General features: G+C 37.6%; 1 protein-coding gene across 1 annotated transcript; it reads right to left on the reverse strand.

The window, feature by feature from the left end:
* Nucleotides 1-12,640: 12,640 nt before the first annotated feature.
* Nucleotides 12,641-46,354, reverse strand: LOC306852932 (gamma-aminobutyric acid receptor subunit alpha-4-like; the record flags this gene model as incomplete). Its single annotated transcript, XM_079390046.1, has 9 exons — nucleotides 12,641-13,171; nucleotides 18,976-19,235; nucleotides 29,624-29,776; nucleotides 34,480-34,623; nucleotides 40,066-40,148; nucleotides 40,484-40,704; nucleotides 42,154-42,221; nucleotides 45,976-46,094; nucleotides 46,269-46,354. The coding sequence occupies 9 exons, from the start codon at nucleotides 46,352-46,354 to the stop codon at nucleotides 12,641-12,643; spliced, it is 1,665 nt and encodes a 554-aa protein (XP_079246172.1).
* Nucleotides 46,355-72,089: the final 25,735 nt, after the last annotated feature.

Genomic DNA, 72,089 nt, shown 5'->3' on the forward strand with positions numbered 1-72,089 from the left:
CCTCTCAACAATCGAACAACCATTCAAAATACCCTAACAACCCCCTAGCAACTGGCAAGTACACCCTAGCAACCACCCTGAACACATAACAACATTTTAACAACCACCCAAAACACCCTAACCCTAGTAACCAGCCAGAATACCGTAGCAACCACCATGAACACCTTAGCAACAATCTAAGAACCCCAAACACCTATAGCAACCAATCAGAACAGCCTAACAATCACCAGGAACACCCTAGCAACCAGCTAAATCACCCAAGCAATCCCCCACAGTGACACTGTGGTGATCTTTGCATGAACAGTACTCATATTTCTTCAGCCAGTTGCTTTGTTTTCAGTGATGTTCTGACAGGCTTCCACATATATATTCATGGAGAGCCACTCTACACTGCATTCATTTGATTCCCCAGAGACTGATGGACTACAGAATGGACTTCAGCTGCTTCAATATATTAAACACAAGAACAAACTCACATGTAATACAGACAGAATGCTTTGCATTACAAAAGAATCACACCATCATACACCCTTCAGAGCATTAGGACAAATGTGAATGACACAGTGTCTTTGTCTCTCATCACATGCTCATGTGAACAGCATGGCAATCAGCTGATCTCTGCAACTGATGCTGCTGTTTCCAGCTCTGTTGCCTGGGTAACAGCAACACTACGAGACTGAAGGAGGAGGGGAGAGAAAGAAAGAATCACTCATGCATAATCTCCCATTAAACTAGCGTTAGATAAACTATACCATAATCAAATAACCATAACGGCCCTTCTGCTCATACCAAGTACTTAACAAAAGCTATAAATCATCATTAGAAATAATGGTCTGTGTTCATTCAAGATACATGTGTACTTTGTCATTTTAATGCATTACATAAAGGAGGAATAAAAGGTAGTGTTAAAATGGAGCAGGGAATCTTGGTTAGTCACTGGAGAGAAAACGGAAGAGCAGGGGACTGGGGATAGTTGTCACACGGACTGCATCTCAGTAACTAAGTTTTTGAATCAAAATTACAATAACAAATGCTTTCTAGCAGTCATTTTGTATGTTGGTTTCTAGTTCAAGATGATTTAGCTGACCTTTTAGTTCAAAATGACATAGCTGACCTTTTGCGACATATGCCCTTTTTTTTGTTATTTTATTTTAATGTATTTTATTTTATTGTTTTGTTTGATTTTATTATTATTATTATTTTATTTATTTTATTTTTTATTTAATTTTTTCATGATGCATTGCTTTACTAATAATCATTCTCCACACCGAATAACACTTAACACTCTCCTGTGCTGAAGGACACTTTTTAAACAAGTGATAATTCAGCACAGAGTTCAAACTGTTCTTAAGAGGAACAAATAAAAATTATGCTGCAGTAAATAAAACTAAAATTACTTTCCTTACTTACTACAACAAGTGTCTTAAAAATCAGTGCTCGGATAGGCTTCAGAGATCACTTCCATAATATTTCCATTTATGAAGTTTAATTATAACTCATAAAATCAGTTTATTTGTATAGCGCTTTTTACGATACAAATCGTTGCAAAGCAGCTCTACAGGAATTTAAGTTTCCACAATATATTTAAATATAAGTTGTAAATGAGATTATTGAAGTAAATAAATTAGATTTTTCTGCACTACAAATTTGGTGTATAATGTTTACTCAGAAATTGGTAGTAAATTTGATAAACAAATACAAAGAAACAGTGATTTTGATAAACAGAAATTATGAAAAAAAAATGAAATAGTATTTGTTTTTTGTAAAACATACTCCCATAATCTTTATTTACAATAAAAAATAATAATAATTGCTTTTAGTTCGAATTTAACTAACTAGCTAGCAAACTAACTAAATAAAAAATAGAAGTTATAATTATTGAATTACATGTACATTTACATTTACTGAAGTACATTTTACAAGAAAAATACACTTTTGTTTTTTCTACACTGAAATTTGTGTGTATATTTTTCACTCAGAAATAAAAAAAAATTACAAAGAAACAACAATTTTAAGAAATAGAAATTGTGAAGTAAAAAGAAAATCTGTAATTTTCTTGTAAAACATATTTCTGTAATCTTTCCATTTTTTGGTTTTTAAAAGTCAAACTTTCACTTTTAGTTCAATATGATAATTGATTCTTCTTTGTAATAAATTATGAAGTATTTCAGAATTAAAACTTAGATCCTTACAAAAAAGTAGATCCATACACCAATTTTTTTTTTTTTTTTTTTTTTTTCATATAGAAGATTTTGACACGTAATAATCATATGACATACAGAACAACCTGGCAAAGCAGAGAAAAGCACAGAAAACATCAAATCATTCCTGCATCTACAACAATGGTGGTTCATTGGTCAGAATCACAGAACAATTCCTCATTGTTTGCTAATAAAAGTCAAGTCCATCCACACACACAATATGCAGGTCCTATTCACCAACGGGGGTTTCTCAGCACTTTTAATTGCTAATTCACTTCAGAGTGGTTTCCAGGGAAACTATAGTTACTATGGACTCACTGCGACTGTCAGAGTTTATCGAGCTTTGCTACACGTTGCATCACATGATAGCAACAGACCTTAACAAACAAACATGCTCACATACTGAAAACCATTAGAAAATCATGATTTCTGACACATCTTCTACTGCATGGATCTTATTGAAATATGCATTATATTATTATACATTAATGTGGTTTTATGCATATGCACAAGTGTTGCCATGGAGATGCAATGAAATGAGTAGAAAGGAGATACATGAGCTGTCTTCTGTGTGTGGATAGTTGACTGTGTGTGTGAGTGGGGTTATCCTAAAATCCACAAGAATATGTGTGTATGAGGGGGCAGAATATGAGAACGTGCTTGAAAGTGTGTGTGTGTGTGTTATTCATGCACTTGTGCAAGAAGCCACGGCAAACATTTCCCGCATAGAGCATAATTACCGTAAGTGAGTTGAGATTCAGACACAATCTGAAGTGCAGCCAACCTGCGCCTACTCTTGACAGCTCAGCATATGATCTAACAGAGGCAAACGCCCACCACTCTCCTCTCCCTCAGATGCCTGAACCAAGAGCATTTATAGCACAAAAATAACTTTCACAGCTGTATCCCAAGAGCCCTTTAAACATCTTAATGTACAGCCGGATTGCTGTCATGGACAGTGTGAGAAAACGTGCTTTCAGGTGTACCTGTAGGATGAACTGGGAAGCTTTAACCTATACTGTCATGCTTGCCTATGAATTTAGTGTTTTATGTTCTTAATACATTTACAGAGCTCAATGTATATTCTAGAGGTCAACTGTTCGCAGGTCAGGCATGATATCTTTTAGAGGAAATTACACTTTACTTAATTATTTACTTGATAAAATCATAAGGAAAAAGTTTAAATTTGTTAAGCATTGTATATATATATATATATAGATATATTTACTAGGATCTTCTCTTTAATTTTAAGGGGAAATGCCCACTTTTCTAAGAATTTTGTCACTAGGAGCAACTATTTGCATTAACAATTTTCATGAATATGGGCCCTGATCGGTCAGGTTGAACATCAAACTCATATTCTCCAAGACAATAAACTCATTAAACAGAAGAAATTATGGTGATTGTTCAGTATAGTCACAAGTACTCATTTAACCGCACTGAGGTGTATCTCACTCACTAGCACTGATGCTGAGATGCTGTCACATTTAATTCATTATTAAAGAAATTACACTGAGCCACAGAAAGAAAGAAAGAGAGGGAGAGAGAGAGAGACGACAATAAACACAAGAAAGCGCCTGCAGTGCATATGTATGTGGCCAGTCCTCCGCTAGCCAAATATGAGGCCAAATCTTATAATCAGAGTATAATTGCTTGGCTTAAAATTGCCTCCCGCAAACTGCCCATTCAAAACAGTCACAATAAAAGCTATTTACTGTTATTACTTTGAAGCAGCTGTTGCCATGGCAGCAGCGGTTATTTTTGGATGGAGGCTGACTGTAATAAAGAGGCCAGATTTGCCTGAGAATATTTTTAATGTGATAATTCTTCTTCAGGAATTATGATAGATGCTGATTGTTTGATTAATGTCTCTTTACGGAGGTGAAGCGCGCTTCTGTCGAAAGCTTGATGCCGTGAACGTGTGCGTCAGTCTGGATTTATCAGATAAAATGGTTCGCCTCTCAATATGAACTCTAATTTGTCAAATCCTTGTCTTCTTTTCTTGTCGTAACTCCCCAGAGGCACATTTTGTTGCTCAGAGGTTGTTCTATCATATCTCAGGAGGCTTAATGGTGTTCTCAATTAAGTTTCTGTGAAGTTACAAGATGTTTCTTCTAAAATTTCTTTGGAGGTATAAAAATAGACTCAAATGAGGCAATTGTTGACGTACATTAAGAGTAGGCTACGTGTGGATACCAGCTCAGATAATTTGGTCTCAGATGAATTTGATGACAGATGCTTGAGATCAAATCTCTGAATTATGAACGTTTGAGATGTTGTTGAGATATCTTTTGAAACTTTAGAGGAGGCGCATGAGATACTGGGGTCTCTGTTGGGTAAAATAACTATACAGAAAACTTTTTTTATGCGCATTGCCCGTTGATTTACATGACAACGGTGTTTTGAGGACCTAAAAATGCTAACTTTTGAAAACAGGACTCAAAGTATACCATTATCGTCTCCATGTTAGCTACAAAAATGTGAAATTGTGAAAACAGTGATGTTTTGCACATCCATACGTGTTTAGTCAAAAAGAGATATAACTTGTGATTTTGCAAACCTTAAAAAAAAAAAAAAGATTTTTCAAAGGTAAATAAACAAAGATTAATTGAAAAAAAAAAGAAAAAGTTATTCAAGTGTCTTCTTACTAAAGTTCATGTTTAATTTAATGTGTTACTTGCTGTTTCTTTGTAATTACAGTGTTTCTCAGTTGCTTTGGCCCATTTTTCAAAGCCTTAACATTCTCTAAACTGTAATTGAAAATGTCTCAACTGTTCGCTGAATACAATAGATACAATTTTTAACAGTAAATGTGCTGAGAAAAGTCAATGCTGTAGTACACAAAAAGAAAATGAACATTTTATTCATACAGTACATTTATTTTGTAGAAATGTGTTACGTCAACTAAAAACTCACCATTGCTTGTTCATTTTTAAGAACTCTATTATCTTCCCCTTATACCGCCACCATACATTCTTATCTTCTAATGCTCTTCCACAATAAGATCAGGATTTTTAGTTTACATGTACCACATTTCTACAGATAAATGTAATGTATAAATCTAAATGTATTTATACAGCATTGCTGTAGCTGCTGCTGTTTCGGGTTGTGACGTTTCTCCTTGTTCAAATATAGCAGTGATTGTATTTGGCAAACTCTATTCTTCTAAACTCGGTTAATTCGCAAGAGTCTGACTCCACAAAAACCTTCCCAAAATTTCTCGAAAGTTGAAAAAATGTCATAGTGTGCAACCGCCCTTTTGCAACCCCATTGGCAAGCCATCTGCCAATTTAGCAGGCATTACATCCCTTCCATGTCAGATATTTATGGAACACAGACACATATCTGACAGATTTTGATAACTGAATTGGATCATTTTGCATGTGATAGCTCAAACAATAAAAGAATGTTTAAAAGTTGTGAAGAGTTTGAGTTGATTCTCAGTTTTGACCAACAAGCCTTGCACATTTAGTTATTGTGCGAATTGCAAACAATTGTACTTAATTATTTGCACACTTGAAAAAACACATGCAATTTGCCTAAATCAATAAGAAATTCCAATATGAGCCAAAATCAATAAGGAATTAAATTCTGAGCCTAAATCAATAAGGAATTAAATTCTGAGCCTAAATCAATTAGGAATTAAATTCTGAGCCAAAATCAATAAGGAATTAAATTCTGAGCCTAAATCAATAAGGAATTCAAATCTGATGTAAACAAGAAACTGATGTAAACAAGAACTGTTTAGACATCTGTTTAGACATCTGAACTTATTGTTTTGAGGGAATTGAGCCAAAGCTATTGAGAAAAACAGTCAGTGAAATTTAATAGAAATTTTTGAGTGAAAATTTCTAAACCAATACATTCTTTAGAGAATAAATCTCAGCACACAAGCTCACATGTTGAAATGAAAAATATAGAAATAAGGATCATCTAAAGACACAAGGACGTATTGTTTATACATGACAGATGTATGTTTATTTTTTTTTCTCTTTCCTCATTGGACCGTGAGCGATGACCTCATCATTGCGAGATCACAGGCACCTGTTCATCAGTTCTGAAGTAGTTTTCTTGCATAGGGCAGTAAGTAAAGAATATTCATAATAATAATATATACACTACAAAACACTGATTGTATATTTTCTTCATTTTTATAAACAGACATTCAGTTACTTAATGAGTTATATACAGAGGAAGCAGTGTGATTTTTTTTCCTCCAGGTCGGAGCTCGACAAATGAATCCAAACAAAATCCATTTCCCACTCAATAGCTGTTAGTCCATGTTTTCTTCCCCCTCTTTGTGTTACATCTCTCTTCTTTTTGGGCTCCATCCAGAGGAAGATTATGGATATTTGTTCTTATCACCGCCAACATGATAAACTCTGTAGGGCATGATAAACACAATCTCTCTGTCTTTCTGTCTCCAGCAATACATGATGTACTCTAGTTTATCGGTTTAGACAGCTACTGGCCCCGAGACACTCTCATTCACTCCGTGGAGTCTTTTGAGTGGCAATACAAATGACTTCTTCACTTTCTGTGTTCAAAAAGGCTTATAAAAACAATTTTTTATTGTGATAAGCAATAATTAGAAAATGACTGATCACAATGGTTTTGCAGATTAAAGAAAGACAAAGAAATTGAATTTAAAAAGTGAGCCTGCTGAAGTTTCCTTTCTAGATGCATGTGGCGCACGCAGATCTGTGTTCACTGGATTCACTCCTAAAATAAAGCATCCACTTAGAACCAATAAGGGTGCAGTCTGTTGCCATAGAAGAACGTTCTAAGAAGAACCTTCTAAGTTCCTCAAAAAACTTTTCACTGTCTGGATGAATCTCACAAAGCCCATAAAGAACGTGTCTGTGTCATATTTCATAAAAGAAAAAAGAAAAAAAGAAAAGAAATGAAGTCATCATGATTTTTGTGTGATTTAAAAAAAAAATTAAAATTGTATTAAACAAGAATAATAATAATAACAATAATACATTTAATATTTAACTATTCATACATCATATTTATTTGTACTGTCTTTGCTGACTTAAAAAGAATAATATTAAAACAAAATAATAATATAATAAGAATCACCATATTAGGAATTACCAAACAATAAAAAACAAAAAACAAAAACAAATGAATGAATGAGCAGTTTGTCACAATTACAGCAGTGAGAATAATGTCTAACATAATGTCTTAAAAATAGGCTTTATTTTTTTGATGCAAAATTTAATTTCTTTTTTCCTCTGTGATATTGAGGTGAATGTGACCTGAAAGTTTTTCCTGGCTTGTTTCAATCTCCAAAAGACTACGTAGCAAGTCATAAACCATCTACAGTGAAAATGGCTTTTTTTTTTTTTTTAGACAAATGTTCTTTGTTGTACCTCAGATGAACTTTATTTTTGAAACTCTTAGGTTTTTCTTAAGGGTGTTAGTGTGCTCAGTACGGGCCAGGACATTTCTGGTCTCTGGGCGTCTCACGTAACATGTCTAATAAAGCAATGTCTCACTGGAGCAAAAGAGTCTTCTGTGTTTGAATGATAAGCTGTGGTGTGCCGGAGGAGATGTGTTCAGGCAAATGGCCCGTGGGGACACAAAGTGGGAAGTTAACAGTCATGCGCTTCTCCCACTTTTACACATACTCAACCCTTACAGCACCAACCTAAATACAGGCCCACACTCACAAATATTTTAAGCCTAATTTCGATATTTTATGTATTTGATTTGCATATACAATTTCTACTCATTAGGATCACACCGTTTTAGCATAAACAAACAAATAAGCATAATGTGACATATTTGTTAGTCAAACATAAATGAAACGGATAAGAAACAGGCAAGATTTCTGAACTCAGGACATTTCAGGACATTATTTGCATCTATTTGATTTTAAATATCATATTTTAAAAATGCATTTATTCAAATCATTTAGAATCAGCATAAATCTCTTCATTGTGAAAACAATCATGTATTTGGTTAAAAAGAATGAATATCGTTAAAATATCTAACTGTGGAACAAGTGATATCCAATTAGTAAAAATGTATGTGATTTAAACAAATTGGATTCACTGTTGATAAATATGTAAACCTGGTTATTAAAACACATTCAGTGTATTAGTACTATTAAAGAAATCATTTATGGTATGACTGACAAATATGCATCACTCTAAGTTTATTAGTTTATGTTAAAACCGCATAATCCAAATGGATGAAAATTTTACATGTAATTCAAATACACCTTAAATTAAAGCCTAAATATGTTTTAAATGCAAAACTGTAGCTCAAGTTTGCTCTTATTTCAACTACAGCTGGTAATTGGACTGAGATACACATGCATGGACTCATGTTTGTGAGTTTAAATGTACATAAACACATATTCGTCATTCTGAATTGATAATATTGTCAGAGAGAGAACAATATACAGGACCATTAAAGTGGCAGGTTAACAAGCTGTGTGTGTGTGTGTGTGTGTGTGTGTGATGGAGGATAAAGGTACAAAGTCAATTTCACACTAGGCTGAGTTCACGGGGAAGCCAGACATTTTGATCATTCCATCACGCTGCTGATAGCCTGTCCCCCCCCCCTCTCTCCCTCTCTCTCTCTCTCACACACACACACACACACACACAGAGAGCGTCACATTAACACAGAGGCCAAAAGCAGAATGCAGTATACTGTGCACAGTATGCAAATTTTCAACACCGACCCTTTGTAAAGACCCCCCCCCCCCTTTGTTACGGTCGCTATGTCCGACAAGCCATGGCACTCTCAACCTACACATCATGTTCTCACTCAGTGAAAAGTACATCACAGAGCAAAGAGAAAACTGACAATACGCAGACAGACAGGACAGAGCAGGTTTCTTTTGGTATGAAACAAAGTCTCAGCTTTCAAATTTTGTCATTTTGTAAGAAATTCAAGCAATACTGTTTGGTGTCTCTTTAATGTGTCGTGACAGATCACTATAGCGCCTCTGTAATTCAAGCAGCAAGTGAACCAATCATCTCTTCATCTTTACTAGTTATCACATGAAATAAACATGAATGAACATCAGAAGGTATCTTGCTTCAACTGTGGAAAGACGTCAATTCACACCATTTTTCAAGTTCAAGTCCATCAACGTTAATTTACTCTCCTGTGGTTTGTTTGTCAGACATAATGGCAGATTCACCATTATGATTGGTCAGATCACCTGTCAATCAAACTCCTGGGGAAAGTCCATTGGCCTACTATATTTAAAAATGTGCAGTATCCATCTGGATACAGTATCCCACAATGAAACACACTATGAAACTATGTGTGCCGAAAGAACAAAGTCAGCCACAAATACAACCAGCCTGATGCAGCCACACTGGTTCACCCAATGTTGTGACTTTTGGGTGTTATGGAAATTAGTTTGAAGACAATAATTATTTTTGCAATTCCACTTGGTGACAATATTGGCACAAAAATGGACTGAAAAAGCAAAAAACATATTTAGGCCAAATTCTGAGATGATAACTAAATGGCTCTTACTTAGATAACCATGCAAAATATTGAGAACATGCATTATTTATTTTCTGTCTTGCTTTTTTGAGATCTACTCACTATTTTTTTAAGCACACAGACATTCCCAGTCCCTCATGTTGTACGACAATGAAATTGAGCTGTTTGAAACGAAACGAAACGAAACGAAACCAAACAAAACAAAACAAAACAAAACAAAACAAAACAAAACAAAACAAAACAAAACAAAACAAAACAAAACAAAACAAAACAAAACAAAACAAAACAAAACAAATACACTACCAGCCAAAAATGTTAATTCATTACTCCATTCTTCAGTATCACATCCTTTAAAAATCATTCTAATATGCTGATTTGCTGCTCAAGAAACATTTTCTTTTTTTATTATTAATGCTAAATACCGTGTGTGCTTTTTAATATTCTTGTGTAAAATTCTTTCAAAAATATAAAACGTAATTATTCATAACTTTTCTCTAGTAGCGTATTTATACTGCATATTGCACTTAGAAATCCAAGAGAAAACAAGCTGTACTATTTTAAATAAAATCTAGGCAATATACAGTATATAATGAGCAATAAGTAGTAAATATTATGCTTATTAAAATGAGTTTTTTATTTCTCTCTCTCTTCAACCAGTAAATTTAAAAGCCTTCTTATACATTTATGTTGGAGACAACACGATAGAAGGAGATTAAAGTTAGTGATTCATTAGATGAACTCTGATGCTTTGTTAACATGTGGAGTGATCGTTAAGATTCAAGTCTAATCGGTGAGACTGTCTGTATCTCCATATTAACTCGCACACAGAAATACCAGCGCATCCACAGTCAAGCACAGGTCTAATAATACACATGCACATTTGTTCTAAGTAATCAAATAATTGTTTAATTAATTGTATAGATTCAATTATATCAAACAAATTTTTTGCCATATATGCTATGACTTATATCGTATTTCAACAGAATGGTGGAATGGATCCATTGAAAAGCTGTCTGCTAAGATCACCCCAAACATCACAGAATCATTTCAGCAGTTTCCTCCACACCACTACTAAGCAGCAAAACATCATGAGTCAAACAAATCAAATTTAAAGGGACAGTTCACCCAAAAATGAACTCGCCTACATGCTGTTCTAAACCCGTATGACTTACTGTCTTCTGTGGAACACCACAGGAGATTTTTTTTCTTTTCAGTTCTTTTTTGTCATCTTCTCAGTAAAAAAAGTGACCATCCTAAATATAAAAGGTTCTTTTTTGGGATCTATGAAGAACATTTAACATCCACGGAACCGTTCCAACCTTCCACCAAAGGGTCTTTATAGTGCAAAAATTTAGACTATTAAAAGCTTTGTCACACTAAGAAAATGTTGTAATAAACTTTCACTGGTTCTTTGGGTAAGCAAATATGGTTCTTCTGTGGCATCGCTGCCTTTTTGACACTTTTAGTTTTAAGGGCTGTCAAGCTCAAAAAACTCCATAAAAATTGTCCATATGACTATTTTCATACAGTATGCTCTATATCCAGTCTCCTAAAAGCATGCAATAGCTTTGCTGTGATAAATAAGCCAACATTTAAATTATTTGTTGATGAATATATATACGTATTCACATCTTTTAAAAAATAGAAATGCAAAAAATTACAACAGCTCACACAAAGCTATCATATGACTTTATTAAGTCATTTGGACTATACTTTTATGGTGCTTTTTTGTCATTTTTGGACTTTACTAAAAATTGTATTTTCTTGTTCCATGGAAACATTTTTGAGTGATCTATACCTTTAACACTGATTTGTGTGTGTGGGGGAACTAACGACTGGTGGATAATGAAGACCTGAACCAATCACTGTTTATATCCAATTTACACGTACAAAAACAGCCCTATGTTGATCGGTGGAGGTTTTCATCGTCCTCTGGCTCTTGTATAACAACATCAGTCTGTTTAACCCTCTTACTGTTCTAAATGACTCCAGAGCCATCTGGCCCCTGTGCGGTTGCCACAGCACCGGGCTCCAGGGGGCTCGTCGGCACATGCTGTGTGCTTGGTATGGTAAAATGCCTTCCCTATGTCACACTTCCTTCTTTATAGCAGAGAACATATCAGCTATAAGACAAAAAAATACTGCAATAATGAGAACGAAACCCAAATCGAACTGAACTAAAAACAAGCCATTCAAATTCAAAAACAAAGAGAGAAAATCATCATTTGTGCTTTAACGACTTAATTTCTAATGACAAAAATTCTTATAGTCTCTTTAAAAAATAAAAGACATGCATATGTGTTTATCACCGATCAGGACGCGCTCCGTTCCAACATTTTCTCTCGGCGAGAGAACACATGATAGATACCATTTATGCCTGATAGTTTACATACACCATAATGTGGTTCAAAATAGATTTAATCACAACTGAAAGAAATAAGTCAGAAATACGTCTTCTTGGCAGACATCCGCAAGGTCAGTTAAGATCTGTCAGGTTTCTGAAAATTCCGTTTCTCTGAATGAAGGATATTTTCCTGAAGTGTCTCTATATAAAAATAGACTAAACGACCCTGGTATTGGTTTTTCTATTCAGTGGCATTGTTCCTTCTTCAGTGTGTCCGGTGATAAATAGGACAGACTGGAAATATGGCTATTCAAACAGACAACAGATACATTTATGATTCATTCCTGTGAGATTGCTTGGATTGTTTTTTAATTGAATTATTTTGACTTATTATAATATATCCACATGCTTAATCTTGTGTACGGCCCTTCTGATTACCAACAAAAAAGTTTTAATATTATTTCACCCAGATAATCTCTTCTGTGCATTTGTGCAGTTTTGTCTGCTGTAATATAATTTTGTTTCTTGGAATTGCTTGTTGACGTAATCCTTAAGAGGGCTCTTTATTTCATTTGAGTTGTAGAAAAAAGGGTACAAACAACCAATCCTGTTCTTGTTAGCCTCCCTTTGCCTCCATGGTTTCTTTGGATAAGTACACCACCCAGTACACCATGTTGAACGCCCCAAAGGACACTGGGAATAAAATACGTGCATATTCGTCGATCTTGCTGGCTCCTCCGGTTGGAGGAGCGGCAGGTTGAGGTGCAGCCTTGACTTCCTTCTTTTTAATATTCTCTAATTTAGGCCCAAGGAGATGGTGAAGAGGGGCGGAGCCTGTGGGCGCGCTGGGCGACGGTTTCTCGGGAACTGTCGGTGTAGAGGGCGGGGCCGGCGGTGTTGTCTTTGAGGCAGAGGATGAAGTGACTGCATTTGATTGGCTGGCGGAACTGGGGCTGAGACGTAATTGGCTGGAGAAACTGTTGGTACCCTCTGAGGTGGAAGATGATTGGCTGGTCAAGGTCGGTTTGGATGTAGCTCCCCCGCTCTTGCTAGATGTTTCGGTTCTTTGGGTTTTCTTGGAGTCTGGTTGAGACTGGATGTTGGAGTTGACGCGTTTTCGTAAGTTTCCATTGGTATCCGAGTTTTGCTGTTGGGTAAAAGGGAGACAAATATAAGTATAATGCACAACAAATGTTCTCAGCTAATGCTGTTTAAGTAGCAATTTAAAAACAAAAAATATTGAAGAATCATGGTTTTTATCATTTACAGTATATACTAAAAGGAATAGTTCACCCAAAAATGAAAATTTGCTGAAAATATACTCAATATACAATCTCAGTCCATCCAATTTGTACATGAGTTTGTTTCTTCATTGAACAGATTTTGATAAATGTAGCATTACATCACTTGGAGTCACCAAATGGAGCATTGCAGTGAATGGGTGCCGTCAGAATGACAGTCCAAACTGCTGATAAAAACATCACAATAAACCACAAGTAATCCACACCACTCCAGTCCATCAATTATTGCCTTGTGATGTGAAGAGCTGCATGTTTGTTATAAACAATTATTAATCATTAAAGAGTTTTAACTTTAAACTGACGCTTCTGTCCATAATCCATAATGCTTCCGCCAGTAATTAAGTCCACCCCCTGTTGTCCTCGCACATCAAAATCCACCAACATATGTGTTTAGAACTGTTTTTGCTTGTAAATGGTGCGTGATCTGTGCATATTTCTCTCCTGATTCAGACACAATGACTTTTTCACTGGAGAAAGCAATATAATGGATAGTTTGAAGTTAAAATATCTTAATGATGGATTTGTTTCTTTTCATTTCACAAGATGTTAGTAGGCACCGGAGTTGTGTGGATAACTGGGATGTTTTTATCAGCTGTTTAGACTCTCATTCAGACGGCACCCATTCACTGCAAAGGATCCATTCATGAGCAATTGATGTAATGCTAAATTTCTTCAAATCTGTTCTGATGAAGAAACAAACTCATATACATATTGGATGGCCTGAGGGTGAGTACATTTTTAGAAAAAAAGTTCATTTAGTTATTAACTAACTATTCTAACTATTCCTTTAAAATTAGCACTGACAGTAGTTTTAAGTTTTAAAACATTAAAGGAAGCAGTGCTACAAAAAACTTTGTCTTCTGTAATATGAAGCCATATAAATCCCAGTTTTGGTTTAATAATCTTTTCTAAATGTGTTGATGACACTATTGCATTGCCACATCTGAGCTGCCAAACTTGCGTTTTTAATGAGAAGACACTCATAAGAGTCTCGCAACAGCTTCTGAATCAAACCGGTCAAAGCTAATCCATAACCCGTTTAAAGAAGCAATTTTATTGCAGCCAAAATAACAACACTTTATTTATTTACATAAATAATATTTCTATACACAATATGCATGATTGTAACCATTTTAAATAAGATATTAGGAACTGAATGAATGAAGTGCACCATGCAGCGAGCATGTGTCTGTAATGTGCAACTGAACAGGCGTCACGCTTGCGGTAATGTTCAGGGCTGTAAGGAGCTTTTATGATCAGATGGTTTGCTGTTTGTGGGTGTATGGAGGAGGTGGAGGGTGGAGCTATTCTATAAACAGCTTTTTTCATATAAACAAGGACAAGAGAGATGAGTCCACTCAGTGTGTGTGTGTGTGTGTGTGTGTTTGTGTGTGCACAAGTGTAAGCGATCCCAATGATATCAAGGGAGGAGATTTTACAGCAGGGGCTGATGGGAAGTCATGGTTGAAAGTGCATTTTTATGAGTTTTTCATAAGCATTAATAGTTAATAAGCATTAAGCATTGACAGTTCAAACACGTTAGTGACCTTCTGTCTGTCTTCTGTGATACTTTTGAGTTTATTGTCTATATTGTACAAAACTCAGAGAGAGATTTGTACAATATAGACAAACTCAATCACATAAATCATAATTAAATCACATAACATGCAAATTATTTATTTTTATTTATTATTTGTATTTATTTATTTAATTCAGTCCTAAATTAAAAATGGTATATTCCACAGAATTCTACAGATTCTCACCCAAAGCCAGCATATAAAATGTGAATAGAAAATGCAGAGGTGAATGTGTGTTTTTATATACTGAGTGCTGTTCTGTACACGAGATAAACACGTATACTGGGATTATAGTGAAGAGAGATTCTTTTTCTTTTTCTCACTGGACCTGATAGCCCAGTTTCACCCTGATATTTTTCACCATTTCCTCTGAGAAATGAACAGTTGGCAAAGTGTAATTGGTGTCTTATTGTGTGTGGAAAATATGTTAGCGCAAGCTGTGAGGAGAGACAGAAAGAGACTTAATACACAACTCTGAGAGACGTAAACTACGTCCAAATTCCTGTACCTACATTCTATATACTACATTTGATGAGGACCTTCTTGTTAGTTGATATACATTCTGTAGGTATGAATGAATGCAAATTAAATATATTTCAGACCCACGAGAAACAATGACACTTTTTTCAGAGCAAAATCTGTGGTGTTAAACAATAACTTATTTTTTAACTTCCTTTAACTACCTTTTTAACTGCACAGCTTCCCTGGTATCTACAGCCACTTACACAAGAACTTCCTGGTTCACAATACTCTATATTTTACAACTAGATCCTCAGCTCTGATGGCCGCATGGGATAACAAAGTGTTGCAAAGTTCAAATCTCAGCAGATGTTGTACTCGGACACAGGGATTGAAAAGGATTGCTGAGATCAACCCATAATGCTGAGTTCACGTCATTTCTCTGATAATTTGTTTACTATACTTGTTTTTTCCCTCTCAAGTCTGTCAAGGAAAAGAACATTTTCTCTTCCGTTCTTTATTCTGGAACAGAAAAACCTATTAAAGGCGGCTCATTAATCCGTGGCCGTGCTGTGGTCAGCGTGAACGTACACAGACTTAAATTGCTCCATATTGGGATTTTCTCTTAATGTTCCTTAATGGGTTCAAATCAAGCATATAAAAACCCAAGAGGGAATTTGATTAGAATGGATTGCGCTCGCTGATAGTGCCGTTTATTTGCAAGCACCGTTTAAAAAAAACAAAAAAAACCCACATATAAATACTTAAAAAAACATCCATTAAAACACAACAGTTAAAAGTTTGGACAATATTAAATTCCATATATATATAATTTAATTATTTATATAAATTTTTTAAAGGAGGCTCTTATTCTCACCAAAGCTGTATTTCTTGGATCAAAAATAAAGTGAAAACAGTAATATTGTAAAACATTAGTATAATTTAAAATAGCAGTTTTCTATTTGAATATATTTTAAAATCTAATTTATTTCTCTGATGGCAAAGCTGAATTTTCAGCATCATTACTCCAGTCTTCAGTGTCACATGATCCTTCAGAAATCATTCCAATATGGTAATTTGGAATTCAATTGATATTAATTATCATTGGTGCTCAATTACTAATAATGGCTCTTATTATCAATCTAAATGATCAAAACAGTTCTGCTCCATATGTTTATGAAAACTGTAATTTCTTATGCTCACCAAGGCTGCATTTATTTAATCCAAAATACAATAAAATGAGTAATATTGTGAAATATAATTACACTTTAAGTTAAATGTTTTCTATTTGAATATATTTTAAAATGTAATTGATTCTTGTGATGGAAGCAGAATTTTTTGTATAATTTATCCTGTCTTCAGTGTCACATAATCCTTCAGAAATCATTCATGCTGGTTTGCTGCTCATAAGACATTTTTTTATCACTATTATCAATATTAAAAAAGTTGTGCTGCTTAATTATTTATTTATTTTATTTTTGGGAATCATGATATACTCCCATCCAAAGGTCTGGGGTAAGTAAGATTACAAATTAATTAAGATTTTAATTTAGCAAGTATGTATTAAATTGCTCAAACGTGACAGGAAACACATTTTAAAATATGAAAAATATTTCTATTTCAAATAAATTCTGTTCTTTTGAACTTGCTATTCATGAAAGAATCCTGACAAGAAGGACCTATCAGACACATTTCACACTTTTAACTGTTAGTGTAGTTAATGAAACTCTAGCAGCACTGAACATTTGGGATGTGAGCACTGAAAAATGTTGTGAATTCCCAGGCTGGATTATTTGTAACGTGTATGAAGTCGAACGTACAGTAGTTCCTGCTACGCTGTGTTCACTGACTGAGTCATACGAGCTCCATTAACCTGCATCTGCTGAGACTTTCACCGTAAAGATCCCCATCCTTCTACTCAGCAAATAAAAATGTGTGTTATGATGAGCAGAAGACAGAGAGGGAGAAAAGGGGGAAGAGAAATATTGGTGATTTGTAAGACTTACAGAGAGCCACCATTAGATAAGGGACATTAACATCTTTAACAGCCTGTAGAAATAAACGACATAAAAAAAAAGGCCCGCAATACATCACATCAGCAGTCTGACAGACAGACTCGCTCTAAGTCTCACAGCTGTCAGCATGTGCCACTTTTAATCCGCCATCTCAGTTTACGCACGATGTCCCAGCAAAAGACCAAATCCACAGCTCACATGCACACTCTCAATGCGCTGTCCCATCAGCTGTAATTAAACTAACATACCATTTGTGACGTTTCTGCTGCAAAACTCCCACGATGAAACTCTAGCTATGAACCGTAATCTTACTCAAATGACTTAACTTGGTGTAATTCCTTCTTTTTTGTATATTGCGTTTACATATCGTACTTTGTTTAATCTATACAAATAAAGCTAAATGAATAAAAAAGTTAATTGCAATTATAAGATAAAACCAAGGACATTTTTTTGGCTGAATCTCATGAAAACCTTTCATGAACAGGTCCAGTTCAAAATTCATCCTCAAATCAGAAGAAAATATAAATATGTAATCACATTTTACATTAAGCAAATCAAGCCTATTTAAAGACTATTGACACTGTTTGAGCTGTGACAATATTTTTATGACATTTTTCCACAAATTATCATAAACGTAATGTGGAAACAAATAATGATGCATTATTTAAAGTTTGAAGTATTTATACATCATGTTATGTTTGATATATTGCCTTTAATTAATGGGGATTTAAAAACAAAATACATTTAAATAACAAATTACTGTTGTGCATCACTGTAACTACTGTAAAAAAGTTATGTAATAATAAAAACATATAGTTGAAATTACCACCGAGAATAATATATAAAAAAAAACAAAAAAAAGTTGCATTACGTTATGCATTACATTAATGATAATTTGGATAGAAAATTGTGCTTAATTGTCATGTAAGGCAAACAAAAATATTAATGGCTTATGAAATAGATTTAATTTTCTTTATGCAAAATTAAAAATATAGATTTTTATTTTATTTATACTTATTTTAACAAATACAATTAATTTTGTGTGCTGCTGATAAAAATAGCAATTAATCTTGCCATAAAATACTAAACATGTAGACTGTATGTATACACTGACAGACTTGGGTGAGCAAACAACACTTCCATCAGTCTTATTTGGCAGAATAATAAAGCATCAATTACACATCTAATGCACATTTTGTTGCACCAAACCTGAAAAACTATTCCTGCTTTTGTTGGTAAGGGAAAAGATGTATTTATTTATTTTTAAAGAAATTTGCCGAAACATCCGCTTTTTCTACTGAAGTACCAGTAAGTAGGAATGTCTCCAAAGCACTTGAAGGCTTGGTAAGTGAAAAAAACAAAACAAAAAAAAATTAAATTAACCAATGCGTCCACTTTTTCCACTGAAAATGACTTTGGAGCTTGTAAGTAAGGAACCTCTCAAGAGGACTTGAAGGCAGCATGAGAACTGTGCAATGTGGTGCATTAATAATTGAATTGCTGTACAATGTAACAGCTCATCGCATCAAATTTTAAAGCCAGAGCTGTGTGTTTTATAATGTATATGTAGTCTCTGTAAGGTGTGTAACATCATCTCACCTGTAGAACCTCCTCTGTGTCTTTAGCTTTGCCTGACTTGGTACTGGCTGTGGAGGCAGCGGCTTTGGCCTGTTTTCTCTTGGCTCTCTCTGCCTGAACGTTGGTGATGTAGTTCACAGCCGCAAACTCGATGAGAGCAGAGAAGACGAAAGCGAAACACACGGCGATAAACCAATCCATGGCAGTGGCGTACGAGACCTTGGGCAGAGAGTGACGAGCACTGATGCTGAGGGTCGTCATCGTGAGAACAGTGGTGATTCCTGTGAGAAATGCACATTAAAAATATGAAAGACTGATAAGTAACAACAAAGTTACTAGTGTGTGTTTACGGTTGTGTATTATAAAAAAGTGTATGAATGTATGTATTCACATGACCTGTGAACCACTTTATTTGATGTGCTTTTGATGATTAAGGTGGTTTGTGATGAGCATACTGCTTTTTAATGGTAATTTCTACTAAATGATAGTACATCATGTGTGTTTCAAAATCTTTATTGCTTATAACCAGATAAAAATGCTTCACCTCTGACTGAAAATCATGAATGTAAACAAACTCTTTGAGTATCACTCCAATCGTCCATAAGTGTCCATTAGTGATTATGCTCTTATTCTCTATATTCCCTCGGGAGTGCTTTAAACTGACCACCGAACAAGAGTGTAATTTACTGAGAATTAAACATAAAGGAAATTTGATGAGCAAAACTATTAGCGCCCCATCAGTTTACCACAAAAGTCCATAACATTAGGCTAACAGAAGCAATCGGTTATTAATACACAGTAAGGCACAATGAAACAATAATTCAAAGAAAGCCACTCTATAGAAGTGATCTTCCACTTAAAGGTAAACAGTATATTAGAACAAGGTTCTTTAGATTGTTCAAATGTTCTTCACATCAGTGGCGTAGCAAGTCAGCCCAGAGCCCATGTGCAAAAAAACTTGTATGGGCCCCCCCAAACGTTATAGTTAAATTGAGCTCCAACTCGGTTAACTTAACTTATTGTTGATTTTTCTGAGGTAAATAACGTTACATGTTTATTCTCAAGCTGTTTTATTTACAGTATAAATGCTTGGAAAAAACATTGAGCGTTTTTTAAAGCCCATTCATTATTTGTAGCAGGCCAGCCACTCAATAACTGCAATAAGCTTTGTTCTTTGCTACTTTTATTATAACACAAAATCAATTTTATGATAAAATACAAACAATAAATGTGCTTTTACACTCTTTAATTTGTTGTGAGATAACTGCATTTGCCTCAGTTCAAGCGGCATGAGACTCAATCATTTTAATTAACCATATAACATGATTTATTATCATAATTTTCACTTTATTCTAAAGCTATCATGACGTTAATCTTATTAATGTATTTATTTTTCAACGTGGCACTAAAACATGGCAGTATTTTTACTGCATGCAAACACAATCTTGGCACAGCGGCCCAAAACTAAACAAATGAACAAAACTACTCACTCATTTTATGCATTCACAATGTCCTTGGTGTATAAATTTAGGCTTTGCGTATTCTCAATGGGAAAAAAAATGGCTATAGTTTTGATAGTCTGTTCTGAGCAATGGTGGTCCGCACATACTTTTTTATTAGCTTAAGTTTTGAAAATGAGCGCTCCGCTGAAGCCACAGTAACAACAGAGAATTAAAATGATGCAAATGTCACTGAAGCTGGATGTGATACTGATGTGACAGTCTTTTCAGCTAGCTACCAACCTCAAACAGTTTTTATTAATTATCATTATTTAATTGTTTTATTCGACAATGCAGTGCTATCTACACCCCCCACACCCACACACACACACAAAAAAAAAACGACGCAGTTCTACGTCAGCAATATAATGAATGCACACAAGATTTACGGAGCCCTGCACATGACATGCAGATATTTATCGTAGCCACGAATTAAGAATTTGTTCCCTTCTCTTAATTAAAAGCTCCGCTTCGGCAAGCCCCCAATCTGCCTGGGCCCATATGCACTTGCATACCCTGCATACCCAACTGCTATGCCCCTGCTTCACATACACCGCACAAATTTCAGCTTTAAGAACTTCTCCAAGCATTAATTTTTTGGTCCGTTTTCTAGGTTTATTTGATTTATTTAGTCATCCTGTGGGCCTGCTATAAAGGCAAAACAAGGTAGATTTCTCCAGCAGTAACACTTTGAACCACCAGGGGGAGTCAGGAATTCATTCTTAACCTGAATGTCTTGAGTTGGAAGCCTTTCTCTCTCGATGAAACTAAACCCTGCCACAGAGCAGTGAGCATGCCAGACGTGAGTCACACATATAAACCAACACACAAATACACACAATCACGGAGGCAGCCAGTATCCCTTCTCCTCCCACACACACACAGAATCTCTCTCGACTCACACATACACCCACATGCACACGCTAATAAAACATAAGAAAACACACACAAACCTCTCACACATCAAGCCAACCCCGCACACAAGACAAACACGCTCTCCTACATATTCTCTCTGTATTCTTGAGTTTGCAAGATGTTAGAAATAAACATGGACATAAAAAGGCGCTTTCACACTATTCATTTGTTGGTTGTTGGTTGGCGTGACAGCTGTTTTGTGTCCGCTTGAAATGAAACCTGTCAAGAATGTGTATGGGCCAGATTTAAACTCAAAATCAAAATAATAAAAAAGATATATTTACTTAAAATAAAACCTATTTTTATGACCATTTATATTGTTTGCATTAGCATTATTTTCATGACAATTAAGCACATTTGCCCTCAATTCTCATTATCATAATGCAAACAAAATCTCATTCTCATTACTGTAATGCGTAAATAAATTATACATGATGGTAATATTTGTTCTACTGCTTTTATGCTGATTTTCATGAAAACACTGCTTTACAGTACTTTTTATATTCTAAAACAGTAAAAATACAACACTACTATAACAGTAGCAATGAAAATCACCTAAGGGAAAAATATTCATTAGCCTACAATAATGAGAATTTGTGGGGAGCGAGTTTAGTTGTCATAAAAATACTGAAAAATAAAAACAACCTAATGGTCCAAAAACAGGCTTTATGTATTAAATAATTTAATATAGTATTTCATGTATCATTTAAATTAAATATATGTAAAATAAGATACATTATAATAAATAAATAAACATTAAATTTAGTATAAATATGTGGGAAAGTGTTTAATTCTCTTTTTAAAAAAATTCTTAGTATTTCAAATTGTATTTAAGTAATCTACATAGGCTATATTTAAATTAAAAAGTGAAAAAAGTTTATCTTATTAGTATAAATTTGTGGGGAATATGTTTCATTTTCATAAATATTGAGAAATAATAACAACCTAAAATAGGTTTAATTTTCCTAAAATTTCTAATTTTAAATGATTTTTTATTTTTTTTATTTTATTAAAATAAATATTAAATAATTTAACAACATTTAATTTATTATTCCATTTATTTTATTTTAATTATTTTATTAATCATTTATTTTATTTTATTTATTTCGTTTAAAAAAAAAAAAAAAAAAAAAAAAAAAAACACAGACAGACAGACAGACAGACAGACAGTAAAATAAAATAAAATAAAATAAAATAAATCTTCTTGAATTTGGGGTGAAACATGACCTGGCCATGATCTGTCTATATATGCATCCTATTATATTATAAAATACATGTCTCTAAGCTGCTCGTCTCTGCAGAAGATGCCTCTGGTAAGCAGTATTATTCGCATCTCTTTCCTCACACCTGCGGTAGACAACCACAAGTGTTGTTCCATGTATGTTAATTTATGTTAGTAACAGCAAAAGGATAAAACCATGAATAAAACAGTGAAGTTAACATCTCCACCTGAGTTACCTAGCTACAGCGGTAAACAGGTGCTGCTAGTGCTCACGGTGGCTCTCAGACCTGCGGGGGCAGGCCGAGGGATTTGCATCCAACTCGGGTTAAAACCAAATCAAACCCATGGTAAAACTGCCTATAAGATGAGCTCACAGCTCTGGAGAATAATCCACACTCTCTGGAAAACTTCACATGATCACAGCGCACTCACAAACGCCCACGTGCAGACCAATCTGGAACGATCAATAGGTACATCACAGGCTACATTTAGCCAGGGGTGCTGGATGTGTTTTGCACTGCTGAATCCACAGTACTGTGAGAGCTTTGCTTTAGTGCTCTTGTGTGACTGGCCGAGAAGAATGAGAGAGCTCTGTCACCGAAATGAGCAAAGACGGATAATGGAACAAACAGAATGGGTCACAAAGCACGACACAACCTTCAATCAGCGGCTAACTAATAGAGAGATGAATTTAAAGTAAAAGTTTACCCTAAAAGTCAATTCTGTCAATATTTACTAACCCTTATACCAACCTGTTATTTTTTTCTTTTTTTTTTCTATGGTATTCTGTGAACTTGGCATGCACCATGACAGGTTTGATGTTCATGAAACCAAACGACATTGGTTCTTGGGTGTAGAAACTGATCGCCATGTATAAATATACAAAAGGACAAATGAAATTTGAGAGCTACTGCAGATGGCAAGATTTTTAGCCCATTATCATTTAAAATTGTATCTGTTCCACACAAAAAGCTCCCTTAATGACTACTTTTATAGTGTTTTTGTCATTTTATGAGACTGACAGCACCTTTTCACCATACAATATATGGTTTCATAATATTATTAAATTTAATTTGTTTTCCACAGAAGAATGAAAGTCAAATGAGTTTGGAACAACTTGATGGTAGTAAATTATGTGTAAATAATGAAAGCATTTACATTTATAGGTGACCTCTGCCATATTATATAATAAGAAAAAAGTTTTTTCATTGTTTGAAAAAACTGCATTTACATCACCCTTTTTCTTCAAATTAAACGTACCACTATTGCTTTAAGACTAAATGTACTTGCCCTCTATATCAATTATGTACATTAGGTACTGTATACACTGCAAAAAAAAAAAAATGCAAAACAATTCTTCAGTCTTTTTGTCTTCTTTTTTCTAGTACAAATATCTAAACACTCTTAAAGCAAGATATTTTCTTGAGGTGCGTAAAAGACATTAAAGGGATAGTTCACCCAAAAATCAAAATTACCCCATTATTTACTCACCCTCAAGCCATAGTTGTATACGACTTTCTTCTTTCAGAGGAATTCAATCGGAATAATATAAAAAAAAAGCTCTTCCAAGCTTTATAATTGTGGTGAACGGGTGTTAAGATTTTGAAGTCCAAAAAAAAAGTATATCCATCCATCATAAAAAATGCTCCACATGGCTCCTGGGGGTTAACAAAGACCTTCTGAAGCGAGCTGATGCATTTGTGTAGGAACAATATCCATATTTAAAACTTTATAAACCGTAATCTCTAACTTCCGCTAACTGTTGTACACACGTTGACGAGAGAGTGCTGATCCAGTGGATGAAGTAGGTGTAGCATAAGCTCCAGTGAGAATATCTCACGAGAACCAAGTTTTGTTTCAAGCAAAGGAAAACCGAGACTGGTTTATACTAAAATCTGCGTATAACAGTTTGCAGAAGCTAGAGATTACGGTTCATAAAGTTTTAAATATGGACATTTTTCACACACAAATGCATCGATTCACTTCAGAAGGCCTTTATTAACCCCCGTAGCCGCGTGGAGTACTTTTTATGATGGATGGATGGATGCACTTTTTTGGGCTTCAAAATCACTGCCATTAGAAAGCTTGGAAGAGCCAGGACATTTTTTAATATAACTTCAATTGTATTTGTCTTAAAGAAGAAAGTCATATACACCTATGTCTTGAGGGTGAGTATATCATGAGGTAATATTTTGGGTGAGCTGTCCCTTTAAGTCTTGTTTTCTTTGTTAAGCTTAAAACAAGAAAAATGGGGTAAGAAAAAAAAACATAATACAAAGGGAATACAAGATGAATTGTCATACCCCACTAAGATATTTGGTGTCGTTTTAAGCATAAATACTTAATATTTATGTTTTTTTTTTTGCTTTTGTTTTTCAGAAAGCATAATGTCTCAGGCAATTTACCTTTTCAAGTAAACACATCTTGATTATATATTTGTACTGAATAACAAGACCAAAATACTGTTAGAGTTTTTTGTTTGGTTTGCAGTGAATGGTATGGATATGCAAATATTGGTCTTCATATGCTAATGTCCTCATGGTTCTGACATCATAACTTTGACTATTTCTGATCCTGACCCATTTTTATATCTTAAACAGTCTGGGTAGACAAAAAACAAACAAACAAACAAACAAACAAAGCAAATAATTTTATTAAACACTCCCAAACTAATTTCAAACTACATTGCGCTGACAAAAGTAGTAAAAAAATCAGTAACGGAGCCATTTGGAAGCCAGCATCCTTCCAAAATACACTAGAGCCATGTGTAGAGAAAGCGAAATATGGAAGCCATCCCAGAACAGATAAACAACAGATCATTGTGGTCTCCTGCTGCGTCCATTCTGAACATGCACCGGCCATCAAAAACCCACTCTGTCATTACCCAGAAACCCCTTCACTAAGCATACTTCCATCTAGGACATGACAATCCGCTCCTCTGGCCTGGGTCCAAGCACACCGTTCTGTTAGTAGCCATCTGAAGGTGGGTCATTGTTACACTTTTCCAGTGGAGAATGAGAGCGTGCTATTCTCAGCATCTCTAGTGCCCCAGGTGAAGTTTGGAAGGAAACAGGAGGTGCATGCACAAGTGTGCACGAGAGCGAACGAGTGTCTGTGGATGTAGAAGTGTTTTGTCGTGTTTGCAACCGACAGATAAGGTCACAGCATATAAGGCCATTCAACACTGATCAGACACATGGCGCTATAATGTCTGACTATGGAAATGAACAGGACACACAAAAAAAGAGACTTCTGTATTAGTGTAAAACTCCAGACATGCACCACACATGAGAATGGCCTTTTCTTTTTGTGTTGTGCTTTTGGCTGCTTACAAAATAAGACATTCTTGTGTGTATCGTGAATGTGACAAAAAAAAGTATGTAAAATCTGTTGGATTTACATTTACATAAATACTATGGCTGAACTAATGATTAAGCAAACAATTACTGCAAAAATAATTTTCTTACTTATTAGTTTCGAGTTGGTTTCCTGTACAAACATCTAAAACTTCTTTAATCAAGATATATTTACTTGAGAAGCAAAATGACTGAGATATTAAGCCTAATTTTCTGAAAAAATGCCCCCAAATTAAGTGAGTTTATGTTTAAAACAAGACAAAATAGCTGTCAGTGGGGTAAGAAAAAATAGACTTAATTCAAAGGGAAAACAAGATTATTTGTCTGACCACACTGACATATTTTTTTTTCGTGTTTTAAGCATAAATTCACTTAATTTTGATAAATTGTTCAGAAAACAAGATTTAATTTTTATCTTCATTTAAGAATGTTTAGATATTTGTACTGGAAAACAGGACAAAAAAAAATGAGTATTTTTGCAGTGACTGAAACCATCTTTTGAAAATACGATTCAACATCTTTCACTGAATTAGAGAAAAACGTCTCAGGTTATGTATGTAACCATGGTTCCCCGAAGGGAACGAGACTCTGCGTCCGAAGACGCTTAGGGAACGCCTTCAGCGTGACCGCGCTCTGAATCATCTGTACAATAAGTCCAATGGAAGGGCGAGGTGTCACGGGCGGGTGACGTCACTACCAGGAAGTTATAAAGGCACGTGTGGCAGTGCCGGCTTCAGCTTCTAGGAATGAAGCAAGCACTGGCAGGGATGCCGGAAGTGTGGCTTCGAGACGTAGCGTCTCGTTCCCTTCGGGGAACCATGGTTACATACGTAACCTGAGACGTTCCCCTTCAGGAACTCGAGCTGCGTCCGAAGACGCTTAGGGAACGAGATTGGGAATAGGGAATAGGCGATAGGGAACCCACGCCACCAGACTGACAAGTCCCTGCCCAGTGTGTACTAGGACGAGAGACCAGAAAAGCCCGGAGTGGCTCGCATGTTGAGGTCGTAGAACCTACGTGGACCACCCAGCAGCGTTGCAGATGTCCTGCATATACACACCTGCTAAAAAGGCCTTGGAGGCCGCCACACCTCGGGTTGAGTGAGCTCTGATTCCCATCGGCGAGGGGAGCTGAGAGGCAATGTTAATGGCATCCACTATCCACCTACTGAGGGTCTGCTTTGTAGCAGGAACTCTTAGGGGGACCATAGCACACAAGCAATTGGTCCGCCTTTCTCCACAGGGCAGCTCTGTGGATGTAAGTGTCCAGTGCTCGCACATACAATTAAGCTTCTGCTGGTCGGGTTCCCTGAAGGGAGGAGGACAAAACGCCTGAAGCACGATGGGCTGTGGTGTAACAGAGGGAACTTTAGGTACATACCCCGCACGAGGGTAGAGAAAAACTTTGGCCATGCCGGGCGCAAAGTCAAGATAAGCAGGGGCCACTGAAAGGGCCTGAAGATCGCCCACTCTCTTAAGAGAAGAAATAGCCAAAAGAAAGGCAGTCTTTATAGTGAGGAGTCTGTCAGATATCTCCTCGATGGGCTCGAAAGGAGCCTTACAAAGGGCCTGCACGGACTCCAGAACTGTACCAATCGGGCAGTTAACTGGGTCGAGCTGGCGGTCTCCGCACCATGAAGTGAAGAGTCTCCACTTCAGGGCGTACAGTTTCCTCGTAGAGGGAGCTCTGGATTGGAGGATGGTCTCGACAACCTCGGTTGAGAGACCGGAAACTATGAGCTGTGCCCCCTCAGTGGCCACACTCACAGCTTCCACAACTCCGGGCGTGGGTGGGCGATCATTCCCCCCCGCCTGTGAGAGGAGATCTCCCCTGTCGGGAGAGTGAAATGAGATTTGGTAGTAGCTTCCACGCTGCCAAGTAATCTACTAAGGGAATCAGTCTCTCGAGACTGACCTCTGGTGTAACAGGAGTGGCTAGATCGGTGCCCCGAAGCGGCGCTTTGACCGATCCAACTGCTGCAGAGACCGCAGAAGCGGTGGCAAGTTTTTCAGTTCCGCTACATCTCCGGGCGGAAAGAACTGAAAACAATGCTTGCTGGGGACGGCTGCACCCTGGAACCCCGGCAAGGTTGGCAGACTGATCCCCTGAGGGCACTGAGGCGAAACGGGCACCGTGTAATGCGGTGTGCCCTGCTCCACCCCAGTAGGAGTCGCCCTCAGAAGTCCTGGACCACAAATATCAGGACTTCTTCGCCGAGGACCTCTTAGCCTGAATCACAGCCCGTAGGTCCGTCTTGGGCTTTGAGGTCCCCGGCGCAGAGCGCCGCCCCCCTCGGCCTCGCTGCGGCGGTGACTCACAAAACACAATCAGACACACAGAGCGCTTGCTGAATGACAGAAAGCTGAAGCCGGCTCTGCCGCACGTGCCTTTATAGCTTCCTGGTCGTGACGTCATCCGCCCGTGACGCCTCGCCCTTCCATTGGACTGATTGTACAGATGATTCAGAGCGCGGTCACGCTGAAGGCGTGCCCTAAGCGTCTTCGGACGCAGCTCGAGTTCCTGAAGGGGAACATTTTTTATGAAACGTGTAACTCAGTTTGAAAATATAATAGGTGTATGCTTGTTTACATTTTGTGTTGTACATCCTACAAGACACACACACACACACACACACAAAATAACTCTCTCTCTGGTACTGGGAATCGCCAATTACCTCATGATACGATACACACGGTGACACATGTTATGATTCAGTAGCTCGTGAGGCATCACAGCATCATAATTGGATCAGAACTAAAGTCGCAACAAACTAACACTTTAATACAAACAGAAAATTCCTTCAGATAGATAGATAGTAGGTTATCTTTATTCTAGGTTTAAAAAAGTATCTTATGCTCACAAAGGCTGCATTTATTTGATTAAAAATACAGTAAAAACAGTAATATTGTGAAATATTATTACAAATTAAAATAACTGTTTTCTATTTGAATATATTTTAAAATGTGATTTATTTATGTCATGCAAAGCTGAATTTCCAGCATCAATACTGCAGTCTTCAGTATCACATGATCCTTCGGAAACCATTCTAATAGGCTATGCAGATTTGCTTCTCAAGACGCATTTCTTATTATTATCAATGTTGAAAACTTTCCTAATGAATAGAAAGTTCAAAAACCGTCTAGCCCCAAACTTTTAAACAATAGTGCAACTATTGACTTGCGAACATGAGCATGTAAATCTGCTCTAGTTTTCATAAGATCATACTACAGAAAAATGCAAAAAAAAAGAAAGAAAGCAAATATCTGAAATTTTTTGCCGCTGTGCTAAAGTGTTAAAGTTTCTGTGACTGTACAAAGTGCGTGAATATTTAATGATGCCAGCTTTAAGGCAGCTCATAGTCAGCTGTCATTTGCTAAACAATTTATCATTGCGTTTCACGCACCACTCAGAATATCTTTAGCACTGCAAAGATGCTAACCCACTTTCAAAAGTGGCCTTTACCCGGGGTTAAAAAGACATTAATGCAGGGTTACACACAGCGGAATAAAACAAACAAAAAACAAAAACGGAAGAGAAGCATAAAGAAAGAGAAACAGATAGAAGAAGGGAGGAAGATATGACAGAAGGAAGGAGCTCTTTTCTCCGTATTTGCATGAAAATGGTGTTGGCGGCTCAGAGGGGGAAACGGTGCAGAAGATTTGAGAGTAACACGTACCAAAGACAGTTCTGGCGGGCACGGATTCCTTATTTATCCAGAAAGACACTTGAGAAAGGATTACAGTCATGATGCAGGGGATGTACGTCTGAATCATGAAGTAGCCCATTTTCCGTTTCAAGTGGAAGTAGACCGTCATTACCACATATTCACCTGAAAGAGCAGAGACAGAGAAACAGGAAGTGCCTTATTAGCCCGAAAGCGGACACGCAAATGAACAAGGTCAGAATGACAGTCTGTCACAACGGCAGACTTATTTTGGCTGAACAGCAAAGTTTTCTGGCTGTTAAGCTATGCTGGCAGATTCATCTTATTTTAACAGAATGAGGCTCACAGCGTATTGGGAAACAGCGCTCCAGTAATCAAAACACACACTGAATGCTCCAAATCTCTTATGTAATTTTGATCAAAAAGACGTAATAAATAAACAAATGCCATTATTTTTTCCCCCTTCTGTTTAACTGAGTGCTCTAAAAATCCAAGCCAATCTGCAAGCACTCACGCTGACCTTTATGTTTAAGCTGACATCAGGCCTTGTGGCATGAGTTAAAAGGTTTTTCTTTTAATTAAGCTTACATCGCTATCAGATATTCTCCATGTGCGTTGATCAGGTGACTCGGACACTGACCAGGTGTCTCTGAACACGTGCACACTGATAAAATGGACTTACAGTAAATGTAGCATAGCCTAAAGAGCCAGGCGTCTTGTGGTATTAGTAATGTGCAGGATAAACTGTTAAAGGTGGGGTATGTATTTTTTCAAAACTGCTTAGAAAACTGAGTCAGGCCGAATACTAAAACAAACTTGTAGCCAATCAGCAGTAAGGGGCGTGTCTACTCATGATGCAGAGAAGAGAGCGCTCAGTGCACATGACGGACATTAGCTGAGCCGAGCGACAACAGAAAGATAGAGATAGCGGATTAAAAACCAAAGAAGAAAACGTCTGCGGAACAAAAGAAGGCTTGTCTACACCGGATGCAACCATTGTCATGTCGCACCGCACCGCACCGCACCCCACCCCACCCCACCACGCCGCGCCACGCCACGCCACAACAGCTAAAGTCTACACTGGACGCGACAAAGCGACTGTTGAAAATCATTTAAAATTTGTGCAAATACGTCATAAATTGAACACGGCAGCAGTTTACTGTCGGGGATTTGTCGTGTCCCATCCAGTGTAGACAGCATCACTGATTATAATGAGTTATATAGTATTTTGGGGTAGAGGTGTGTTTTGGTGATTTGAAATATCAACTTTGGCTACCAGAAATCACTTACCCCACATTTAAGACATAAATTCTGTGGCAGCTTTATGTTCAAAATATAATTCTTCATTTAGAGTAAACAGTATAAACAAAACTAGATTTGCATTCCCAGAAAGAAACAGCATTTCTTGATTTTTAGGTAAGTTTATCTTTTCTGTGTCAATTAAATATTATTTTGTTTCATATATAATCACTGTTAAAGGGATAGTTCACCCAAAAATGAAAATTCTGTCATTAATTACTCACCCTCATGTCGTTTCAAACCCGTAAGACCTTCGTTCATCTTCAGAACGCAAATTAAGATATTTTTGATGAAATCCGAGAACTTTAGACCCTGCATAGACAGCAACACAACTGAAATGTTCCTAGGCCCAAAAATGCAGTAGGGACATTGTTAAAATAGTCCCTGTGACATCAGTGGTTCAACCAGGGGCGCCGGAAGGTGTTTTATGTAGGGGGTGCTGGGGGGTGTAGTCAATTTCTGCATATAAATATTACGCCAAATAGAAACAGAAAATCGTGCTATAGCCTATGCACTTTCGTGTTAGACAATAATTAGCTGTTTTACAAATCGGAATAGGCTACAATGAATTCATAACAATGTTTTACATTCAAGCTACATTCAAGCTTAAAAACCCTTAAAATTTATAGTGAAAAGTTCTTTAAAGCATTTGCTGCATGGATTAAAAAGATAGGCCAATAAATAATTCACATAGGCCTATCAGTCCTATGTGAATCCTTTAAATTTCAAGGACAAAGATTTACATACTTTTTGTTTTTTATTATTGAATACAATTATAAAATAAAAGGCAAATTATAATCGGGCCTGTTTTAGGCTTTCCCTTATTTTTATATTTTAGACGGTGATGGGGAAAACATTACTCGCCATCTCCTCATTGGACGCACAGAGAGAAATACATGCATCTTAACGGATTACATAGGCTAATGAAGAGTTTTTGCTTTGCTTTGAATTATTTCGTTTTAAAGTAGTAATTTAAAGCTTTCTATAGATATATTTATCATATCTGTGAGCCAGTTTCGAGTTGCCGAGTTTCGGTTCATCATTGAAGCGCTTTTGTTCAAGATCGGCAGAAAGCACATTCTCTGTTTTCCTATTTTATAAAAGCACAATGTTGATATTGTGAATGCACACAAATAAAAGTAGACCCTTTACAGTTCCAAATGATATATTACTCTTACCTTTATGAGCAAAAATCACACAGCGTATTTTAAGTTGTTTTTACTGTAAGAAAAAAATACAAGTGACCACGCAGGAGCCTCCGTGTCCTGTAAAGCTCGCTTCAGGTTCCACTCTCCACACAAACTGTTGGATATGCGTCTAACAGCGCACATTTATATAGGTTAAATATTTAAACTAACACTGTGATATGCTTGAACTGTTTTATAGGCCTATCGATTTTATTTTAGTCAAGTCGTGATGATTTGATAAGGCTAAATTAATCAAACATAGGCGATCAACTCGCTGCTGTCACTGGCCGCTTGGTCGTTCCTTAAAAGAAGAAAAAAAAAACGAAACATAGCCTAATCTCTTTTCCATTACATACAAAACTGAACTATTTTAATAGGTAGCTAAGCTGTTTTGGGAGAACGGGAAGACTCATATTGCTGAGAACAAAAATAAAAAAAAAAGTTGTTTTTTTTTCCCAGTACATCCATGATATTTTCATGTTCCGCTTTTAAGCCACAACCTACAGATCCCACAACACAAACATAACATTCACAAACATAAAAGCAAGCATTGGCGGTGCTGCGTGCATGATTTGACAGGATATGCGCATCAAGTAGCCCTGCATCAGTTTAATAACTTTGATAACTTTAATTCTTACAACTGTTAAATTAATGGGAAAATGGTAAATATGTCGAAGAGCACATAGAAATAGATAGCAAAATAGCCAATGTAAACAATGTTATAAACATCGGAGTAACCATAGAAATGTTTAAATTAATCTTTATTATAACAAATTCTCTTAAGTTACGCAACTATTCACACTTCATTCAAAACTATTTTTTTACACGTTTAAAAAGTAAACATCATTTCATTGTTCTCGTATAACATGCACACAATGCCTCATTAACACCCCAAATTTCTACAAACTTTGGTAAACAGTCCACCAGAGAGAGAGAGAGAGAGAGAGAGATGGGAGCAGATATAATAATAGACTATAAGAACATCTGATTGGTTAATAATACACATTGTGATTTGATTTGAATTATCGAATAACTCAAAACTCAAACATAATCAAATCTCTTTTCATAGTCAAATCCCAAATATTCAAGTATAAATATACAGTATATATATATATATATATATATATATATATATATATATATATATATATATATTTTTTTTTTTTTTTTTTTTTTTTTTTTTTTATTCACAACAGTTTACAGTTGCCCCGGGGAAAAAAACAGGGGGTGCTGCAGCACCCTCAGCACCCCCTGTTCCCACGCCCCTGGGTTCAACCGTAATTTTACAAAGCTACACATGCGTCGTGGTACTCTTGATAATGGCAGAGGACAGTGACGTGGAGGAGAATTGTTGAATAAAGTTGTTATTATTGATTTCTTTGTGCACAAAAAGTATTCTCATATCTTCGTAAAATTACGGTTGAACCACTGGTGTCACATGGACTATTTTAACGATATCCTTAGTAGCTTTCTGGGCCTGGGAACATTTCAGTTACATTGCTGTCTATACAGAGTCAGAAAGCTCTTGAATTTCATCAAAAATATCTTAATTTGTGTTCTGAAGATGATTGAAGGTCTTACGGGTTTGGAACGACATGAGGGTAAGTAATTAATGACAAAATTGTCATTTTTGGGTAAACTATCCCTTTAAGACTGACACTGTGTTCTAGCCAAGTGCAACATGGTAAGTCAACAGCAACCTGTTGTACTGAAAGTGCTGCATATTGTGACATATTAACAACCAGTCAGAACACACAAATGACAAAATGACCTGTCAAAATGTCTTGAGGAATATTAATACACTGCAAGCACTACACTACTGTTCAATAGTTTGGAGTCAGTACAATTTCTTTGAAATAATAATAATAATAATAATAATACTTTTATTCAGTAAGGATGCATTAAAATGGCAGTAAAGATATTTACAATGCAAGATGTTTGAACCTTACTAGTAATCAAAGAATCCTAAAATAATGTTTCCACAAAACTATGAAGCAGCACAACTGTTTCAACATTGATAATAATAAGAAATGTTTCTTAAGCCGCAAAACAGCAAATTAGAATAATTTCTGAAGGATCTTCTTAGGATGACACTGAAGACTGGAGAAATGATGCTGAAAATTCAGCTTTTCATCACAGGAATAAATTCCAGTTTAAAATATATTCAAATAGAAAACAGTTATTTTAAATTGTAATAATATTTCACAATAGTATTACTGTTTTTACTATATTTTTAATCAAATAAATGCAGCCTTGGAGAGCATAAGAGGCTTCTTCAAAAACCTTACAGACTCCAAACATGTGAACAGTTGTATACTGTATATTTCAAGATATTTGCAGCAAAAATGTTGGTGTCACGGTGAGAGTGTGTTATGTCTGTACCTGTAATGGACTTTACAGTCTCACTTGACACAGTCTGTCCGATCAGGTCGTACTGTACCAGGCTGGACGACTCAGGTGGGACCTCCACAGAATGCTGCGGGCCTTTAGTCCAGGTGTAGATCATCTCAGTCATTGGGTAGGCATCTGACACAAAACACAGAGCTGTCATAACAACACCTTCCATGACATATAGAATATATGTGTGCATAACACTGACTATCAGACCATATCTGTGGCATTGTGTGTATCCCAGTGGAAATGAAAAAGACTAATGAGATTAAACAGAGAGTAAACGGACACTTCTGCTGCAGTCTCCTGATGCTCATATTTTCCTCCAAAGAAAAAAAGCCTTAGGTAAAACGGAAACAAATGAGGCAATTGCTGGCATATTGCTGGAAACTAGAGATCAGAAGAAAATATTTGTTTGTACTGAGATTTATGATCGCAGATTTTGGTAGCTTTAGCAAATCTGAGCACAGTTTGAGACATCGGTGAGATTGTTGTTCTATAGTTACATGTGAGATTAGAATTTCATTTCACTTTTACACTGCAAACATTTTTATTTTGTCTTTTTCTTTTCAGAACAAATATCTAAACATTCTTAAATGACAATGCATTTACAATTAAGATAGAAATTACCGTATTGACAGATTTTTGTCTTGTTTTAAGCATAAACCAGAAATGGTTTTGATGCATTTTTCAGAAAAAAAACGATTTAATACCTTTAATGTATCTTAAAAAAGTGTAAAAAAAGATAGTTGTACTAAAAACAAGACAAAATATTGAGGAAGAAACAAATAAAATATAAAATTGTGGTCCCATTTGTGATTTTTCTTTCCAAGAACTGATGCAATTTGGCAATCAGAAGACTGAAGTCCAACATTTATGATCTAATTATGCTTCTTCCATGTCAACAACATGTCTCAATTTTTTATTTTATTTTTCACCAAAGGAAATAAAGGAGTTAATACTTCAATTAAACATATCTGAGAACTTCATTATGTCTCCTGAGCGATGAAAGAGCAATCTTTAATAAATCTTTAATCTTAAATAAATCTTCCTCTGGGTATGCCTACGCATGGAAGTGTGCGTATTAGTCCGCGAGCTCAGGGTCGAACGGTCGCCGCTAAGACACTGATCTTTCCTCACTGCTTCCCACTTCCTTCATTGTGCGTGCCAATCTCAAATCTGAGCCAAGCAGAACAATCATCCTGACACAGAAATCAGATCCGCTGAGATGTTCTCCTGCTCGGAATCAGACAGATTTCATTTATGGAGGAGAAATCCATACATCAAACGGCTCACGCTCTCGGAGTAGAGACTGACTGGCACATCCAGGAGTCCATCGACACGTTCCCTGCGCTCCTGTCCTCCTTTGAGATCGTCATCATAATCATCTCTATCTTCCTTAATTCTCTTTTTTTTCTCTCCTCCTCGCTGTCTCTTTCTCCATTTCTGTTTCTGAACCCCCACACACTGGGAAATAGAGCAGAGGAACGGCTTCCAAGAGACCCACCAACAACCCCAAGAAAATAGAAAGAGAGCGCGCAAGAGAGAAGAGAGAGGGGACAGAGAGACTAAGCAAGTTTTGATCCAAAGTCACGCTGGGCATGACAGAATCTTTCGAGGGGAATTGAACGAACCCATGCGGGAGAGAGAGACGGATCAGTAAAATATGAGTATAATTACAAACTATTTTCTGAAGACTCAAACTTGTCAGCACAAAACTTTCTGTCACGATCCTTATGTTTGGTTTCTGGTTGCCAGGCCATTGCTAAGTGGTATCCAGAATTTACTAAAATAAAGCCATTTTTGAATACTTAGAATAAAATAAACATTAACTGAAATAAAATCAAATGTAAAAACAACAACAACAACAACTTTTATTTCAGCTAGTTGCCAGGGCAACAATTCTTGTTCATGTTTAGTAAAGTACCAAAATAACTAAAACATAACCCAATAAATCCATATAAAAAAGCTAATAAAAATGAAAAGGAAAAAAATTTTTTTTTAATAAAATAATACTGGTGGTTTCTAAAATGCTTAGCAAACTTTTTCAAGCAGAATCCAGTCATTTCAAAGGGAATTTATGCAGTCAGATGTTTTCTGGGGTCATTTTTCCTAATAAAAATTGTGATTGTAATTTAAAATATTTCAGGGTTGTTATGCTTGTTTGCAGGATTGTGCAAAGTGGTAAAAAAAAAATAATTGTATTTTAATATAACAAATAATAATAATTTACTGTAAAATATCATTATTATTCGGTTTATTATTATACTTTATTACTAAATTCATATATTAAACAATATAAATAGGGCCTATTACTATTGTAATAGTTAATTTTAAAATAATACATTGAGTTTATATAAATATACATAATTGATAATAATAATAAATATTTTAATTATCATTAAACTGTAAAATTACAATACCAATATTTATGGCTGCCTTATCTCTTCATTTTCAAATATTAAACCAATGAGTTTTTATTGCGGTGGAAAGTAAGAAAGCAGAAGAAAGGAAGTAAGGAAGTGCAGTAAACAGCAAAACTGTTTACGCTACAAACAAATGTGTTTATAATTGTGACAACGCATTAAACTAGTATGATAAAGACCAGTTTGCAATATCAAGCAGCATAACAAGCTGTTTTATAAGGCTAAAAATAACTGGAAGTGGATGACACAGAAAGCCTTGCACATTAAAGTTACAAACAGCTGCACCACTCTTCCATTAAAAATAAGGTGGATAAGTGTTTCTTATTACAAGTTCAGGAAGCTGGATGGCATATAGTTGCTTTCATAAATGTACATTAATGTACATTACGTATAAGCATTCAAGTGGTGCAACATTTACTGTAAACTATACTGAAAACACCTGAATATAAGCTGCGCGTAATTGAACACAGTGCCGCACTTCACTCACTCACACAATATTTATTGAACTAAATTGAAGCCTCTGCAATTTCATAATCATTCTACACTTTTTATTTCAATTAATCGTGCAGCCTTATACAGTGCAGAATAAATGACACAGTAAGATTTAGTATCGTTCAAATCACTAACCCCAGTGAAGACCTCGACTTGAATACAATAAAACTAAAAATAAAAGAAAATAACTAAAAAATATAATAAAATACCTATCTACACAATACTATTATTGTTAGAAATTGCAACAATATAAAATAGAAATATAATGCATTTATACATTTCAAATTTTAATTAAACAATAAATAAACAATAATCTCCTGGCCAGAGGAGAACTGGCCCCCCATCTGAGCCTGGTTTCTCCCAAGGTTTTTTTTTTTTTTCTCCATTCTGTCAAAGAGGGAGTTTTGGTTCCTTGCCGCTGTCGCCTCTGGCTTGCTCAGTTGGGGACACTTAATTTCTAGTGATTATCGTCAATTTGATTTCGCAGATACTATTTAAACTAAACTGAGCTAGACAATGACAATTCTGAATTCAATAATGAAATCCCTTAACTGAAAATTGAGCGTTTAATCTTATTTTTGTACATTACTGACACTCTATCCTTCAATTTGATACTGTTAAGTGCTTTGACACAATCTGTATTGTTAAAAGCACTATATAAATAAAGGTGACTTGACTTGACTAACCCCCTGAGTGACTGTGACCCGAGCAAACATCACTAATACATGAATACAGAAGAAAGAGAATGGCTTGACACGAGAGAGGAGCAGAAAACTGTAGAGTGCAAAGGAAAGAGTGCAAAATAAAAACAAGATCTGTTATAGGTCTGCGCTGTCCCGGGGCAGGAGGGAAAGCTGTGGTGACCTTCTCAGCTCTACAAGGGACGAACAGCTCTCTGTCTAGATGCTTCCCCTCCGGCCCAAAGAAAGGATAGGAAGATGTATAAAACAAAGAAGAGAGAGCGAGATATCCGTCAGCACATTAGCGCAGCCACCACTAAAAAACCAAAACATCGAGATCGTCCTCCATCACAATGTCACAATGCGCCAGCAGGAGCTCTCTGGACTGATTTTATCTCCAGATCTTCCAGCTGTCTCCATAAAAGAGCCCTACCCACCTGCCACATATTCCCATTTGAGATTACGCCTTCTTTTCAGATTTCTCTTTCTGTTCCTGAACTTTTTTTCACGTTTTCGTTTTCATTTTTGCTGACCGACTGTCGTGAACAGTCCTGCTGATATAGAGATTCTTTGTTCAGTTTTTAGAATATGAACCAACTCTGTATTTACACACTCGGAGGAAAAAGTAAGAAGAGCTGTTTTTCAGACCCCTAAGGTATTTGCTCTTAAATTAAATTTGTAGCTTATATACTGTGTATATATTTATTTATACTACACAGTGTACACTGAATACTGCCTGCTGTTTAAATTCAAATATTTCAAAAATGATTTTTAACTTGTAACATTACTTGAATGGTCAAGTAGAGCGCATTGCATTGTGGGATGCAATATCCCATGCAGTATGCTCTGCTGAACACTACAGATTTTGGCAAATATAGTAAACAATTTAGCTATTCCACACATAAAATGTATATGCCACTTACTGTATATGCTATCGTTCAAAAGTTTGGGATCAGTAAAGAAACTAATATATTTATTCAGACACATTCAATTGGCCAAAAAGTGACAGTACAAATAAATGCTGCTCTTTTGAACTCTTTTTGAACAAAATTGCTAAGCAAATCAGCATATTAAAATGATTTCTGAGGGATTATGTGACACTGAAGACTGGAGTAATGATGCTGAAAATTCAGCGTTGCATCACAGCAATAAATTATATTCTAAAATATATTAAAATACAAAACATTTATTTTAAATTATAATAATAATTACAGTTTTACTGTATTTGGTCAAATAAATGCAGCCTTGGTGAGCATAAGAGACTTCTTTCAAAAACATAAAACATCTCAAGGATTCAGTAGTGTATATGCTATATACAGCAGAAATAATATGTGCAGTGTGCTGTTCTGAATATAGCCATGTTTTGACAGACACATGGCTCAATTTAGAATGGGATACTAGCATACTACCCTCACTATTTCTGCAATATATAAAGGCATGGCAGAAACAGTAAGTGTATTATAGTAGTATGTTATTCTGAATCAGCCACCTTTCCAAAGTGTGTGTGTTATGTGCTATAAGCTGAAGTGACATTTGGATTTGATTGGACAAAAACAAATGCAATGAAATACATCAAGTCATTAATAGTTTTGGCCTTTTTCTGCTAGAGAAAGCCTGTGAGTTTTACATTTGTATGCTAGAAGTGAATTTGGTCAGCTTTTAGGAGCATACTAGCATATAGATGAACTGTAATTCTGAATTTGTAGGGTCTCTACACACAAAAGAAACCCTCAAATAATCAATTCTGTTTCTCGTTTGAATCGTTTAGTCATCTGACAGTGAAGAGAGAGAAAAATCCATTTTTAAAGAAGGGATTATTTCTGTGCTCTTCAAGAAACGCTTCATAAGTAATGTTCTTCTCCTCACTCCAAATACGTCATTTAAACTGCCATGTTCCTTTACTCTGAAATACTGGCTCAAACCATGCTTTAGTGTTCTGTGGGATGAAAAAATCAACATATATAAAGTGAAATCCTCACAGCTGCCGAACTTCAGAGGGCAGGAGTGTCCATCCATGGGGAAATTGACGAGTTTCATTGGACATTCTGCAATTATTGTCAACCTGTCAAAAAAAAAAAAACACAGATAAAATGGTTAAAATATTGAGGATGTGATGTCCACCAATGTCTTCAAAGTACTTTACACCAAGTAGGACATGTTCCTGGATCAACATCCATTTCTATCAACATGCTAGTATTGTAGTGTTAGCCTTAGGGCGGTGTTTAAGGCTTCAACAACATTCATATCAACCTGCCATTTTCCACTGAACACAAATGTTGTTGCAGGACCAACAAAAGATGAAAGTAGGAACACATCCTACTTGGCAAAACGATGGTCACCCACGAGCAAACACAGCCTGCCAAATCGGACTCAGGACTGGACGGATGCGTGCTGTACCTCATAGTGTACAGGATGGTGCCATTCTTCATGATTCGGAAGAGTCTGTTGGGTGCCGTCATGTTGTGAGCCACAGATCTTTTGCCATTCCTGAAGAACGTGTCAGGGGTCCAGACTTTGGTCACCATCAGGTTATTTAGCCGGAGGATCTCCACTGGGCCGTCATACTTCAACCGCCTATCCACCCACGTCTGGCGGAAGAACACGTCCATGGTGTACTCCTGGAAAAAAAACAAACAAAAAAAACAGATAGAGAGCAGTCAAAACTGCACGCAAATCAATCTGACTTACTCCTGACAGAACGCTTCATTAGAGTGGTTCTGTAATAAGCAACTTCTCAAATCAAAAACAAAAAAATCCACCATAATCTTGCAAAAAATCTGTCTAGGCATTTAAACAAACACTTCTCCTCACGCTGACAAACTGTGCTCCTGCCAAATTCCCCTGTAACCCATAAAAACAACATAACATCAAAATGAACCCTATTTACTTTTTCATCTTGATATGAACTCAAGGATTTCTCATCAAATTCTTCCAAGAAAGAAATTTAAAAAAATCCTCTGTAACCCTTAACTCCTTAAAAAACAACAACACAAATGAACCCTATTTACTTTAAAAAAAAAATGTCTGTGCAGATTCACCAAAAAACCAAACAAAGTATGCATCTCATTTTCTTGTATAAAAATCCCCTGTAACTCTTAAAACTTAAAATCAAAATTAAGTATACTTACTTTTTAAAGACATCCTTGTATTACCTTGTAAAACATTCCCCTGTAACTCTTAAAAACACTGTAGAATATTTTTTTTTTCTATTTACTTTTTAAACAAATTTCCGCTATCGTATTCTACACCATTAATCAGTTGAATTTATTCTGCTAAATAACATTTATTTCCATAATCGTACAGCAAAAATTGAACTTTCTACATATCTGAAACAACCTTTTATTTTCTTCTAATGTAATCAAGGTTGTGTGGGCAAGGAAAATAACAGTAACCAATAATATTGTTGTGTTTTTTTCATGAGCCAATCAAATCTGCTGTGAAAGATATATATTTTTCTAAGTCTTAAATAAGACAAAGATTGCGGGAGTACAACAAAATACCATTTCATTTTTTCTACTTCAAAACTTCACATTGAATTAAATGTTTTACTCGCCTTTACTTTGTAATTATTTGTAACAATGTCTGAGTTTAAAAGTGTTTCTACACTTTTTTTATGTACTGCAGAAAACCAGCTGAATATTCAGTTTCACACCTGGAAATATATGACTTTATGGAAGTTGAATGCATTAAGAATGCCATTTTGTGATTATTTTTTTACTACAGCCTGTACCAATCTGAGCTAAACACTGTAAGTTTGGTCACATTTAGAGCTGTTGTGCTCTTGTGCGAGGTGCTGAACCTCATATTGTTCTCATGGGAAAATACCTGCTGAAAATGTTGACTCAGTCACTTTTTTTTTTTTTTTTTTCTTACTTGATTCACTCTGACTAAGCAGACAACTACAACCTTGCATTGATCTAAATGGTAAGCTGGCTGAATTATTTATTTTAATCGTATCTCAGTGGACGGATATGACACCTTATGTAACAGCTGATCGTGCACACATGCATGTACACACACAAATCCAACCTGTTCACACATAATCATAAACATCTCAGATCGCTCACCATCTCTACGTCGGAAACTGGGCCAAAACTTGTGACGTAAATATCGGTCTTCACTTCCGTCACTGGACCTGGTCAGACACAGGAATCAGAATCACATTAAAACCTCTTATGACTAGGAATAGATTTGAAATAAATGCACAGAACTGATGTGATCTGTGAATGTGACTTAAACCAGGTAATATGAATGAAATAAATGGATTAAAACAGGTTTGCTTTTTTTTTTTTTGCTGTCAATCAACATGAATTCACATTCTAGACTCATTCGATTTCCATATAAAAAATATTGGATAGGACTTGATTTGATCAATCAGGAATTTATTTCAGGAATCCGCAAGTAATATTGTGTAACCTTTATGTCAATATTACGCAACATTAGATAACTACTCTTACGATTTTAGAAAGGTTGCATTACCTACAGTATTAAAGTAGTCTAAAACAACACATAAACAGCTATTTGGCTTTTGGTTAAAATCGAAGGAATCGTTCACCCAAAAATTTAAATTTGTTAAAATTTCACCCTCAGGCCACCCAAAATGTAGATATGTTTGTTTCTTCAGAACAGATTTGGAGAAATGTAGCACTACATCACTTGCTCACCAATTGACCCTCTGCAGTGAATGGGTGCCGTCAGAATGAGAGTCCAAACAGCTAATAAAAACATCACTATTACATGTAATATTAATGTTGTATCACTGTTTACAAAATTGTAAACAGTTCTTGATCAGTGCATCTTTTGCTTTAGATTCAAACAAGTTAACTTTTCACTGGATAAAGCTATTTTATGGGTAGATGACTCGTATTTTAGTCGCAAGCAACAGTTTGAAGTTAAAAACATTGTAATGATGGGTTTGTTTCCTACAAACATGCAGATTTTAACCTTCACTTGATAGACTCATTGTATGGATTACTGTTTGGACTCTCATTCTGACGGCACCCATTCACTGCAGAGGATCCATTGGTGAGCAAGCGATATAATGCTAAATTTCTACAAATTTGTTCTGATGAAGACACAAACTCATCTACATCTTGGATGTGATGTCAGCCAAAAGGAAAGTAGATTATGCTGATTTTTTCTTAAAAACATACGCTGTCAAATACTACACAATATGACCATTATAGTGTATTAGGAAAGACAATTGCACAATTTGGATTTCACTTTTCTCTGACTGAAGCCATTTATCATTTATTTATCTACTTTTACTAAATTCTTGTGGAGGGAAAAAAGAAAACAATAAATAAAATAAATACACAAATAAAGACCAAAAGGGTCACTGAAAGCAGACTCAGGCACTCAAGGCTCTAAATCACATGATTAATCACAGAACCGTCTCATTGGTTGAACTTGTGAGGGTTGAACTCCAAATGTTCTAGAGGCTCTCTGATAGATGCTTGAGTAAATCACTTGAGAGAGAAGTGCCTTCAGTCAAACACAAGAAAATGGATTATCTGTCATTAAACAGACACTCTGAGCATCTCTCACAGTTGACAACCATGAATCCGACAGAAATATGAAAGACAGGAACAATCTCACAAACTCCACTGCACACAAAAATCTCAAACCTTTCTTCTATACAAATGAGATTAAACTGAGAGTAAATGGAGGGCTCCTGCTTTCAGATGCATCTCCTCTAGAGATTTAAAAGATATCTCAACAGTGCCTCAAACTGCACAGATTTGCCAAAAGACCAACGAATGCAATCAAAAGGTCTCAATATGAACTCAAACATTTCTCATCAAATTATTTGCATACCAAGCTGCTGTTCACATTCACTTTTTGGCTGTATACTCTTACCGCATGACAATTATCTTAGTTGTTTCTATTGTTTTTTTATTTAGGTTTAAAAATTTAAATGAAAAATAACAGAGAATTTCACTCAGTCTCTCAAACTAAAAGAGCAACCACTGAGCAGTTTCTCTTTTCTCAAAAATGTAATTCCAAAGCATGCATTATTTCTTCAGTTCACACAGTTTTTCAATATAAAAACAGTTCATGCAGTGTATTTTTTTTTAAGTCGTAAATAAAACAAAGATTATTGGAGTATATTTTGGAGAAAATGCTATTTCAGTCTTTCTATGTCAAAATGTTGCATATGATTCAGTGTTACTTGCTGTTTCTTTGTAATTATTTGCAAAAATTACAAGCAATTCCTGTGAGAAACATTTGTGAGAAAATAGTTTGAAAGTAAATCCTATTCCATTATTTCAGTAGTGTCATTAATCAAGCCCTAGAAAGTACCAAAAAACCCTTTAAAGTATCATAAAATGACTCATACTCTATATATGTTCCAAGCCATCTGAAGTCATAATGCAGCTTGTATGAGAAGCAGAAACTCAAAATTTAGCTTGTCATTTGAAAAAAAAAAGAAAAAAAAAAAAAGATTCTTTCTCGAGCCACTGATTTCAGAAGACTTATAGTGGACAATTGGTATGGACTACTTTTATGGTTTATGGTGCTTCTTTGTCACATGCACCATTAGTCAAATTTGCAATTTTTATGTGTCACAGAAATAATAACAGGTTCGAAACAACATTAGAGTGAATTTTCATTTTTGGGTGAACAATTACATAATACATCGTATTTTGCAAAGTGCATTTCTTCAAACCCAAGTCCTCATGGCACAACAATCAGACGACAACAACAAGAAGGCCAGTGATAAGAGACGTGCCCGAGCCCTGATATCTATCATCTCTGAAGCACTGCATTCTTTGGCAAGGGCAACTCATGCGATCCTACTAGAACTGTGAACCTACACCATCTAGCTGAGAGCTGATCAAGCCCCTCCAGCCTGATCCAGCTCCGCTCAAGAGCTCTTGTCATGTGAAGGTGGGTGTGCTGCACTGTTTGGAGAGATGTGCTCTCTGCCTCTTCACTAAAGTTACATAAAAAAGCAGAGCTTCATTCCCTGAGCTCCAATCACATCCTGGCATTACGCAGAGATCCACAAGCTTTGATTTGATTATTTATTTCTTGACTTAAAAAATAAAATGAGGAAAAGGGGAGAGCGGAAACTGTGACTTGTGCAGTTCTTGATGTTTTCAAGTCTTGATGTTTTTCTTTAGTAACATTCATCAATAAGGCATTAATCAATATTATATAATGATTAATACATCACTAGCTAGTGTGTATAGGCTGAACATATTTAATTCCATTTCTAACAATTTGCATGCACACTAACTAATGATCTCTGAAGCAAATTCTTTTAATGACGATATAAATAGTTCGATTTTAATAAATAAGTTTAATATCTATTTTAAATATTTCAAGCACACTCCAAGGGGTTAATTCTGAAGTTCAAAGCACTATGAGCACAGTCAAATAGTTCGTGCCATTGCACTCAAAACTAGAGCTACAATAAAATTAGTCGCTGCTGACCACCAGTTATACAGCAGCAAACCATTTGGCTTCGCAAAACAAGTTAAAACGCTGATGCGCGCTGTTAAAAGATAGGAGAGCGTGGGGAATGTGAGCGCTTTACGCACACAAAGCGAACATTTGTACTCTTCCTACTTAAAATATGCATTAAGCGGATTTCTCGGCGCGATTACATAACCAAACTGGCTTAAACAAGCAAACGGCACCGATCTAACAGATACATGGAGAGCAGAGAAAGAAAGTGGGCAGCAAAAGGACATTTGGAGTTGGCTTACACCTCCATCTCCCCTCAGAGGACAGCAACCCTCACCAAACAAACAACACTTGATAGTAACAGCATGCGACCTGCGTAAAACCACAACATTTGGAGAGCTCGCTTTGCGGGAGAAGCTTTAAAAGCAACGTGCGCTTTATTTTTGGCCAAATGTTGGGATGATTTTGGCACGTACCCCCAAATCCAGGTCGGAGTCTGTTGTCGTATCCATCCAGAAGTCGGTCCAGAATGCGTGTGAAATTTTCCGGGTATAATTTCTCATCCTTTCTGATCTGTCCAGATATTCTCTTTATGCTAAAAACAACACAGAGCAAACTGAAGCATTTTAACATTGCGCACACATGAAATAAATGCCTATTTTGCGTATCAATCAACTGCACAAACAGTTAAAAAACGCCCGGGTTTGTCGTTTGTAACCCCGAGGCGTAAATATGCCATGCGTAACGCTCACATCCAGTTGGAACTCACCAAGCCGCCACACACAGAAAGTAGAGGAGAGTGAAAATAGAAGTGGGGTACATCGCAGTCACCATCTCCTTCTTGGCAGAAACCATGTTTACATGCCATTCTTTAAGCCTACTTCACATTTCCCTTCGCCAAACGTCCCGAGGAAAGATCGAGGAAACGTGCGGCAGCGCGCTTCACCATCACCCGCAAAGCCGTGCCAGCGAAGCATCCAAATTCAGAACTCGCTCTGCGCCCAATGGATCGCCTACATCCAAACCCCAAACTCAGTGGTTAAGAGAAGCATATGGTGAAGCATCCTGTGGAATCGTGCGTCTCGCTGCGAGGAGGTTAGAGGAGAGAGAGGAGGACGCGCTGGGTTCCTACACACTCGCCTCAGTGCCAAAACTGGGACGTGCGTCCGACGCGCAACGCACTCACGAGCGCACTTAAGAGAAGTCTGCCTGAGAGCGTTTGTGCGAGATCACTTTGGTGATGTAGTGGCGGCATTGCGCATGAACTCACTTTACGCAGCAGTTCTCATGTCCGATCTTGTCCGTGGTAAACTTTGATTTTGGGGACGGGTGTTAATTGATCTTGGCAACTAAAAGGTGCAAATTAGAATTATGTCGTTCTTGCATTGTAATTAAACCCGCTTGCGTTGCAAGATTAACAGCTCTTGCTCCCTCGGAAAAAATCTAATTTATCCGGGATTGTTAATATTGCAGCATATTGAAATAGGTCAGTTGTTTGTCGCAACGTTACACACATGCTCGCGCACAAGGTACAGTCACACTGTACAGGAAGTAGGACAAACCACACGCAGCTCCTGTACACCTGGGACAGGACAAAGTCTTCGATGTAATATGCGTGCGTGCTGTCCTGCGAAGAACATGCTTGGTTTCCCTCCTGGTCCCACACTCGATGGTAACCATGAAAAGAAAAGCTAATTAACTCTTGCCCAATTGTTCTTGATAGCAATCATACCCAGCGATCCTTATCAGCACAAGCTGACACACACTGCACATGCATAATAACTCAAGTCTGTCACTATCACAGCTGATCCAGGATCCAGGATCAGCTGCCGTGTTGTATTTAGATGGCTATAAAAAGCAAAACCTTATCCTCAATCATCACTCTCGCTCTGCTTTATAGCGTATGATCTGTGGGCAGCTGGTGGCGTATTCACCGGCCTTATTCACAGGTTGTTCGCGTGCGAGAAAAGCTTATAATAAGCATAATGAGCTAGAGGTGGCACTCTAGTTTAACATCATATTATGAATATGTGGTAAAATAATGAAGAACAAATAATTCTATTAGCCCTCCATGTGCTTCTGAGTGAAGAAACCAGCTTGGAGTTTGCAAAGTTGTCATCTTTATTATTAATTAGAGAGAAATGTTTAAATGTGCTACACTTTATAGTTTCATGTCATGATGCTCTTTTTTCTCCTATAGTGATTATAATTTGAAGAGGATGAGGCTTTGGAGGCTTGTCCTAATTTTGATTTAAAATAAGGCAGCACAACCTATTCTATTCACTTTAGCATGAAGCATAGAGCCTGTGCACAACAGAAAATCAAATAGTGAATCAGCCAAATAACTTCTGACTAGGTAACTGCAATTTTTGCATTGTTCATCAGTGCGCATTGTTCTGAAAGTATTATAAATGTTTTTGTAAACCTTTATTAAAACATAAAAGCTTTCTCTGCTTTTAAAATGATTTTTCTGTTCTGCTGATGTAACCAAGGGTGCATGTGTAGGGAAAAATAATAATGATACAATCCAATAAAAACTGGATGAAATCACGTCCTAAATTCCCACATCATGAAACTGAAATTACAATGAATAATATTTAAATGGGAAAAAGGTCAACAAATGACAGAGAGGGGGAGTGTTCAGGAAACCTGTTTGAAAACAGTTATTTATGCAATTCCATTTGGTGGGACTAGATGGAGAGAAATGATACACTTTGCCCTTAAAAATAAGTTAAAGTGCATAATTGTGCTAAAATAGGATCAGACATGTTACAGGCTACCTTTGCTGAAGAAGTCAATTCATCTACTAGTACATACAGTACAACTACTAACTTGTCAGCAGCAGAGAAGTAGCTCAGCACTTTTCATAACAGTTTTTCACATACCATGCAACTTTTCCCAACAATTAGTGGTGTAATGAAAAAAACTGTATTAAGGATATTTATGTCACATATAATAGTTTTTTTTTTTAGTCAACAAGCACTCATAAAGCACTGATTTTAGTGATTCAGTTCATTCGTTTAGATGGTTAATTAAGATTAACAGGTCAAATACAATTCACAGATTCATTTTGATTCATTTTACATGTTTTTTGGGTTTGATATTGTGTCGATATATATTGCAGAAAACTGAATCTGAGAAAGATAAAAAACAAACAAAAAAAGAGGAACTCAGATGGTGAGCTGCTATAAATAATCGGTGAGAATATTATAGAATTTTCCACAATTTTTTTCCACAGTTGACATCACGTTGTGTGTCAAGTGGTTTGATTTGCTTCAATTTTAGCAGGCAGATAGCAGATACACTGTTAACCGATGCGCATTAACACTTAGGAACATGTAGGAACATTGGGGGAACATTTAGGGAACGGTGCGTAGAGGTGTTAGCGAGTGTGAGAGCGTAGAGATCGCCAGAGTGAGCTAGGACAGAGGGGGAGAGAGAAACGAGAGCAGGGAAAAAGAGAGAGGCCAAGATAGGAGAGGGCCCTTTTACTGCATGTTTTCCAAGCTCTTATTGAAGGATTGGCAAATGAAACTAATGACTCAGAACTGTGACTCAAACTGTCTGGTAATCAAATCCTATCCACAGAAAAGCACTTGACATGAGCAAACATACGCACATACACACAAAACATGCCACATTTTCTTGTGATCACCATTGCCACTGACAAATCCCTGTATTATTGCACTGAAAAAAGCCCATCCGCTGCCCACAATCGTTCTCCCACACTATCTCTAACAGCCACGCTCCAGCGTTTCACAGCTTCACAGCTGTCCTGCTCAAGTTTCAGATATCCTATCGCAACCTCCGTTCTCATGGCATGGCGTCAGCCGTCACCGTGTTATCGGTTTGTCCAGCTCGTTTTGTAAGATCCATGGTGTTTTGCGCTCTGGCTGTTGGCAGATGCTTTTTGCAGCCACTTTGTGTTTTAACGTGTTTTATTGCAGAGGTTCTCAACTGGTGGGTTGTGACCCAAAAACAGGCCTCTGTTCTGTTGTGATAAAGTCAACAGTTCAACAACAAAAAACTATGCAAAAGGTAAATCATAAAATGCAACCACATAACAGCCCTGCATCTTGATTCTGCTGATTTGGAAAAAAAACCAAAAAAACAATTACCTAATTTGATGATGCCGAGTTTAAAAATAGGAACTTTTTCAATCCCATAGATTTTTTGCAAAATAAGAATGAGGATTTTTCAAATTACAGTATGTATGTGACCCTGGACTACAAAAAAAGTCATAAATAGCACGGGTATATTTGTAGTAATAGCTAAAAATACATTGATTGGGTCAAAATTATCGATTTTTCTTTTATGCCAAAAATCATAGGATATTATGTAAAGATCATGTTCCATGAAGATATTTTGTAAATTTCCTACCATAAATATATAAAAAAAACTTAATTCTTTGATCAGTAATGAGCATTGCTAGGAACTTAACTTGGACAAATTTAAATGCGATTTTTTTTCAATATTTAGATTTTTTTTTGCACCTTCATATTCCAGATTTTCAAATAGTTGTATCTCTGCCAAATATGGTCCTATACTAACAAACCATAAATCAATGGAAAGCTTTCATATGCTGTATAAATCTCAGTTTCAAACAACTGACACTTATGACTGGTTTTGTGGTCCAGGGTCACATATATATATCCCCTTTAATGCATGTAGAATGGAAAAAAATGCATAATTTAAATTACAATCTGCAAAAGAGTGGAAATCAGAATTAGGCATGTCTTCAGAAACATTCAAACATGGGAAAATTGGCTGGGAATTAAACAAATAGTTGTAATCTGGCTCAGAGGAAGATAGAAATCATGTTTTTGTGGCAGTTTTTTCTGTTGATTAAGGGATAATACAATGGTTACAAAAGGTCGTTGCATCAAAAGCATCATATTTTGTGAGAAAGTGTGACATGCTCAAGCAAAACAGGCACAGGATTTAATTCAGCAAAGATGATGCCGAATGGTGCAACCATGCATATTAGCTACCTGGATAAAGCTGTCCATGAGCAACACATTCATCTCAATGGAGCTGGAAATACAATGCACCTTTGTTCATGGGTCTTCAGTTGACCAGTGTTTTTTTTTCAGCTATCATCTGAGGCATAAACATGATTATTCAATCTGGAGACAACATGGATTGACTGATGGCACCATAAGAACACCAAGATCTTAACAGGAAACTGTTCTATTCCGTCAAAAACAGCAGTCAGTGAAAAATATAAATCCATTTCACGCTTTTAAGAGCCTCCAAAAACAATTTAGGCTCTGGTGAAGCATCTACTATAATCAAACATTTGTCATTTGGAAGGGAATACATGGCTATTTGAATGACCATCAATGGAAAATGATGCTCTTGCCAGATGGTACAGTTATGGTATCTAACAGCAGAGGTTAGCAAAGCCATGCTAACCAGTCTAATCTTATAAAAAGCCAGCCTATCAAGTTTTGAAAGGCAGGAGAAAATTCTTCCCATATGTTTTGTTGTTGATGTCAACGGCTGCACATCCAATCAAACTCTACAGTATTTTGGCACAGATTGATCTGAGAGTTAGAAGCAGCCAAACTAGACAGATGCCAACATGGACAGGTTGCGTGACATGCCCTTATCCTTGAAAACCATGAATACAACTTCACAAGGTACAAAAATACAACCCAGACCGTATTAAAAATAGATCGCAGCAAGGATAAACATGGTTGTGTCGAGCACAACCTCTTTTGTGTAGTGAATTACTGGCTGCCAAGCGCATAAAACCATTAAAATTCAAGACACATTTAGGAACCAAAATCATTAATTGTCAACTGACTTTAAGGGTGCTTTTGTCTACTTTTTGGGGCTGTGTTGGTCTCCACATCTGGGTCCTGAAGCGAAACCCACTGAGAGCCACTGTTGTATTATGAATTTCTCCATAACATCTCAAATGTGAGATTGTGGACACACTGCATCAACAATCTGTGATCTGGCCTCAGGCAAAGATCGAGCAGCAGGACAATATGCTCATCTGAAACCTGTAAAATAATTCTCCGAGACCATCAAAAAAACAAAACGCAGACATTGTCCTGTATGTGGTTTTGAGGATTTTTCTGACGGTTGATGTTGCTCCATTGGGTTCAGCGCTGTTTTCTCGGCTCAGCAAAAGTGCTGGGGCTACATCTGCTGCTGTTGGCGGGGGGTGGTGTCGCCACAGCGAACACTGAGGAAGTGATGCTGGAGCCAACAGAGAAAAATTTTCCATGAGGATGAAGGAATGGAAAAAAGTATTTTTTCATTTCTAAAAAAGGGAGGGAAAGAGATGGCCACACAGGGAACAATCAAGGAAGAGACATATCCAACACCGCCCACCTGAAATGAAGCATGATAGATATTAGTAACCTTCAGAGAGAGACACTCAAAACACAAAAGTCTTACCAACTTCTGCCTATATAACAATTAGGGCTGTTAATAGAGTAAAATAACTAATCAAAGGAATATGATTCTTTGCAGTTAATTTTTATTAATTTCACATTTTAAATGGAGATGATTATTTCCACTTTTAAATATTGATGTTTTAACATCTGCCACTTTTTAGAACATAATATGAGGACAGTGTTTTTGAAGATAATAAACAAGTCAAACAAAAGCTGTCTTGGGAGCTTTTTAGCATTTCATTTTATAAATTTTTATTTTTGGTTGTTTTATGGTTGTCTCAGACTTTCAGTTTTAAAACAAAATTAGTGCAAAATGAAATTATTTCTTGCAAAATTAAAATAGTTTAAATGCATTGTATGAAACATGTTCAAAAAGAATAAGAACACACACAGGTGTGTTTATATATATATTTTATATATATATTTACCAAGGAATTCATAGAAAACATTGATAATGAGAAATGTTTCTTGAGCAGCAAATCAATATTATAATGATTTATGAAGGATCATGTGACACTGAAGACTGGGGTAATGATGCTGAAACTTCAGCTTTGCATCGCAGGAATAAATTACATCTTAAAATATATTCATATAGAAAAGAGTTATGTAATACTGTAATAATATTTCACAATATTACACTTTTTACTTTATTTTTGATGCAGCCCAAACATTAAAAAAAAATTACTGACCCCCAACTTTTTGAATGATAGCATATAAATATGTATAATTTAAAAAGCATTAAATAATCTCATTAAATCATACGTTACCTTCAACAGTCCTAAAAACAATGCAAATTAAAAAAAAATAAAGACCCATCTTTCCGTGCCTACTTATACATACTTGCCTAAGTTTACATTTTCTCCTATACAGTGTCTCATGCCCAGTGTGTGTATATCCAGAGATTAGATGGTTCTGTGCGTGCTTGAAGTGGTTTCAGACCCAGATAGATCTTAGACTGTGAACCCTGGGGATCTAAGTGGTCTATATGGTTCTAAAAGCAACCCTCCAGCATCAATTACAGTAATGAAACTCATTAGGGGTGTTGATTCTCCTCACAGGAACCTCAGGAAAAGAGCGCAGCGCGTTTTTTGAGGGGTAGCGAGAGAAAAACGGCATGGAAGACATGGATATAAAACCGGGGGGAGGGGTGCTTAAATATGTCACCTAATTAAAAAGAGTTGCTCAGATATCAAGCCGTAGAGCTGCAGTATTGGGCTGCAGGAGTGTAGAAATTTATTTGGAGATTACTGGATGATTTACAACACAACTGCAAAGCCTGCAAGACTAAATATTTAATTCTGTTTAAAAAAAGAAGAGGAGAGCGTGTCAAACAAAAAGTAAAAGAGGACGAATTCTGGTCTAGAGTTGAGTTGCTTCGTTTTTTACAGTTTAAACAATTAACTCTGATCAACTGCCTCAGGACAAGGCTAGAAATGGACCCACTTGGCACCTGTACGTCCCTGCGGGCGCATTAAAGCGGTAGTGATGAAGCTACTGTCAAACATCAGAACTTAACTCGATAACCCCAAATCAACAGGAGGCTGCTTCCCGCTGTCTTCTGCTGCAATATTCAGTCTCTGTGTATGAATACACAAAAGCAGAGGGAGATAGAGTGATGAAAACAAGAAGAAGAAAAAAAAGACAGAAAGAATTCCTACTGTACACAAGTGTAAACCCCAGGCTTATATCTCTTGCTCTTTCATCCAGTAGCATCACCTCAGCCTTGTGTTCCTCCACCTCCCCATCTCTCTTTCTCTGACCTGGGGTGAGAGTGCTTGCGGTGTGTAAATGGCCAGTGTTCGTTGACGCCTCATTTCCGCCCATGTTAAAGCAATAAATACCTGCCACCTACACAGCCCCAGCAACATACGCAAGATTACTCGCTGCGTTGAGCCCCCTGTGCACATCAGTCAGTCTAAATCCAGAGTAACAGCTCAACTCTGACCAGATCCAGAGACTTCACTGCACTGGGATTATATCCATCTTATTTCCCTCCTCTTACACTACGTCTCGAAATTCAGCTGTCTGTAGAATTTGCTCTGTCCTGACGCTCGGGGTAGACAGAGAAGAGCAAAATGAATTTGTGATTTGTGTTATGAGCAAAAAAATATATATATCAGGAGATTCTCTGCGGAGTATGTGGAGTCGGACCAGACTGTAACAGACTTTGTGATATTATTGTATTACACCGTTCAATCAATATTAAATGAATGTTCTAGATTAATCACACCTCATATTGAAATAGTATTCACGACCCAGTTTATAATCGAAATGTGACGGTATTCTGAGTGAAACTGAATATTCAATGAGAAAAAATGTAGGGCGGGATTTGATTAGACTGTGAGGGAATGTTCCATATCATAACAGACAGACCAGCAGTTTTATTTTAGTAATATTTGCATAGTATAATAATAGTGTTTTGAATATTAATTTATTTTCCTTTAAATTTTAGCTTAACTTTTTAAAATATATTTTTAACATGATTTTGTCATTTTTATTAGTTCTTGCTTTTAAACATTTTTATTTAGCTTTAGTTTTAGTTAGTTTAGTCCTTTATCTTAAACTTATTTTATTACAGTTAGTTTACAAGACATTTTAAATGTTTGCTTATATTTAAGTTTATGTTTTAAGCTAATATTTGTATTTCAGCTTTATTTCAATTTTAATGACAAACACTTTTTTTTTTGTTTGTTAACAAATAACAACACTGCGTTGCTGTGGTTAAAGGAATAACCTTACCTAAAAAAAAAATATTTTCTGAAAATGTACTCACCTTCAGGCCATCCAAAATGTTAATGATTTTTTTGGCATTTCATTCTGACGGCACCCATTCACTGCAGAGGATCCATTGGTGAGCAAGTGATGTAATGCTACATTTATCAAAATCTGTTCCAATGAAGAAAGTATGTAAATTTTCATCCAGTTTTCATTTTTGTGTGAACTATTCCTTTAACAGCTCACTGGAGAAAGATTTTCATAAAATAACATACATTTCTGATCCACGCACAAAGCTATTGTAAGACTTCAGAGGACTTGAAATAGAGAAAACGAGTCATACTGCCTACATTAATGATATTTTAATGGTGCTTTTGCATTCTTTTTTGCAAACCTCTGTTCACTGTAATTGCATAGAAAAGTCAGATAAGTACATTATTTTCTTGCTTGTGCTCCATGGAAAAAAGAAAGTCACATGGGTTTGGAATGACATAATGATGACATAATTTGTAATATTCCTTTAATGCTATAACACACATCTAAATGTACACTTTAATGCATGGACTTAAGTAAATGTGCTTGTGTGTGTGTGTGTGTGTGGTAACTCTCTCACTTGATATAATATCCACACAGGCCAGATGTTTGTATTAAGGTCAAACCCACGGCGCATACTTTAAATCACTTGATCACACAGGAAATGAAAATCCATCGTATAGTCACCAGGCCAGACATGCAACGGGATAACCTGCGCTAAAGAGACATATTTAAAACAGCTTCCAGTGTCGGTTTGGATTTATCTGAACAATTTGAGTAACTGTATATTTGCTTTTTCTTTTCTCTATTAGAAATTCAAACTTAAATTGTTTTGTGCTCAATACGCAGATCCACAAACAGCTGCATGTAATTGTAAAAATGTGTTTTTTCAACGCTCTGTTTCCTTTATTGCTTGCTGATTTGTGGGGCAATTTTCAATGCAGTAGATTTGAGTGTTGACACACATGATGTATGAGGAAGTGCAATGTTGCTCCGCTCTGCGCCGCTAAAAAGATGCTTTAGTCTCTGTGGGAAAAGGGGGGAAATGAAAATAGGAAACGTGTTAGTAACTACATTATCAGGAGGCTCGGAAATCAACACTCATTCATCAGTGTCCCTATGAAAACAAAGTGTTATAAGTTTTATTTATAATAAAATGTGTTTTTTAAAAATGGTGTGCACAAGTACTGTAGCTGAAATACAAATGTTGAGTTTATGAATAATGAAAACTAAAGATCATAAAGTGAGGTTCAAGGGTTCACACTGAAAATCTGGAACTGCAAATCTCATTTAAAGCTGGGAAAAAAGCACAAGAGGCTCTTTAAAATATTCTCAAATCAAGCTGGAAAATATGATCTTCAAGATTTGTTTACATCAGCTTGAGTGCTGCTGTCATCAAAGCAAAAGGGGGACAAAAGGAAAATCTTCCATTTCAATAATTAAGTGTTCATCAATTGTTATGCATAAAATCATTTTTAATGGAAAAATACATAAATGCAAAATAGGAGCATTTTTTTCAAGCGAAGTTTAAACCTCACTGTATATGCCTTATATGAAATGAATAGGTTATATTTGAAATAAAACAGTAAAAAATCAGGGCAAATTAATTCAAAACAATGACAGGGATAGGAGACAAAAACAAATAAGAACAACAATTAAAGACAAAAAAAATGAAATTTAAATATTTATCTATAACAATTTTAAAAGCTGAAGTCAAACTGACAAAATACACACCTTTCTGCATCAGGTGGCTTTGTCCTCACACCTGCTGAGATCTCAACACCTGGTTCTTCCTGCGTTCTGCGACTGTGGAAAATCGCTGTAGTTTCTGAGGGAGGAATAAGTGTTAATTTACAGCATTGTGCAGCCCACTGACCAAATCTCTCATTACAAAAAGCAAGCGATTAGGGAGTTCACCCGCAGGGGACTGAAGCAGAACACATTCACAGAGAGGAAGCAGTAGGCTTTCAAATGAGCCTGCAGTAGCAAACAAGAAGCTGCGTTAGTTAACAACAGTACACAATATTGTACCACTGCAACCATGAATCACACACACAAAAAAAATATTTTCATCCCTTATAAAACAAGTACTATGATCTTATCAGATGGTAAAACTATAATACTGCATATACCATGGTATTGATTGATTACCATAATCATATACCATGGTATTTCCATGATTTATGTATTTACATCAGTTTACTTTGGACCACACAACTGATACCATTTCCAATTTTTTTTGTCACTGAAAGACGTACATAAATACCATATTTTTTTCTTATTCCTTTTTCTTATATTTTCTTATCTTTAAATTATTGACTTGTTATTAATATTTATAGGCACAGACTCTGCAGCAGTTAGTCTACACTGTCTTGCGGGCATCTCTTTGAAAATCGACCCTGGATCATCCCGCATTGACAATCTCTCTGGTTGGGACGCTGGTCCCCTTTACCAGCTCCTCTTCATTTAGGATCCTGTAGTATAAATAGGAGCTCCAGAAATAAGCATCAGTTCTCCCAGGGAGCACTCCGGAGATGGACTCATGGATGGCAACGTTCCCAACCAGCCGCTCAAATTTCCAAAAAGGCCATACACACACACACACACACACACACACACACACACACACACAACCTATAAAAAGAGAGAACTAATAAGTTCAAACAAAATAAGCAATTAGATTGAACTGAGTGCAAATGGAGACTTTTGTGTAAGTCCTGTGGATAACTGTGAATCTTGGAATATTATGTACAATACATTAAAATAAATGTTGAAATATAATATGCTCTCATGATTATCATTTTTATTAAGTAAATCTTTAAAACTGAACATGAAACACCTAAAATTCACTTATAAATAGTTTAAAAAGCATACAAGATGTTTATACGGTTCATTGTACTGACCAGTGTTCATTGTATAAAATGATGGTTGAATGTCACTGACAGAGTTTTTACCTTTGTTTATAAATAGCAGGCTGTTTAAATGAGTCCCTTCTGTGACGTAATACCACCTAATGTTTTTACCGCTAATCATTGGGTGCCATCTTTGGGGCAGCGATTTACCAAGCGAATTAAACTTTAAAGTAGGCCTATATTGTGTCCAACAAATTGTCGCTCTCGCGATTCTGCCACGAACCCCAATGCAACATCCTTCTCTGATGATGAAGATTACCATACATACTGACCTGAGAACAACAGTGACAACAGTTCAGCGATCCAAACCGTTTGCATTTTATTTATTTATTTATTTTTTTAAATCAGAACAGTCAAAATGAATAAAAAAATTGACGTTCCCAGAATTCCCTGCATTTCATTTCAAATTTGATGTTGTTTCTTTGAAATAACTGTTTCTTAGTTTTTAATTGTAAATTTAAGTTTATTCGTAAACCCAAAAATGTTGCTACCGTATTTTTTATGGCAAAATTCAGAAGCCACAGCTGCCAGTTTTTTTACTGTAAATTTTACGGTATTTAAAAAAAAAAAAAATGATAGTGATATACTACAATATGTCCAGGTCCGTGACTCAGTTTAGAGTGCCAATTTGTGTCTATTCAAAGCTTTTTGTCACCAGACTCTCACCACATCCCAAATAAAAACGCTGAAGTGAGCAATAGATTCATTGTTTCACTGAGCTGGACAAGCTGAAATGATTTCAGTGAATGTTGCCTGTTTGAAATGCTCACTTGTTTCATGCTGTCCCCGCAGGGCGTACACAGCAATAAAAACATACATCAAGGAGAGAAAGCTGTTTGCTTTCTGTTCGTTCCCAAATTAAAAGAGAATTGAGTACGATTGGGGACAGTCATGGAAAAACAACCTGCAAAACAGTTTATTCTAATGGAGCCTGAATAGGGTTTGATGTATGTTAAGAGAGAATGCTTACACTGACGTCACTTCATAAAAACGCATGCATGCATCAAAAGTGGGGTTTGGGGTGCCATTGTTTGATCATATAACCAATAAATGACTGTATTATCATTGTTTTTGTAGACAGAATATGGTAGTTACGACCAAATTCATATATAATTCTAGTGAGTCTACCCTTCTCGCTCTGTGACATAAACTTTGCTGTTGTCATGACAATCAGTTCATGTCTTTTCCAAGCATGTTGTACATACTATAGTTCCAGATAACTGTGATTTCTTTGTAAGTTCATTTATGCTGCCTCTGTGCACTAAAACCACATTTTGTTGTAAACGGGGTGCAAAATTAACATGAAATTAAGGTCAAATGCTGGTAAAATTTGACTTTGTTAAATTTAATGGTCATTTGACTGGTAATTTTATTAGAAACCTAACTTTTTTTCAATTTAAAAATTGCTAGTGAAGTTCACATAATCGCAAATAATACAATAATACATACAACAATAACACATAATCCTGTAATCTTTGTTTATTTACAACCTTGAAAATTTATTTTTACAGTTTAATAGAATTCTTATAGTTTATTTAGAATAAAAGGTTTAAATTGCAAGAATTACAGTCTGGCCTTTGCTGTTTTGTTTCAGTTTATGTAAATTACATTAGGACATCTAATCAAATGTATACCTAATCATTTAATTCCAGAATTTTTGTATAAATTAATTAATTTGGGACCCAGTATGTAAAGCTTCAGAAAACTCTATGATATGAACAAATTCATACATATGCAACTATAGAAAGATTCAAACACATGCATGTACAGTAAACCTCTAAACATGCATGCATGTTAACACAGACACATTTAGCAATGTTATTTTCTTGTCGTTTCCACTAGCTGCTGCTTTCCTAACACAGGAGACACAAATGCATTTTATTGTTGCTTAGAAACTCCTTGAAAGAACAGGAACAACTTTCATTTGATAATTACAGAGGAAAAGGCGAAAGCATCTCAGTCATTAAGAGTCTAAATGAAGGGTCTTTGGACTTCCTGACTCACTGTGTATTTCATTTAATAAATGACAACAGTGTTTTTATCTTGAATGCTTTAGTTCAGTAGGATTATGGCAGAGAAGAACATGCAGGAAATTAATCAAAACAATTTTTATTTTTTTTTGTCCATGGTGTTAGAAACAGGCGAGTGTGGTTACACACTAAAAGCCTATTCACACCTAGAGCAATGCAGCAAATCATTGCCAATTTCTTCTAATTTGTGTCAAAAACATTCACATAAAGCATAACATGAATTTTCATCAACTTCCACTACCCCCAAACAATTTAATTACAATATTCAAAGGAAAACACAATACCACAAAGTGACAGGAATCATCAACAAAATTTATCAGAGAAAATTTGCATCAAAGATATCCACATAAACATGATATGAATGTACTTTTAGTCCTTTAGCAAATGCTTTTATCCAAAGTGACTTACAAATCAGGAACAGCACAAGCAATTTATCATAAGTGCTTGCCAAAGAGGTGTTTCCAGTTTTGTTATTTTTCTCTTGAAGTTCGTGATGGTCTCAGCGGATCAGTTGGAAGCTTGCAGCTTTTCCCACCACGGAGGTACAGAAAGGATTGCTATCGCTGATAACAAATTGTCATCTGCCTCTGAGAAAAAAGCTTGAACGAAATTAAAATCTGCTGTTTGTGTGTAGAGACTTTAGGGATTGTTTAGGTCAAGGCTTTATGGACCATTTCATTATTATCGGGGTTCTCAGAAGCAAAAGTTGTCATTGTTGAATAAACTTCTAAAATGGACTATAAATATAAACCGCAATAAATCTAAAACTACACATAATATAATTTGTACAATACAATATAATACAACTCACACACAAACACTTAAAGCACTTAATTAAACTTTCTCTTCCTCAAATAACTTTCCTTTTTAGATAATGTCTCCTATAGGCCGCACGGATGGAGAAAATTGTTAAAACAAACTCACATTTAGTTGTGGCTTTAAAGTAATATGAAGCCTCCACGTTTCTTGATCCAGTCATTTCCTCACATATAAAATCAACGTCGCCGCCATACATTTCACATTATGTCACATGGTGAAAGTAAAACGAAAATTGTAAATTGCAAATTGTAAACACGGTTTGACTTTAAGTGTGTTTGTTTTGACATGACATGACCGAACCCCTGCAATCTGAGATTAGACCACGTATCTCTTTCGCTCTGTCTGTCTCACTCTCATTCTCTTTGTCTGTCTGTCTATCTCTGTCCGTCTCACTCTCTGACCGGCTGTCTGGCCAGCAGGACCAGATGAGCACTGATAATTACCAACCGGCAGTGTGGGGAAAAGGACACCTTCAGTGCGTGTGAGTGTGTGTGTGTTTACGTGTAAACAATGGATTCGGCCGGGGCGACACATGCCCCTTTCAGTCCCAGAGGCAGTTTAACGCAGTCATTGTGTCCAGGCCGCATCCCAGCTAAATGGGGATGGTCGACAAGGGAGACAACTGCAAAGATGAATGATATGATACAGGGTCAGATGAGGTAAACACCCCAGTTAAGAGAGCAGGTGTGTGCGGCTGTGATTGAGACTGTAGCATCTGAACTTAACCTCTAAATCTCTCATGGTTTAAAACATTAGCAGTGTCATGTATTTGTTTAAGTACCCTATTTATTGTGCCACCTAAAAACTATATGAAAGCTTGTTTCCACCACGGGATAAAAAAAAAAGGTAATTGTGACTTTTTGTGTTTTGTGTACGCAGTTACGAGTTTGTATCTCACAATTCTGACTTTTTTCTCACAATTATAATTTTATATCTCACAATTCTGACTTTTTCCTCACAATTCTGATATAAACTCATAATTCTGAGAAAAAGAGTCAGAACTGTAAGATATAAACCTGCAACTGTGAGAAAAACAGAATTGTGAAATTAAAAATAGGTCCCTGAAGGAGGGAACAGAGACGTCACATCGGGTGACCGACGAATTGGGATCTCACTTAGAGATGCACGAGTGTATCTAAACGAGCCAATGCACATTGGCATGCCATTATTGCATCCAGCTGCTGCTGACCACAGCGTGAGTATAAGTAGGCAGCAGGTGCAGTGCATATTCAGGTTTTTGCTGAGGAGCCGAGCCGGTGACCCGGCCGCTCAGCGGTGGTACAGCAGCCGTGGCGATGGGACGTGATGTGACCCATTACCACAAGAAGACCGGTTACTGTTGCTATGGCACAACCCACTCAGTAAGACTGGATAACACTGGGAAAACGTACCAGGTCCACTTGGAACAGGAACGCTGCGGAAGCCCATCCTTCCCAAAGGAGGTTCAGAAGCACTTACGTATATGAACAGCCGTTTAGGTGAATATGGAAGATTAGAGGTGATTGTAGCCTCTTGGATAATGGCAGAATGTCTGCCGGGGAAACATGGGCTCTGAGGCTATAACGTGGACTTTACGCACATGAGATCCAATTAGGTCTCTGTATATGGACCCCAGCCCTCTACCGGTTTTCACGGATTCATCGAGTGAGGGTCTGGCGCCAGACACTCCGCCACGTCTGGCTGCCGAGGGGATGGAGGAACTCGACAGGGTCTACAGTACGGACTCTCTGGAGCAGTTTTCAGCAAGCCGACCCGAAACCGGGGCCTCTCAGTGCTTCTACCCGTTTGAGGTGAGAACACAGGAGGACACCTGTTCCACGTGAAGGCTATAGAATCTAGCGAACGTGATAGGGGTCGCCCAGCCCACTGCTCTACAAATATCTGCCAGCAAGGCGCCATGTGCCAACGCCCAGGATGTTGCAACACTTCTAGAAGAGTGGGCTCTAAACCTGAACGGGCAGGGCACACCCTGTGCCTGGTAAGCCATGGTGATGGCGTCCACTATCCAGTGGGTCATCCTCTGCTTGGAGACGGCATTCCCCTTCTGCCGGCGTCTGTGACAGACAAAGAGCTGGTCTGAGGTCCTAAAGCTTTGCTTCCTGTCAACGTAGCATCTCAATGCTCGGACGGGAGAAAGCAAAGCTAGGGCTGGGTCTGCCTCCTCCGAGGGCAGCGCTTGCAGGCTCACCACCTGGTCCCTGAAGGGAGTAGTGGGAACCTTGGGCACATAGCCGGGCCGGGCCTTAGGATTAACTTCAGCACGACTGTCTGCAAGGGCTCAAATGGGCCCTGCTGTAGTGCTCTGAGCACTAGAGACAAGTCCCAAGAGGGTATAGAGGGGGGCTGTGGAGGATTTAACCTTCTCGCCCCCCTAAGGAACCTGATGTTCAGGTCATGCTTCCCCAGCGACTTCCCATCCACGGGGTCGTGGTTAACAGTAATTGCAGCCACATAGACCTTAAGGGTGGAGGGAGACAGCCTTCGCTCCAACCCTTGCTGCAGAAAGGACAGCACGACTCTGATCGGGCACTTCCGGGGTCTTCTCGGTGAGAAGAACACCACTCGATGAATAGGTTCCACTTCAAGGCGTAAGCATGTCTCCAAGACAGTGCTCTCGCCGAAGTGATGGTGTCAACTACCTCTTGGGGTAGGTCACCTAGAACCTCCGCGTCCCGTCCAGGGACCCGACATGAAGTTTCCAGAGGTCTGGACGCGGGTGCCATAAGGTGCCCTGTCTCTGAGTCAGTAGATCCTTCCTCAGAGGAATCTGCCAAGGAGGGGCTGTCACAAGGAGCATCAGTCCTGGGAACCAAGTCCGAGTGGGCCAGTACAGTGCCACGAGCAAGACCTGCTCCTCGTCCTCCCTGATCTTGCACAGTGTCTGTGTGAGAAGGCTTGCCTGGAGACCTGTTCCAGGGGCACTCCTGCCCGAAGAAACGAGAGGTCTGACCACGGGGTGAGGGTTTGGTGGCAGGCCGGTGTGACTTGGACCCGGTGAGTGCCACGTTACCACGCCCACCTCGGGACTCAGCCATGGAGCCAGTGTTGAAGCAGTCTCATATGAAGCAGCCTCAGTGGCGTGACTGCCACCGCAGCTGCCATATGCCCCAGGAGCCTCTGAAATTGTTTCAGTGGGACCGCTGTCCTGCTATTGAACGTATTCAAGCAGTTCAACACTGACTGAGCACGTTCCTGCGTGAGGCGTGCTGTCTGATCGACCAAATCCAACTCCATACCGAGAAAAGAGATCCTCTGCATTGGGGGGAGTATGCTCTTCTCCCAGTTGACCTGAAGGCCCAACTGGCTGAGGTGTGCGAGCACCAAGTCCCTGTGTTCACACAACTGGTCCTCCACGGCGCTGCTTTGCTGGAGGCTGCTGCGTTTGCTGCACGGGAGCAGGGGTGGTGGCAGGGCGCCGCCCTCGGCGACGAGTAGACTGAGGAGCTGCCGCTGGCGGCCGGGTGGAGGCAGCAGCTGCACGCCGGGGCAGGATGTGCCTGATGGCCTCAGTCTGCTTCTGTGCAGCGGAGAACTGCTGGGCAAAGTTCTCCACCGCATCACCGAAAAGGCCGGTCTGGGACACAGGGGCATTCAAGAAACGCATCTTGTCAGACTCCCTCATGTCAGCCAGACACAGCCAGAGATGGCGTTCCTGGACCACCATAGTGGACATCGCATGGCCCAGAGACCATGCAGTGACCTTCGTCGCTCGTAGCGCGAGGTCAGTAGCGGTACGAAGCTCTTTGATAACTTCTGGGTCCTGCCCACCCTCGTGCAGGTCATTCAGTGCCTTGGCCTGGTGAACCTGCAACAACGCCATAGCGTATAGGGCGGAAGCAGCTTCGCTACAGGCCGTATAAGCACTGCCGGTCATGGCCGACGAGTACCTCTAGGCCCGGGAGGGGAGCAATGGATTCCCACGTCAGATGGCAGCAGTATTTGGACACAATTACATCACAACCGACCGCTCCACCGGCGGGATCTCCGTATACCCCCGCTGCCCCACCGTCAGGGGCGGTTTCGGGCAGTGAAAGGTGCCGTCCACGACCTAGTGAGCTCATCATGCACCTCCGGGAAGAAAGGTACTGGGGTAGGGCCCTGAGAAACAGCGCGAGCCACCCCGAGAAACCAATCGTCCAATCTAGAGGGGTCGGGACGCGGTGGAGGTTTCCACTCGAGCCTGACCCTTTCGGCGGCCCGGGTATACATAGCCGAATCATTATATCCAGAAAGGTCTGGCTCACCCACCGATGCAGCGATCGACATCTGATCGTCGGGGGAGCACCAAAAGGTACAAGTGGTACCCCACGAGAGGGTCCAGCCTGTTCCCTCGGCAGCTCCACAGGCTGCGAAGTGCCGGCGGAAGGAGGAGCCCTCGGAGGGGAATTCCTCACCGTCACCGTAAGACCAGTCCGGCTACTGCCAGAAGAAGCCCTAGATCTAGGCGGAGGCACGGGCACCCCGCCCCTTTGCAGGAAACAGTGTCTGGTCTGCAACTCTGAGACAGTAATTTTCCCGCAATGGGAGCATGACTTGTCCACGAAGGCCGCCTCAGCGTGCTTAATGCCCAGACTTGAGAGGCAGCGTTCATGACCATCACCCGGTGCCAGGTAACGACCGCATCAAGAAACGCATGGGTGGAAGGGCATCTATAAAATGACGCATCTTTAAAAAGACGTTCCACCTGTGAATGCTCTTTCAGAGAAATTACTCTTTTAGTGTGCTGAAGCGCACAGGGGAGATGGCCACTTGCAACACAATTAGAGGGTAGTGCAATCCGATGTGTGCAATCCACTCGAAAGGAAGGAACCACCGCTGCTGAAGCGCTGTGACACCAGCATGAGAGACCTCCGGAGAACGTGCTTGACTCGCAGACACCGTAGTCGAAAGGCTTGTCAGGAGCAGAATGATGAACCGCTCGGCTCCGATGTGAAAAGCTGAATATGCGCTGCACCTGCTGCCTACTTATACTCACGCTGTGATCAGCGGCAGCTGAATGCAATAATCGCATGCCAATGTGCATTGGCTCGTTAGATACACTCGTAGTGGATTGGTCTCTCTAAGCGAGATCCCAATTCGTTGGTCACCTGACATGACGCCGAGTGAACCTTTTTTTCCCACACCAGAAACAGAAAAGTAAACTTCACCATAACAGAAAGTCTGTTAAATGTCACCAACAGGCCATGAAATAACACATAATTTCAACATTTACTCTCCTTATCCATTCCTATGCAAAGCATGCTGGAAACTCGAAATCCACTGCCCAATTTCCTAAGTTATCAAGACCGTTTCATTAAGTTACTACAACTTGGTTTAATCACGGTTTAATTAATTAAATAAATTAGATGTTTATCTTGCAACCATGCATTTAATTAAGTTATAAGTAATAGTAATAGTATTCACTCATGGATGACTTGAGTGAAACTGAATGTATTAAACTGGACACATTGCAGCAGAATTCCAAATAAGTAATGCTTTATAAAATCTTAATTCTAGACAAAAACTACATACTGTACAACAGCAGCTCACACGCTGAAATGTGTCATAGCGATATTGGAAATAACTTTTTATAATTTGTATGCAAATGTCCCTCCAACTAAGGAAATTTCTAGTAAATTTCACAAATATAAAAAAAAAAAAAAAAAAAATAGGGCAAGTAATGCATTATTCATGGACCCATTAGCCCCTGCTGTTAGATGCTGTAACTACAATAGATGCAAGCATACTGTATATATCACTAATATTTCATTATGTTTCAGTAGATGTCCTGTGGCAGCCAAACAGCTACGATTAAGATAAAAGGGAATGCAAACGGATGGCTTTCTCCAGGCCTCCTTGCACACAACCTGGTTACCGCCTACTGACGCCTTTGCTGGATCAAATTTAGAAATCTTCCAGGTAAACATTTACATTATGCATTTGGCAGATGCATTTATCCAAAGCGACTTACAGTACATTGCATTTTTTTCATCAGTTCATGCATTTTCTGGAAATAGAACTCCTGAACTTGGTGTTGAAGGCAACATACTCTAAATTTAAAATTTAATCTCTAATTGAAAATTCATCTTGCAGGCTGGCTGCTGTGATTTAATCATAGCAAATAATGCTTTTGTGCTTGCATAAGGTGTAGTAAGTAATGTTAAGTGTTGTAGAACATCTGCCACCTAATTAGACATATATTCTATAGCCTGTCAAGCAAAAGCAAAGCAAGCTCAGCAGTTGATTTCAAGCACTTTGAAATTCTCAGCTCTCTGCAACGATGAAAAGTTTCTAGTGTTCACTCTCGTCTTGTTTCTTTTTTTGGTCCCATGGCTTTCTGATGTCTTTATTTTCTTATGTCTTTCTATTCTTTGGTTGTGTAAATAGTTGTTGACAGATTGATGCATTTTTTAAATATATATGGCTTTTCCTATATGGGCTGCCTGCTGTGAATGAGCAGAAATGACTGATAGGCAGAATGCTTTACATTACCGTTTTTCACATTTTCTCTACATTGTTTGCTTCTGCACCTATAGATATAAGCAAATAACCTCTAATATGATTTGCTAGCGTTATTGCATGTACAGAAAATGAATAACGGCTTTTCCAAATGGAAGTTTTTTGTTGGGCCCAGTGTATACCATCATAACCTTGATGAATGGTAGTATTTTCAAAATTTATGTATATATTTTTTCAAAACAGCAAGGGAAATCTGGTGGCATGACCCTTTTGCCATCCCCAAACCTGTCTGGAATGGTATACGGACATGTTAGCAGTCTGTCAATCTGACCTTACATCTACAACCATGCTCAGCTATAAACCAAATGAAGGCATTTTATAGTGATATATTGGCAGCAGATTCAAATTTCATATGCTTGATGGTGAGTCATTGCTTACGACAGCAAATCAGGCATAAAATAGAAATAAAAAAGAGGAAGAATGCTTGCTTCCATGAGGAGAGAGGGATCGGCTCCAGTATCCTGTTTCTCCTGGTCTCCAGGGTTTGAACACACTTCAAGTGGGACAGATTTACATGAAGCCTAATGAAATAGGGTGCTATTTTTAAATCAGTATTAAAACCACATATGGGACTGTGAACGTCTGCTTATGAACTTACTGCTTATGTGAAATTACAATCTTTATAGAAATCATAGAAAAAGGAAAAAATATTCAAAATATTGAATAATTTAATATTTTACAATTAAATTATTTATATATATATATATATATATATATATATATATATATATATATACTTCAGCAAACAAGCTTCTCGCTAAGTGGCAAGGGCCATATACCATCTCGAGGAAGATGGGCCCTGTAACCTATGAGGTTCACCACCCGGACAAAAGAAAATCTCACCAAACTTACCACGTAAACCTTTTGAAGGAGTGGAAGGAGGCCCAGGTGGAACCCACAGAGACATCGCTGATGGTGAGAAAGGTGGAAGAGGAGGAAGATGAGCCTGTGCCAGACATGAGACCCCAAAGAGATCCGGCAGCTGTGACTCTAGACCATCTAGATGGGTCACAGCAGACTGAATTGCGAGATATTCTCAACAAGTTCCCATCATTGTTTCGACCAAGGCCTGGGCGAACAGAGCTTGTGCAGCACACTATCCACCTCACGGTCCATACACCATCAAGACAGCGGCCTTACCGCATCCCCGAAAGATTGTTGAACCCTTTGAAAGTAGAGATTGAAATGATGAAGAAGTTGGGTGTCATTGAAGTCTCCACAAGTGAATGGTGTAGCCCACTTGTCATTGTGCCAAAAAAGGATGGATCGTTGCGGGTCTGCGTTGATTTCCGCAAGTTAAATGCCCAGTCAAAGTTTGATGCCTACCCTATGCCGAGGATTGATGATCTGTTGGAGCGGATTGGACAGGCCCGGTACATCACCACTCTGGACCTGTGTAAGGGGTACTGGCAGGTGCCCCTCGACCCAGACTCTAAACCGCTTACCGCCTTCAGAACACCTCCCTTTGGTCTGCACGGGGCACCTGCCACCTTCCAGCGGCTAATGGACCAAGTTCTCCAGGGCTGTGATGAGTGGGCTGCGGCCTACTTGGATGATGTGGTCATCTACAGCCGCAACTGGGCAGAACACCTGAACCATCTGAGACAGACCCTGAGGAAAATCCAAGCAGCGGGCCTGTCCTTAAACGTTGCCAAATGCGAGTGGGCAAGGCAGGAGACCAACTACCTGGGTTACCAGTTGGGCAATGGCGAACTGCGACCACAGATTTCCAAGGTGGAAGCAATCCGGCGTAGTCCGAAGCCTAGGACAAAGAAGGAGGTTCGATCCTTCTTGGGTCTTGTGGGCTGGTACCGTCGATTCATACCAGACTTTGCTACGATTGCAGCTCCATTAACGGACTTATTATCGAAAGCAGGAAAAAACCCAGTGGAGTGGACTGAGGCCTGTGAGAGGGCATTCAACACCTTGAAGGACAAGATGTGTTCTGAACAGGTGTTACAAAGCCCCGATTTCACCCAGCGATTCCTAGTACGAGTGGATGCCTCTGACAAAGGGATTGGAGCTGTACTGGCCCAGGGGTCTGCTGGAGCAGAGAGACCTGTGGTGTTCCTGAGCAGGAAACTGTTGCCCAGGGAGACCAGGTACTCAACCATAGAAAAGGAATGCCTAGCAATAAAGTGGTCTCTGGAAGCTCTGCGCTACTACCTATTGGGGCGGGAGTTTGACCTGGAAACCGACCATCGGCACTAACTTGGATTCACACTATGAAAGACCACAATGCTCGGATTACCCGATGGTATCTGGCTCTCCAGCCCTACACCTTCAAGGTCCGGCATTGCCCAGGGAGGAAGAACCTTGTGGCCGACTACTTGTCTAGGTTCCCAGACCATCCGTGGCCTGGAGAGGAGAGAGGTGATGTGAAGAAGTGACCTTCTTCACCGCTGCAAGCGGCAGCACTGGCGCTCATGTATACGCACTCACACACATTCATTCACCACACGCACCCATCCGTTACCTCGTAATGCTGTTTGGGAAGCGGGTGCACACGCAACCTGATAGCACATGGTCAGGCATCCACATTTCATACTCTCCTTCCATTATCCCCCTGGACATATCACACATACTCACTGATCATTTGTTTTATGTTTTGTTGGTAATTGTCTGTGGTATTTGTTGGTAAAACCGGGTTCCTGAGAGCGGTGCCGGTGAACACGAGCAGAGGGCGGCGAACCCTTATGACATCATCATTGCGCGGCGCAGGCGCATTGGACAGGGATCCGGTGAAACCATGTCCTGTCTTTATGTGGGGGTGTCAGAGTTCTAACTTACAAGAGGAGTTAGATTGTGTTATTGATGTTGGTTTTATTATGGTTGTATATAAGGCAATTTGTTTGTATAATGTTTGTTTCTTTTCAAGGTTACATTATTATGAATTAAGTTAATGTAGAAAACAATGTACCCGGAAAACATACCTTTTTATGGTGTGCCTGGAAAGGGGGTGGAGTCTGGCCTTTATAAGCCTCACCCAGACTCCAGTTGGGGGCTTGTTCACCAAGTCAAAGCAAGCGTGCTACTGCGGGGCCGTGAGCTGAAAATACTATTTTGTATAGTGTGGATACTTTTGTATATATTCAGACACGTAAATATTTTTGATTTATTTTGTTCTTTTTTTGTGTGTGTGTTATTGTTGGGATTGCTCACTTGTAAATCATTTTCACGGCTGGACTATTGGACTTTTCGGTGCACATGTAAATAAACATCAACATACTCTAACGAGTACTTGCGGGTTGAGCCATCCTTTTTCTCCCTTTTTGAGCCCTAACACACCCGCAGTAGACCCTGCCAAGAGTCTACTGCTTGACAATATGTTTTATATAATATATACTATTTAATATTTAAATTAAATAATTTTATTAATAATTTACATTTAATTTTTATTATTCTTATGTCATTTTATGACATTGCCTTTTTTATATCATTCAGCAGGCCACCTCAGCACAGTACAAAGCTGAAACTCCATGATATACAGCACAAAGCTCTCATAGCCCCAGGACACGACCATTTGATTGAGTCCTTGTCAGTGCGGACATTTAATATGTCAAGGTGAATAAGAACAGCTTCTTTTGTGTGTCTCATTTGTGTCCAAGCTCAGAGGAAATTGAGCGGTTCTTGGCATAATAAGCTTGAATGGCAATTAATCTTCTTGCAGTGTGTTATTAAACGTTTCCAACTTAAATCCATTTTCAGCACTCAGTTTCACGGTAAGGTGCTATGCAATTTGCGGAAGGTCAAATATTAAATGAGCTCTTATTGTTTTCTGTTATTATTATTTTCTAACATTATTATCCTATTATTTCAGCTCACAGTCACATGAGGTTAAAGCCGTCAAACACGTGATGTCCTCTAAAAATAACCTGATCAGTTTGACGTCCATGAGTCACTTGTGTCATTTAACCTCCTGTCCATGAGTCACTTGTGTCATTTAACCTCCTGTCACTATTTTCTGTGCATATTTTGGAGATTCTTATAATAGAAGCCCAAAATAACAAGCAGAAATGTATTATCGTTGTCTATCCAGTGAGGTAAGTATTTGCTCTCTTTGCATCTCTGCTGATTTAATATTGATGAACTTTATTTACATTTTATTTACTACACTTTATTTGTCATTTATGTTTCAATATTGCAAATACTGTATAGCTTATATTTCCATGAAGTCTGAGGATAGTTTGTTAAAGATCAAATTGCTTCCGTTAACCCTTGTTTTGTTTGGGAGCTGAGAACCGCTAAGGCTCTTTTTTGGCAGATTGATACTATATGACTCTTAAATCTTATGAGACCAGATTATAAACAACTTTTCAATTTAATAACATGCTGCAAATGTCTTGCATGAAAAATGTTGTGCTACTTATGTCAGGGTCTCGGAAAGTGAATAAATTCAATGAATTTTCTAAAAGTCTCAAATTTGTTTACCCCAAAGTTATTTGCCATTGTTTTTTTTTTTATAAATTATTTTTCTTTTTTTATTATTATATACACCACCTCAGTTTTTCCTGACTCACAGCCTTTAAACCATTGAAGAGATCGTGCAGTTACTTGTTTTTGTCACAGAGGAACATGCTTTTGCTCAGAGGTTGCTCTTTCATAGCTCAGGAGACTCATGCCATTTTCAGGTATGTTTTATTTAAGAATCAACATTATCTCAGTTGTTTATCCTAAAAAAAAAGGTCTTTAAGATGAATGTTCATGTGAAGTTTTATTGAAGTATGTTTTACATGAAAATACTTCAAAATTCACATTTAATTCAGTGTGTTACTTGCTGTTTCTTTATAATTGATTGTGAAATTTACTATCAGTACTTAAAAGAAAATTCAATTGACAGCCAATTCTTTTTAGTGTGGAAAGCTTTGCATCCAACATTTGGTCTTCGAAGAATTTGATGAGAGTTTATATCGAGATCTCTTGACTTTTGATTGCACATTTAGAGTCTTGGCAAACCTCACATTGTTGAGAAAACATTGCTGAGATCTCTGTGAGTTAAATTGGCTCCTTTTCTCATGCAGGAAAAAAAATCTCATTGCTGCCTAGGAGAAACAAGATTTATTATTTTATATTGAGATGTCTCATTTGCAATTCTTTCCTATGGGATTTGATCTACGTAAAAATGAACATTCATATCTGACAGCGTAATGGGGATGTTTTCTTACAAATATAT

This window comes from Barbus barbus (assembly GCF_936440315.1).
Source record: "Barbus barbus genome assembly, chromosome: 33".
Taxonomy (NCBI): domain Eukaryota; kingdom Metazoa; phylum Chordata; class Actinopteri; order Cypriniformes; family Cyprinidae; genus Barbus; species Barbus barbus.